This window comes from Uloborus diversus, chromosome 2, assembly GCF_026930045.1.
Source record: "Uloborus diversus isolate 005 chromosome 2, Udiv.v.3.1, whole genome shotgun sequence".
Lineage (NCBI taxonomy): Eukaryota > Metazoa > Arthropoda > Arachnida > Araneae > Uloboridae > Uloborus > Uloborus diversus.
Window position 1 is genome coordinate 96,610,918 of NC_072732.1, and position 72,089 is coordinate 96,683,006.

The following is a 72,089-nucleotide window of genomic DNA, read 5'->3' on the forward strand; positions in this document are numbered from 1 at the left end:
AATTTTCTTGTTATTTTAACAACAGAAATTAGTAACAATGAAACAATGTGCTTCGGCAATACTTTTTTGACTTCTGGCTTGCGCATCGGTCCATTCGCAACTCCAGAGCTCGAGTACGCTACCTTGCGGTGATTAACAATACTAAAGAAAGAGTTAAAACATTCCATTCCACGTGTTTTCTTTGGTTGAATTACAGGCTTCAGACAGTTTGTGATGTAATGTAATTTGGGAAGAATAGAAAAAAATGCTCTCCACAAATACGATGAAAAATTACTTTCATTCACAAAAAAGCGTCATTGCAAGTTATTCGCAACTCCAACGAACTGTAGGGGGCACTGAAGTCACTGTCTAATGGCGGAATTGAAAACTAAAACAAACGCACATGGTAACGAAGAAAATGCTAAAAGTGTTGTGATTTTTGTTCGTACGTATGATTTTTTCGCTTTATTCTTTTTAAATTAATTTTCAAAGTCTTGTGGATATTCTGGCCCACGTAGAAAGAAATGAGAATTCAAGAAGCATTACTAAACGTCAAAGATTAATGCAAACTACGTAGTTCGTAGTTCTAAGCAGCTATTTCCACGATGTTGAATTCGATATTTATCAATTCTTGATAAAACTAAATAATAATTGTGGCCTGAGAAGAATAACAATTAATGCTAGAAAATTCAATATGACATTACAAATTATTATCGAAAGAAGATGATACTTCTTTGCCTTGCTTGGCTAGCGCTTAATTTTTTTCCATTTGTAGCTGAGTTATTTCTCTCGAATTCCCGAATCGGTTCATTTAAAATTTTTCTGTTTCGACTTTTCTAATTTCTGAGTTACGATTTAATTGTGTCATGTTATGCAAATCATCAACAAAATTCTCACGGATATATGGTGGTAGTTTTCTTTTCAGTTGATTGACCATTATTTCTTTTCACTTATCGAATTCTGTAATCTTACTACCATTTTATTCCACTCATGATAAAAATTAAAAATGGTTTAACTAAAAACGCGAAATCTCGCCAAGGCTACTTTGCTCGCACAATACCAAAATTATAACCCTAAACAAATTTTGCGAAACCTTTCAGCTGAGAATAAAAGGAATAAAGTAAATTCTTTCTAGGTTAAACATTTTTCATTTTGTTCTACGATAATAAATCCAAGAAAATATTTTGCATACTGTCCATTTCAACTAAATGCTGCTGTAAAATATGATTAGTTAAATTAATTTAAGATTAAAAAAAACTCATATTCTTACAAATTCATACAATAAAAAATTTTACCTGGTATAACGTTATCCAATTTTGTTAATCCAGAGTTTTCTTGTTTACGCGTCCACCATTTAATACTTTTTTGAAAGAAATAAAGAAAACTAACATTATTTTGAGAAGCTCGAGAATACTCTTAGGGGACGAATTAATTTCTGTAGCTGAAAGCAAACTAAGACACATCGATTGCGTTAAAAAATACTCAGAACAAACTGCCTGTGTTTACGTCAACAGACACACATGGAACTAAAACGTGGCAATGTTTTAGTTCCATCGGCAGTTTTGTAAATCACCGCAAGGTAGCGTATTCGAGCGCTGGAGTTCCGAATAAGTTACGGTATTTGTTTGTTTTACCTTTTTCATCCGCCATTTGACAGTGGCTGCAGCGCTCCCTATAGTTTATTGCAGTTGCGAATAAATTTCGTCGTTGGTTATCAAATGTTATCTCTTCACTCCACATTTCTTACTCTTTAGCTCAGTGACGCGGTAACCGTAGAATATTTCAAATGTTGCTGGTTTGTTGACATTTCGATTTCGCCCTCACACTAGTTATGTGCACGTGCATGTGTTTTTCTGCTGTTGCTCCGTTTCAGAGTGAAATTAATTGTGCTTGTTCTTTTAATCGAATTTTATTTTACCGGTTATCTGCATAATACTATAGTGAAAAAGGTAATTAGACTTTAAAAAACTGTAGGCTCACACGGGAGAATTATGGGTCACTCTCTCTTTTCGGGGTAAATAATGGTCACCAACTTTTTACTGTTTAAAAGTGTTTTTGCAAAAAAACTAAATTTTGCTAAGTCATCCTTATGCATCCAATTTTCCTATACCAATGTCAAAAACTATGCTACAGTGAAGTAAATAAGAGAGAAAAAAGAGTTTCACACTTCTTTAAAAACATCTTCAAAAAAGATTGCATCGGAAAATTATGATTTTTTTTTTCATGATTCGTGTCGGTGAAACACTGTTGAAGGAATAATTTTGTTGGTGTTGTTTTTTAATAGCAAATGGTCTAAGCTTTTCATACCTACATACATTTTTTTTTCTTTTTAAAAAAAGTTAGCATAAAAGGATGCTGATTTATACCCCAGTTTAGTGGGGTAATTCTGGGTCAGTATATTTTCTGATTTAATTGCTGCAGAAGTATCATGCCCGTTTGGCTAGCAAATAAATTTCAGCTTTGAAGATAAACTATTTCAGCATGCAATTATGGCACACATCAAGCAGCAAATTAATACAAATTCCTTAAGTATCAAATAAGGAGACAAATTCAATAATTATAACAAATCAAACTCGCTTGTTTATCTTGTAATTGTAAGTGAAATCAAATTCTCAAATGAAGTCAATGAGAAAAACCCTGCTTGCAAAATTATAAAAGTTCCTCAACAAACTGATAAAGACAGCCCCTAAATACAAAATGAGCTTATTTTGCAGCTCTTTATGACAACGACAAAAAGAGGGAAGAATTTGCATAAACACAATTGCAAAAACATTTCTGTTTTAAAAATATTGAAAGATGGTGCTATAACTGAAATTCATTCTGTACTTGAAAATATACTATGTTGTGTATGATGATAGATGATAGCGACATATTCTATAATGGGAAAGAACATAAATTTTGGACAAGGATAAAGCAGAAATTAGTTTTCAGGAACAAGGTGTCAAAAGTTTTAGTTTGTTCACGCAAGACTTTTCTAGAAGTAATTTGAAATAAGTGCACTTTTTCATTCTAGTTAATTGAAATTGAAAAGAAAAACCCTTGCAGTCGATAGAAACATGAATGATGAAGGTAGCATACAAATATTATACTAATTTCTTCACCGAATCGTAGGCTAAGAGCAATTACCAATTGTAGTTGACTAGTAAAAGAAACATCAAATTATATTCATTTAAAATGTGTTATTTCTTTTTCATAAAATTTTTTGTCATTAAAAATTTCTGTGGGCTAATTAATAATAATTTGGAATAGTTAATTATTTTTGACATGACTTACTTTTAGTGATGTGGATCGGGTAAATACCCAGCGGGTAGGTAAATATTTTTTGGGTATTTACCCAAGGTCTGGATAAATACCCAAAAACTGGGTACTTTACAAAAAATGAAAAAAAGTGAATGGTATTTTTTTTAAAAAATCTAAATATGAGATAATTGGTAAAAATGATATATACATATGTATTACACAGTTTATAATATTTTTTATTGAAAGACTTGATGAAATCATGAAAGAAACATATCGTGAACCAAAGAATCTTTCTTTTCAATGTCGTAATTGGAGAAGTATAAGCAATTCATTACGAACTTCAGGATTTCAAAATCACAATCTAGGTTAGTCATAACCAAAATGAAAAAAAAAAAAGGAAGCATGAGGGATGTTTGGAAGGATAAACTAAGAAGTTATTAAGACTATGGTGTTATTTATTTTATTGATATTTAAGTGATAACATGGAAAATATAGAAACAGTTTTCACATTAATAAGCAAAAAAGAAAAAAGCAAAATATTCTATTCTGTTGCCTTGCTCATTTGCATTTGCTCCCCTGTAGGGTGGGAAGGTAAATATTTTTTTGGGTATTTATCCGAAGGTAGCGTAAATCCCCTAGTAATTTCGCATTTTGAAAAAAAAATTAGGTAGTATTAAAAGGTGACTATTTTCTTTTTTAAACATAAACCCTAAAATAAAAGATTAAAAATTTTAAATGTTTATGTATATTATGCGTGTGTGTGTGTGTGTGATACAGAATACACCTGAAGAATTGAACTAAGTGTGGAGGAAATTTCTGCATAAGATATAGGTAAATAAATAGTAATAATAAATTGAGCGACATTTGGTTCCATTTTGATGTCATGCAGGGACATATTATTGGATTATAAAAGACTAGGACCTTAAAAAATTGATGTTTGCTTTTTTTGTAACCAGTTAAGCTTTTTACTTTTTGTAGAACGGCTTTTTATATCTGAAATTTGGCTATCAACATTGATTAGGCATATCCAACACATTTAATGTGAATATCATATTAGATTGCTAAACTGTTTCACACAATAATTCTTTAAATATGTGATCAAAATACAATTTTTGGGCAAAAATTTATTGTTTTGTATATGATTGGTTGTATATATACATAATGGAATACATACAGAAAAGTATTTTAGTTGAATATAAATTTTTGAAATAAATACCCGGGTATTTACCCATTTTGGGTATTTACCCGGGTATACACCCTGGGTATTTACCCCTAAAAATATATATCCGGGTATTTTACATCACTACTTACTTTTAAAAAAAGGGGCTGACCCACATTTACCCCATGTGTGACCCAAAATTGCCTCGATCTGGGGTAATTTCTGGTCACTCATTTAATTTAAATAAAATAAATACTAATGTAATTTTAGGTAAAGGGATTTTTTGAATGATTTCTAAATTGTGTAAGCTTACTCCATGCCGAATTAAATCATTTTGTCTTTTATACTTAAGAAAATATTACGATGTTATGGTATTTTGTCCCATAGTTGCCCCGTCTGGCCCTATATTAAGTGAGTTACTTGGTTACTGGCAAATTTTTCGGCACAAATTTCTAATTAAATACAATCGGACCTCCATATATCAAACTTCCACATATCGAAATTTTCTATATATCGAAATTCCAGCACGTTTCCATGTTCATTACATAGAAAAATTGTTTCTATATATCGAAAAAATCTCTATATATCGAAATTTTTCTCGAGACATTCCTAGATTTTTTTTCCACTTTAGACTGTTTGTCTCATGAAAAATGAAGGTTAGGGGAGAATATTATGTTCACTAAAGGTTGATATGAAACTCATATGGAATCTGGGGCTGAGAGGTGTGTAGATATGTCGTTGTTCCGTTCTGGAGTTCTTAAATTCCGTCAAGTTCATTTCAAATCTTATTACCAGCAACACTGTAAAATCAGTTTCAAGTTACCCCTTTTGTCTGTTGATTATCATTTTTAGTCTTTTAACTTCAATAAAAATCATTCAGGTTAAGTAGATTGTGGTTTTTTTCTTTTTCTCTCGATCACATTGTCAAAACGAAAATACCCTAATATTGCGGATCAAGTTGAATTGACGAAGAATGAAGATGTGTGAAGACGCAAAAGTGTAATTCTGTTAATTTTTCAATTCTTAACTTTTAATCTGATGCTCGTATAAATTAGAAATTGGGTTTCATACACAAAAATGAGCTTTAATTTTAATGTTTTAGGAGATTTTTACGATAAAAACAGATTGTTTCTATATATCGAAATTTCTACATATCAAATTTTTTTCCGGTAATTTGCTACTTCGATATATGGAGGTCCGACTGTAGTTAGTTGTAAAAAGTTTTTGTGGAAGATTTGTTTGAATACTTTTGTTTATGTAATCACAGGGTTGGCAAAAACCCGGGTTTTTTTAAAAAAGCCCATGGACCCAGGGTTTTTTGGTTTTTTTTAAATAAAACCCAACTAAAGCTGGGTTTTTTAAAAGAAATGTGGGTTTTTTTTGTCTTTTTTTAGGGAAAATGTAGGGTACTTGTAGCATATTGTAGCGTAAGTATATGAACAAAGCACAAGAATTGTCTTGGGGTAAAAAAAGCTGGAAAACTAGTTAAAATTCAGCGTTTTCTGAAGAAGAGTGAGTATGAAAGACGACGAAACCCAAGAATGGTGAAGTTTCAGATTTTTTAGTTTCCATGATTACCAACAGTTAAGGCAAAATTACTTCTTGAGTGATAAAATCTATTGTTCGTTTTTAATTACTACTATTTTTTTTTTTTTTTGCATTTTACTTTATTGTATTTCATTTTTTTATGCAAAACTACTGTAGAACCTCAAGTAGTTTAAATCCCTATTTACTGAATTCCAGCTTAATCAAGACATTTCTTTGAATTTTATGTTGCCTGTTTTTCTATTTCTGTGTACAGATTAAGAAATATTAAACTTTTTTGTAAGATAATGAAAATACTGTACATCCTATTCTGTTTTCTGTCCGACCATTTGTAAAACCTGTTAATTTCTTAAAAAAATATAACTTGTTAATTCGAAATTTGTGACGTGTCGGGTTGCAGAAAATAATTCACATGAAAGCCTTTTAGCTAGAGTAGTTTCCTCTGTACAATCTACAGATATTGAGAAAACCAGAGGTGACAGGACTTAGTCAAGATAATTTGAGTTATTTATTGACCAGTTAAAGATAAAAGTTAAATATATATTTTTTAAATCTTTGAAGTATTTTTAATGCCGTTAAGAGTTAGGAAATACTATTAAAATTCAAAATTCATTTTTTATGTCCATTGTCTGTGGTGAAGAACAAATAAAATAGAAGTTTAAATTGTAAAAGTATTTAAAGTAATTACTTTTTTAAAAAACTTCTCAAAAAATTTAAAAAAACCCAAAAGTGGGCTAAATAATGGGTTTTTTTAAATGGGTTTTTTCAAAAAAACCCATTGGGTCCAATCCGGCCAACCCTGTGTAATCATGCACTTATTCATGCATTTCAAACTGCGAATCTACAAAATTTTATAAGCTTTTATGATTTATGATGATTCAAACTTTTATTATATAGTTTTGCTTTTTTTTTCATAGTCTGCTTTATTTTGTTTTATCTAAAAGAGATGTAATTGATGAAATAAAGACTGGTTTCCAAAATGAGGACGTTGTTTTCAGCCGGGAGGGGGGGGGGAGGTATGAAATACAAAATTTAAATCTAACTTCAGAACAATGTCCAAAAAAAGAATGAACAATTTTGATCTTTTTCTGCTTTTTCACTTATTTTTACTACTAGCAAACATAGTCATTCCATGTCAACTGACCTAGGGGTCCCCATTCGATCATCTCCGATGTCACTGAAATTTTATAGAGGTGTAGAGATGCCTTTGAAACTAACTTATGCAAATTTTCAGCTTCCTAGATCCAAATCCTGAGGATCTAGGATCTCCGAAAAATGTGATCCAAAATGGCAGATTAGCTTTTTGTGCCAAATTACCAAGTTTAGACTAAGTTTACAGAAAATTTTATTGCACTGGAAGCCTGAAATTTTTGGCTGTTATACATTAGAGTATTTTTTGAAAATTTGAGCTCATCAGATTTTTTATAGCGCACTTGTAAACTCGTGAAAAAGCGCGGTGGGGAAATTTTTTCCTAGATTTTTGATTGTCATAAAATCTGAACAAAAATAATGCAAAGACATGTACTTCATGATTACATTGTAAAAATACTTGTTTTTAATGGGTTACAGTTTCAGAGCTTAAATATCTATTTTCTAAAAGATATTGTCATTCCTGGAAACCTGAAATTTTACGCAAAAAAAAACTATTAGAAATAAAGTGGAACTTGCTTTTCAAACTAACATTCTCTAATTTTCTTTAACAAAAATTAGACTGTGCCTTTAAAAAATCACAAAATCAATGTTGTTAATTTTTTTTTTTTTACAAAAATAGAATTTTGCTGCAATACTTTCACATAAGTAGTGAGAAAAAAATCATGGATTGGCTCCGTTATGTGAAAAACATGAAAGTACCTAAATTGCACACCAAAAATAGCTGCAGCAGGTGAAATTCATAAATAAATGGATTTTGTAATCTTTCTCTTAAGAAGTAAAAATATTTAAAGCCAGGTACTTTGCATTTATAGATCAAGTTGGGGAGGAAAATGTAAGATCACTTTTCATCGGAAAATAACTTTTTTTCTCATGGTTGTCTCCAAAGAATTATGAAACCTGCACAAAAGTTTGGAAACATGCAAAAATCTCAGAATCCCCACTATATATTACCTAGTCTTCAATCATGTGCAGTTTAGCTTAAAAAATTACCACAAGAATAGAGTTTGTTTCCATTTACTCTTCTATGCAACTGATCCTGCTCTGGCAGCTTCAGTCAAAAAAGGAAAACTGAAAGTAAACTGAAAAGCTTGAAGGAAAAAAAAGTTTAAAACGTTGTTGACGAATATTTCTTAAGTATATGTTGCTCATAATCAAGTATCCCATTATATTTTGTTGGGCTAATCTCACAAAAATAAATAAATAAATAAAAGTAAATAAATAAATTGAAGATAAGAAAGCGTGATTTTTGAAGAACCCAAAAAGTGGATAGTGTAGTGATTGACAAACACTATATTTTTTTATTTGAAAAAATTCATGTGTTTCTTATTACTGGCTTGCTATCTCAGTTAAATTTAAAATAATTTCAGATTCTGCATCTAGTCTTTGTTTATCTATTTTGCTGTTTCTCTAAACTTGTTTTGTTGAATTGCTACTGACAAATTTCCAAATAAATAAATAAATAAATAAATCTTTTTTTCAAACATGGTTTGAAATATCCTGAAAAAGCAATGTATCCCAATTTTCCTTCCGGGTAATCCCCTTCTTGTCGAAGAAGTTTAAACTTCTCAAAAAATTTAATTTATTTGTTACAAAAGAAATTTTTTATTTTTTAAAAATAATTGTAAAAAAAAACGATTGCGTAAAATAGTTTTATAATCGATACACACAGAAGACGAATCATAAATTCAAAAGCAGAATAGAAGGATCAACAGTCCGGACCCATTTCTTTTTGACCAATCAAGGAACAGCGTAAAATTTGAATGGGGCCCAACTGTTGATCCTTCTATTCTGCTTTTGAATTTATGATTTGTCTTATGGGTATATATATCAATTATAAGACTGCTTCAGTGCTGTAGTTATTCAGTAGTACTAATAACATTCTAAACTACTGGGCTTAATTTTTCCTTTTTAGTTTTTTTGGTTTATATGTAGTCGGGATTTTTTATTTAATTATTTTTGATTTTACACTTTTTAGTTAATTTTCACTGACTCAGTAATTATGATTATAAGACAGGAAACTTTGCAATCTTGTCATTTCATTGAAATAGCTTATATCGTTAGGATTATTAAGTAACTTGCGATTGTCTAAACTACTGATTTTCGCCCTTTAGGGACCTAACTCGGCTCAAAGCTGCATATGTTTGACCTTTAACAAAAGTGCGTTAACTTAAGTCAAGCACAGCTATATAAACAGTCTGTATAACTCATGCTGACGCGAGCTCAGAAATGTCGTCAATCAAATCCCCCCCCCTCGCAAACCTTAAAAAATCCCATCAAGAAAGTACACGTTGCGAAACTCAGTCCCCTGAATCACGACAAATGCAACATGTTAGAGACCAAAATTGACTTAATTCCAATAGTCTTTCACCTACGACAAAGAAAAAAAAAAGCTGTATAGCACTGCGAAAAGAGTATTGCAAAAGTCGGGAATCTGATCTAAATCGAATCAGCAAACTTAGTAAACAAAAAATGCATGCAGCGAAAACAATTCCCGATTGATAATATGGCGACTGGTTGTTGCTGTGGTGGATTTTGATTACTGTCATGTGTTAATTGACACTTGCAAGAGTATGACAAATCGATTGACGTAAGAATCATCAAAATTGGCTAAGGCGTTTAGTCTCTACAACTCCACATAGGAACAAACATATACGTACATAGACTCATAAACACACAACCCGGCTTTGCGTTGCGCATGCACAGTCGGAAGAAAATACAATTCTAAGCTATCTTTTTGGGGTGTTAGGGAAAGGAATAGTAGAATAGAAAACTCTTGAATTGTAGCGCAACACCTAACAAAACCTAAAAACACATTTTAAAGCTTTCTTATGGCAATGTTAGACAAGAGCGAGAAAAGAGAATTTTTTTTCAAAAATTGTTATTTTAGGCTCTGATTGGCCAAATTAGGGAAAAAGAGGCAGGAAAATGGTTTTCCTCTTTAAAACTTTCAAAATTGTTGTCCTTAAAAGATAATTTTTAATAAACTTAGTCTCCGAATGGGAGATCCTGTCAATTTGTCACCCTCAAAAGTTACCACCCAGGACACGAGCCCCTAAATCTAGCACTGCAAACAACAACAAGCGAAATTAAAGAGAGCAGAAGATAAGAAGAAAACTCTATCAGAATTTAGCAGTAAGTTACCAGCCCCAATTCAGGGCTAAGACAGAACTACATGCAATATACCAAACAGCCCGCACATAGAGACTGTAGTTTCGTTCTTATTAGAACTTAGCAGGGGTGCCCATCCCCCTCCCAAATTCAATGGCGCAAATTCCCCCACCCCTTGCAAAAATGTTTCTCAACCCTCTTTCCCTTTTTTATTTTAAGCTCTCTTTTTTATTTTCTCTTTTTTTTTTTAATAAATATTTTTTATTATTTTTTAAAAAATATTTATGCATTTATTTTTAATAATTATTAGAGACGTACCGAGTAGCACTTTGGCTGAGTACCGAGTACTCAGCCTTTCATTACTCGGCCGAGTTACCAAGCACCAATTATGTTTTAAGAAGAACCTCCGACACACATGTGATGAATTTTGAACTTATTGGAATAGTAGTGTAAACCTCCTTGTTCATATAATAGTTTTTAAAACTAAATTCCTGCTGAATGTTAGTTACGTATTATTTTTTTAAAAAAATTTATGTAAAAAATTTTAAAAAAATTAAAAATAAATAAAAGGTATGATTAATCAAGTAGGAATTAAAACAAATTATACCAATCTATTATAGTTCTAGTCCGCCAAACATAAATAATTTTTAAAAACAAATAAAACAAATGTGCAGGAATGCTGCAGACACATGTTTCTGTGTTACAAGGAACATCTTTTTCAGTGCATGAAATGTGAGCTAAAGAATAAAGACGTTCGACAAAAAAAAAACGACTTTTGTCGGATGCCTTTAAATCTACGAGCTCTCATTTTGTGCATTGAAAAAGGAATTCTTTGTAAGGCCAAAACATGTGTCTGCACTGTGCTTTTAATGTTGTTTTATTTCCTTTTATTTTTTAAGCAAAAGTATTTTTATATTTCTTATAACTAATTTTTGTTTGTAGCAAAAATCCATTTTTAATATAAAAATTCCATATTTTCTATACTTACCTTTTTTGCACAATTTTTAATATATAAGTTTTATCAACTTTGTGGACATTAAAATAAAGATTTATTCCATTGAAGCATCACAAACGTCATTATTCTCAAAATTTAAATTTAGCTTGTAAATTTGAATTGTAAATGATAGCAGAATATTATATATATGCTTGCGCTTTTTTTATAAATTTTAATATCTGTCTTGGACAATATTCAATTTTTTGCAACTACTCGGCATTATCTGAGTATCTGATCAAAATTTGTCCGAGTACCAAGTACTCGGCAAATTGGCCGAGTACCGAGAGTTACCGAGTACTCGGTACGTCTCTAATAATTATTGTTATTATTTTATTAGAAAAGTTCTGTGCTACGCCAATGACACCCACACACACACAAACTAAATAAATAAACAAAATAAAATATGAACAGAATAAAGTAAAATTAATAACTTAAACTAAAAATAAATTCATAAATAAATTTAAATAAATAAATAAAAACATTTAAAAAATCCCCCTTCCCCCCGAGGGCACCTTTGCTTCTCAGTCTGGATTATGGAATAACGAAGCTGAAGGCAAATGTCATCTTAATAAGCTGAGAGCGTCAACAAACTGGCAGATAAATTTATCCCACAAGCAAGTGTCCGCAGCATGGTGCGATTCAACTCGTGAATTGAAGGCAAAGCTTGGGTATGAAGCAGTAAGTTACCACTTCTAAGGCAGAACTACATTCAATATACCAGATCCACACACACACACATATCCAGAGATTATCACATCCAGAAACTGCAGTTTCATTCTTATCAGAAAAAATCAAACGTATTTCATTATAGAAACGGTCTTTCAATTATCTAAAAAAAAATTCTGTAGAAGGAAGGCTTTACAACTCAATTGTAATATTTTTTCTTTAAGACGGGCTAATGAGCTGTCAAGGGGGCTTAGCCCCTTTAATTCCGCCCATGGACAAGCAGCTCATTGTATTAACAATATGTATGTGACTTTTTTATTTTGCAATTTTGTAAAAATCTGAAACAGTCAAAAAAAGTTTCCTTTAGTGTATGAAATGAAAGTTTGTAAAACTAAGAATTACTTGTAAAGGTAATTTTTATTGTTAATATAAATTTTAGTCAGATTTTGGACAAAAATTTAGGTTTTTGACTATTGTCGAAAACCATGTCAAAAAGAGTTTTTGACTTGATGGTAAAAACCAGTTAAAAGAGGATAAAACCACCAGGTATCAAAAACTTGCCAACCCTGTTTAGTGTCAGTTATCAACCAAAAGAAGAAAAAAAAGTTTTGGATGCCCCTGCTGCCGAAGTGGTTTTTTCTCATACAAATCTAGATTTTCCCTGCTAAGAAAAACTTCTTTTTTTCTAATACAGCTCTTGATTTTCCTTCCTCTTGAATATTTCATAAAAAAACACTATTTTAAAAATTATTTTCGACTTCCACAGCTGTGTTTTGCTTTGCTGTTGACCTATCAATAAAATGTGGAATTCATTTCACTTGGAGTGTCCTGTGCAAGATGTATGTGAATATCGCCGAAAAAAGAATTCAAAAATTGGTAAGTCGTTAATTGAATAAATGTGTTTCATGAAATCCCAAAAGCAGAATACTACTAAATTTGCGATGTACATCGCAGAACAGATTGCCTGAGCTATAGAAAAATTCTGTTCAAATATGAGAGGAAAACTCAGACAATGTTTTTGCAGAAATTCTAGATTTCTATAGAAACTGCAGATTTTCTACAAATATTTTCTAAGAATTTTGTAGAAATTCCGCAGATTTCTTAAAATTAAAAGAAAATCTGAAATTCTTGCAAATTATGATAATTTGGCAGAAAGCTCGCGAAAAATGTTGAATTCAATAAGTCATTTGCAGGACCTTTAGATTTACTTTGAACATAAAGAAATCTGCAAAATTAATGCAAAATTCAATCTTGAGTTGGAAGATGTTTGTAGAAAATCTGCAGTTTCTGCAGATTTTCTGGTGAAATTTCATATTTTAAATCTGAAAAGATTCTGATTTTTCTATCGTTTTTGGTTCCCCTTTTCCTTATTTTTCCCAATTGATCTTCATCTACTGCAATTTCCTCCATAAACATATGTTTTGGAAACATGCCGACATTGAAACACATCCATCGCTGAAAAATACGTGTCTTGTTTGAGATTTCAATCCTTTTGCATTCTGAAAGAAAAATATTTCAATTTCATAAAAAGTTTTGTAGTGTTTTATTATATGCTCCCTAACTCGCGACTCATTTTATTTATTATTTTAGTAAGTTATTTATTTATTAACATTATTTTAATTACTCCTTCATATGTAAAATTAACCAAAAAAACATGGTTTGACACCTACGTTTGGATTTTAATAAAATTTCATATCTTTGCTCTTTCTGTGCATTTTAGAAAGTATATAAAATATTTTTGGAGAATCTAAATCGGTTTAGGTTCCACAGAAATGCACAGCAACAGGGAAGTTTTAAACATTGAAAAAGAAAAAAAAAAACTCCTCTGAAACAATTTTGATTTAGGGCTCCCGATTTGTGAAACAGGTCACGTTGGTTGCTTTTGTATATAATGCTTGAAGTACGTGCAACTTGGAGAACAATTTTGGTCAGATGATTTTACGTTGCAGCACATTGTCAAGCATTCTGCTTTGGGGCATGAAATTAAAGATCAAGACTATAGATTTTAGACTATAAAATATTTCCCAACAGTGTTTTAAAGTGGTTCCGTTTTGAATATTATTAGTTTCATACAATAACTATAATTCTGAAGGAAGTTCAGATGTGTGTGTGTTTAACTTTGTTTTGTTATATCCAGGAAAGTAAACTAATTGCCAGCTTTAATATTCATCATTTTTTTGTTAAAATGTGTTCAGTTTCACTCAAAGCAGTTAAATGGTATCAGTATAATTATTGTTTTCTAATTGCTGTGTATATTCAGCATGTTCTTTATGCTCAAAGTTTATTTTGTGTTTTTCATATGGTCATTAAATTTGTTCCTGTAGAATCCAATACTTGTTAATGTAAACCTATAATCAGGTCAGATACAAATTACTGTTTTAGGAGGGTCACAAAGGCGAATGACTCGCCCCCCCCCCCCCCCTTCCAACATGAATCAACCTACGATTTTGGATACAAAAAATTTTCTGAAACTGCTTGGCAGCTAATGAAAAGCAACAAAACAGCAAATAAAGCACTTTGTTAAGCATAAAGTTAGTAATTAATTTCATAAGCAATGAGAGGAAGTAATATTTCAAATATTTACTTTAAAAAATAATAAATGAATTGAAAAAAAATTCTGCAATTGTTTGCATTGCATTTTATTCATAAACTGATTGGGCACAATGTGGTCAGATAATATTGCTAACAGTTTAGAGGGAGGAGGGGGGGGGTGACTACAGTAACCAGAAATTTTCTTCCCCAAAATGGAGCACTTTAGAATTTTAGGCAATGGCATGTTTAATGCATATATATAAAAAAACAATCTTTTATGTTTGTGCTTTTAGAAAGTAAATGAACTGCTTAAAAAGAAGAATAGGTACCTTAGTTTTGGATTTTTTTCCTCTCGCACTAGGGTTGTCAGATGAAAATTTTTGAAAATGACCAAAGCATTAGGTACTTAAGATTAACCAAAAGCAGCTGACATGTGTAAGAACGGCACCATGTTTCTTTCATTTTAAAAGCTTCAATGCATAACCGCACTTGAATATTCGTTACACATTCCTTGTTTAGTTACTCACAAAATTTCTAAGGGGACATGTCAATTGCTACTTTGATATTTTTTAAATTTCTCAAATGTGATGTATACAAAAAGCCAAATTGGCTAAGATTTGCCAAATATTGTAACCATTTTCTACACACTGATTAACAAATCATGTGGTTTTGCTCACTTGTTTCGATTGGTTGCTGTTATTTTTTCACTGATGTGACTTACTTGGCCGCTGACCTATATTTTATCATTTGTCCTTCCTCTTTTTTTTTTTCACTTTGCTACTGTAAGTTGTTAATTTTCCGAAAACTGTACATTTCTGCGTCCCGACACAATGTGCAGGGACAATGGGACTGTCCCATTCAAAAAGGGACGTATGTTTTCCTTAGTCATGACTCGTCTTGTATGCGCCACAGCTTATAATACGTTTTTTCCTTTATACGCTTTTATCATACAGTCCCTCCAAAATAATATTAACACTACTTCACTGTAAATGCTTTATGAGGGGTAGTTTTTAAATTATAGAACATATTCAGTTATATTTGATTAGAATTTTCATTCTTCCAATAACTTTTATGATATTTTCTCTTCCAGAGTTATTTCAAGAGTTGATAAGCATTCTTTCCTCAGGAGCAGATATACTCACCCGTGATCATCCCATCTGGACCGAAATAAAAGTATTTAATAATGTACAGTCAAAATATAAAAGGATATTACATTGTGATAAACTTCTGCATCTGATTCAACGTGTAAGTTAATTTTTGCAGTATGGCTGTTTTTCATCTATAACAAGGTTATATGGTTGTATTCGATTTTAATAAATTATTGGAACATATTTAAAGAAAATTATGTTTTAAATTCAAACCCTAAAGATTTTCTTTTTAAAATAATGTGTAATGAAACCTAAAAGATGTTCTTAACATACTGGGATTTCTTTATCTAAATGAATTTTTTTTTATCAGCTATAGCAAAAACCTCCTCACTTCTAACTCAGTGGTGCTCTACCTTTTTTTTTGTGCCTTATATTGTAGTGAGTACAGGCCAGAACACAGTGGAGAAGAAAAATCAATGACCCTGCACAATGGACCACTCCCCCTTAATTGTCTTTAAAAATAAAATTTTGAAAATTTTATGGGGCACGCTCCCATTTTGATCCATGCCGTAAATTAAGTCTTCCATAAAAATTTTAGACTTATAAAATGATTTTTAGAGGGTCGCTACCAAACTTCAAACTTTTGAAAATTCAAAATTTTTTCCATAGTTTGAATAAGTTTTACATTTAATTGATTATTGACTGTATAGATTTGGATTATTTCAAATTGATTTTTCAGTGTTTTCCCTTATTTCTTTAATTTCTCTGTTTTAAACCCTTTCCAGAACTTTTGATGCTTTCCCTTTTCTGTGAACTTTTGCTGAACCCTTTCTGTACAAGTTTCTAAGCATATGTTTTTTAAAAGAATTTTTTCAACATTTGGTTCAGGGTTTGCCGATATATATCAGTAGATATATATCATGATATATATCCAATATTTATTTTGAAAATGTCATGATATTTTGATATTTATTTTTTCAACTGCGGTATTTTCAATATAAAAATTATATTAATCATAGTAATATTGTTCATTTATTTCTAAAAATAACCAAAAAGTTATGTACCATATTTTTATGATGTACTAATACATCATTAATGTTCCAAAGTAGTATAATATTCCTTTTTTATTTAATATTCAGAAAGTTTTTATTAGTAGTTAGTAGCAGTTATGCAACAATTTTAATTCATATTAAAAGTGCGTAATTAAATATTAAACATTGGTCAGAAAAAAAGAGAAAAAATGTCTTATGACTGTGAACCAACTAATGCATTTATTTTTGAATCATATAACTGTGTAAAAGTAGCCAACAGAAGAAAAATGAGTAAAACATCTAATGCTAAATTAACTCTGTTAAAATTGATTAAACTGTTAAATGAAATACTGAGATATAAATAATGAAAGAAACCTTAATTTTAAGTCTACATATTGTAATAACAACATAAGAAAATGAAGAGGATTCATAACATATTTTATAGATTCTAGTTTGTACTGATTGAAAATATCGGATACATATCAAAATATTCAATATTATCAAAGTATCAGATATTTTCGAACCCTGATTTGGTTTCACTCACTTTCACCTCTGTAATCCTTAACACTGAAAACTTGTTTTACTTTTAAACCCTTTTTACTGCAAATCATAATGCAATCAACCACATTTATATTACAATTCATTATAATAATGATAATTTTTATTTCCTGAAAATAACTTCTTTATCCATTGAATATTGAATGAATACCACTCAATATTCGATGTGTAAGTCAGAATTTTTTGTTCAATCCAAACGTTTGCTCCCTCTGAAATCCTTGAAGAACAATTTCTCGTCTACCAAGAATGCGATCCCACTCCCACAAATGACTTATACCTTCTATAACAGCTCCTAAAATTTCTACGATACTGTCTACTAACCCTCATAATCCAAAATGTTATAAGAATATTGTTTAAAATTTAGAATATATAGTATTTTCATTAAAAATGTTTCATTCCTATTCCATAATACCTTAACTTTGTTAGATATTAGCATATTTGAAATTGGTATATTTTTGTAAAAACAAATAAGTTTCAGCTTTTAATAACTAAGTGACCATATAAATTTGCGAAATGGGCGAAAGTTATTAAAAAGAATGATTTTAAAGTAGGAAAATTAGAAAAAATGTACTTGGTGTAAAACAGTAAGTGTTATAAAACATGACACAATTTTTAGATTTATTTCATCTTTCAGTATGTTTTCAGTAAGAGAATTCCAATTAAAATTACTCATTTTTTCTGTATTAAGAGTGTACAGCTATTCATGGTGTCTTTAATATTACATGGCATTTTGAATCATGCATTCGTGTTAAAGTTGGTTTATCTTTTCTATTTACTGTTAAAAAATAGTTACTGCCATGAAATTAATTTAAAATATGTTTCCCATAGTCTTCAAGATATTGTGTATTTTTATGTTAGTGTAACATAATTAATACCTAAAATCCCTTATGTCAATTTAAAAAAAAATCAATTTAAATTTTTTAAATTGGATTTTTTTTTTTTTTGCTTATATAAAAAAAAATCACTGGCAGTGTATACATTGAACCAAATTTCTCACTGCAATTTTTGTATAATGTTATTTTTTTTACAAAAAATAACTTTGTCTTTCTCTGAGCTTAAACTTCTACATTTTATTTGCTTTTTTATTTACTTTTGATTTTGGGCAGGTTGGCCGCTGTTTAAAAAAGATGGTTTTGCTGAATTTATCTAGATCATATTTAGACCTTGCTGAACGATTTATAATGTAAGTAATCATTTCAAAGTACTTTTGAAACTAAGAGATAAAAAATGCATTTTGAAAATTGAATTCAAATCTTTCATTTAATTTTTTTTTCTTCTGTAAATGTGTGTGTGGGGGGGGGGAAACATTGCTATGGGGAAAAAAGTTTTCTTGAATTTAAAATTGACCCCCCTAAAATCATACTGTGCCATATAAAGATATCAGGTGCAAATTTTTTTGAATATTACAAAAATTGTCCAAACTCTAGTTGTTTTTTAAATTTTTAACTCAAATTTCTCGTTCTTACATTGCTTCAAAAACATTGCAAACAACAATAATGAAATAAAAGAGTTAGATTCATTGTTCTTGTTGATACATTCTAAGCTACACATTGCCTCTGTCTGTAGTTGCTACATTATTAATTAAGATATGATTAATTAGTGCAAAAATAATGTTTTTGTAGAAGAAACATGTACTAAAACATCTATTACGGGCGCAAATAAATGATTATTTGTTTGTGTTTGGTGTGTATGTCATCTTGTACAGGCCATATCTAATACAAGATTGAGTCTTACCTAACTCTTTTCATATACTTTATCCTGTATGTATCAGTGCCTTCACCTAATTTGTTTATAACTTTACCAAAACTCTTCTCTCCATCTCAAACTGCAGCAACCATTTCAAACTCAGGCGCATCTTGCTGCAGTGGGTTATCTAATGACTCTGTATTTATTGCAGATATATTACATAATAACAGTTCTAACATCATCAACAGTTGCAGTAACATCTTTAACTTAATAGCCATTTAGGACCTATTAATTAGTCATAACTGTATCTTGACTTTGCTTCATTTTTCACTATTTTTACCAGTAATTTCAGAACTTGACCTTATTCACCATCATGTGTTATTTGCTTTATAATTTACACAATTTCTTCATAATTAGTTGGAATAATACCCCCATATTTAATTCTTTCTTTATTTTTTGCTAAGCAATTTTTTACATGTATTATCTGCACCTGTCATTGTCTGCGCTATGTACACTGTTTGAAATGATCTGTTTTTGAGTTGAGTTCAAAATTATTTTAAGTTCCACTATTTCTCTTTTCATTTTTTTCAACTTTTTATTTTCCCATCGATTAATCACGAAACACAAAGTCATATAAATATGAAATTATTAGTTTCTCTGAAACCCCAACAAACCCACATATTCCAGAATCACTGATAATCTTTTCATTTTTTTTTTTTTTTTTAGGTTCTTAATGCGACCAGCATTTACTTAGAATAACATTTTTGTTTTTTGATCATTATTAAAAATTTTCATTAAATACCTTTTGTATTCTATATTGAGGGAGTGTTACTATACCAAAAAGTTTTTTTGCCACGTGTTCGCCATTTGTTTTTATTCCTCTTGTCAATCATTTGTTCATATGTTCATACAATTTGTCGAACTTCTTTTTAATCGTAAATTATGAAGATGGGAAGCAATCACTGGCATTTCAAACATCAATTAATTCTATTGCTTAGTTGCATTTTATATTATCAGGTTTTCACTTTTAGTTCGTGATATATCTCACTGCAAAACTTCTGCATTAGTTTGCAACTGCGATTTATTAACATTAAATGGGAACTGATGTGATATACCCCACCCTTGGCGACTTTTTCCTGTTGGCGCCAAGAAAGCGTCGCCAAGAAAACGATGTATGACGACATATGTCATACATCGTTCTTAGCGATGCTTTTTTAGCGCCAACAGGAAAAAATCAGATAAAAAAACATGATCAAAGCACTTCAGAACACAATATATATAAAACCAACATAAAAGCACAACAAAAAACATCACGAATATATGCTTCAAAAATGTACAGGGCCGGGATTTTTTGTAAGCATATTAAAATACAATGAAATAAATTATTGTATTAATTACAAGTCGAAATTAATGCATTAATTTTTTTTTTCATCATTTCTTTGGGATACGAGCCCGAGGTCTCATAGTACTTTCGTAATGAGACCTTGGCTCGCCGGCCCTGCCTCGGTCTCATTACGAAAGTACTATGAGACCTCGGGCTCGCCAGGACTTCGCTCCGCTCGGTCCGTTATCCCTCCGACTGTTAATATACATTACAGTCGGAGTATGGTCACAATTATGTATATTTATGTATATTATGCATATTCATGTGTATGTACACCCAAGGGTGGCTCCTTCCGTTCAGTGTACAATAATGACACAGTTTTAAGTGTGAAATATGCACCATTATTGTGCAGATTTATTAATAAAATTCAGCATTTTTAAGAGTACAACCGAAAGAACTTTCAATTGTTAACATAAAATTCAGTACCTAAAGGAGGCACGTTAATGTCTAAATAATTCGTGGCATCGATAAGAATTAACTTTTAGAACAAAATAACCGAACTATTTTTGTAAAATTAATTAACATACAGTAAAAATGAAGTTAAAAGCTACAAGAACCCCCCAAGGATTTGTAAAAAACAAAGAATTTCCGAAGTGAGAATTTTTTGTGAATTCTAAAATAAAGAACTTACCTTTTTATGGTATAAATCCTCACACTCAGTCCAAAACAAAACATCATCTGACAATGGCGCGTTACAGATACACACCACGTTGGAGTTAACTTTTAATTAACCTTCAAGTTTGAAGAAACTGGCATTTTCTAATGTTTTTACTTCAAAACACAACTACTGAATCTAAACTAACACAAAATAAGCATTCCTGTAAGGTATATTGCACAAAACAACACGTATCTCTCCTGCGTAAAACCAAGTAAAGAACCCAAGTAAACAAGTTCGAACAAGTTTGCCTTCGCGTTGCCAACCACAAGTTAGTTTCACCAGGGATGTCATGCTTAAAAATTTATCGCCTCATTGGCGAGAAAAATATTTCAATTTTGTGCAAAAAATCTGATGTCGCCAAATGGGGGGGGGGGGGGGGGGGGTATATCACATCTGTACCATTAAATGCATCATCTTCAGTCTGCATTATTTGAGACTTCAATCCAGGGATGATAGTGGACTCAAGTAAAATTTTCTGAAGACGGTATGACATGTTTGGAAACTGTGAGGAAGTTCGACCCCCCCCCCCCCCATTTCCCGGAAAAACTCTTCAAATATGCATACAAAAATCATTGATAAAAACCATTTTAAAAGTTTTTTTTTTTTAAATAATTTTTCAGTTTTAGAATGTGTTGTTAGCAGCCTAAAATTTTCAGAAACGGCCACCCAAAATTTTTGGATCATTAACACCCGTGCTTCAATTGTATAATATTACGCTTATTTATTGGAAATTCTATCTATAAAACAGAGAAAACTATAAGAATTGGCATTCTACTCTTAGTTGATAAAAATATTCCAAATAATTCAGATGGCGTGAAATGGACAGAAAATACATTGCATGTACTACTGGTACCTTAGGAGCTGTTAACATACTTTTTCTAACAAACACATCATATCCTCTATAAAAGTGTACAAAAATCTTATTTTCCATTTCTATTAAATAAACAATTTTGTACCCCAAAATAATTTATTAAAATGTTAATTTAACTAATATCTACTATAATTTGTATTGAAAGTATGTTTCACCTATAGAAGAGCTTAAATTTATCAAAATAAATGCTTTGAATGAAAACAATCTAGCTACTTCACTCAATCTTAATTCTTTTTTATCAATTTTTTACTATTAAAACTACCACTTAGTAAATCTTGATCAGGAATGTCTTCATTACATTTGAGTTAAAAAGACTAGTTATGTTTAATGCTACTAGAGCTGATGTTTTTTTAAACTGATTTGAGCAAATTGATAGCACTTCAGGCCAGAACAAAAGGACTAAAACAGGAAGTATTGTGCTTCCACCTATGACTGAAGCAAGTAAAATAAATTTTGTATGTCCCAAATTAAGTACATCAGTAAAAGATATTTTTGATGAGAAATATTAATAAAATAAAAAATTATGAATATTGATTTCATTCTCTCGTTACCCAATGTAATGGCATACCATACAAAACAAGTTTATGGCTAGAGTACTCAATTTTGGGGATACAGAAAAAATAATATTGTTTTTGTGATCAGTAAAACATTTCTAATGAGACAGGGAGGGGGGTTCAATTTGAAATTTAAAAAACTTAGACAATGCCCCCCCCCCCCCCCTATATAAAGCTTGGTTCAAAATCACGTGAAAATAGTTTAGTAGGTAATAATATACAGAGAAACTTCTCTCGAGCATCCACTGTCCGATCCTGCAAAAAGTGGTCATTATTGAAGGTTGGTCGCTCTTAGAGGTTGATTTTGAACATGCCAGGAACAATTAATAGCACCAATAGAAATCAATTATATTCTGCTTATAGTATATTAAAATCATTGTTACAAAATCATGTTTAAATAGTGAGGCTAAATTTTTTCTTTTTTAGTATTTTATACAAAATATACTTGCAAGATTTTTCTATTTAGGAATTAATTCGCTTTAAAATGTGAGAAAAGAATTGCAAGGCAGATTCTTAGTTCTTTTTAAACAACTTTTGTTTTTAGTTTAACTTTTAGCTGCCATATAAATAAATAGTTTCCTAATCATTAATGCAATCTGAGAGCAATTTTCAGACTATTTCTAAAATATTCAAATGAGCTAAAAATTGACTGACCACTCGAATGACATAGGTATGCCCCTGTTCTATTCATCGGCAACCAATAAAATTTCAAGAAACCAGGACTGCCCTGTGCCCAACAGGAGGGAGGTGGAGGGGGGGGGGGGGAGGTCATGGCATAGGTTGCTCCATTTAAATTTTTAGGGATTTTTTTCTGGAGGGTCTTTGGGATTGTGAGAGGGAGTGTGCCGTTGCTCTTGGGAGACAGGGAAGGCTCCCTTGAAGAAGCAGCCTTTTGGAAGACTATGCCCTTGTCCCAAAAATTGTGGACATACACCTAACCTGTCTCGAGACAACACATGTCACCTTAGCTTTCCATGGGTGCAACCCCCCCCCCTATTTTGTAATTCACTGACCACTTAATAAATTTATTTTAATCCTCTTGAAGTCTCCCTTGAGGGACCCCCCCCCCCCTCGAAAATAAATACATTATCTTGATGATAGTGCAACCACTTTGGCTAAGGAGGTTTGAATAAATAGTGACACATTTTTGTTGAATTTTATAATGTGGAACTATATTCTTTTTGTTTTCTGTTATTTTTCAGTGCTCTTCAAGATCCAAAAGCTGTTGTACAATTGCCTTCACGACAACAACTGGAGTACATTCTCCTTCGCACTCAAGCAACATCTAAACTCATTTGTGAAGCTTTAGAATATTCTAGGGAAACATTTTGGTATGTTATTGTTTATCTGTGTGCTTTGTATTTCTAACCAAGTAACATAGAAGAAGTTAACTCAACTCTGTAAAGCTTTTGAAGTGAAGTTTTAGGATTAAAAGCAGGGTTTGGTTTCAGACTGTCCGAAACTGGTTTAGGACAGGATAAGTGGTTTTTACCGTCCAAAACTGTCTTAAACTGTTCAAATATATGCTAAAGCTAAAGGGGTGTGATCTGATCAATTCATATTTACAGAAATATTCCTAATGTACAAATATAAGCTTCAATTAATGAGTATTTGATAATATTTCTCTCTGAAATGTTCATTTATAAAATATTTTACCTTAATTGCCACTAACTCCAGTACAAAAAAGATTCCTTGTTAAGAGTTGATGGAGTCATGAAAGGAAATTCACAACACTACCAAGGCTACTGTTTTCAGTTCCATTTGTAACTCAAAGGAATGTTATTAAATATTTTTATATTTAGGCACACAAACACACACAAAAAGCTTAATTTTTAATGGTTTTTGCATATAAGTTTTACATGATGTTTTAACGAAAATTCTTTTTAAAATCATTGAGTAAAAAACAATGAATTGAAGATTAAATATATGCACTAAAATTTTAAAACGTGTGCAATTCCTTATTTAAATTCATATTTTCAGTACTAATACATACAGTGATGTGCCAGCTGCGCTAAACTGCGGCAATCGCCGATTCTGCGCCAAACTGCTCCAAAATACCACCAAATGGACTTTTCTGCGCCAAAATTGGACAAACTTGCGCCTAAAGGGCAATTTTGCATGTAATGTTGCGGTTCCTTTGGTATATTTGGCTGTTTTTGTAAAAATATCATCAAGTTTATGCATTTGAAGCTTGTTTTTACGTTTTTTTGCGCATTTTGAAATCCGATTGCATCCGCTTTTGAAATACTCTATCGATTTAATTTTTTGTATGATTATGTTCCTTTGACTTGAAAAGTTTGTGTTGATCCTTATTTTCAACCTTTCTTATCTTTTGTTTTCAGACTATGAGGACTTGTAAGTTCGTCTTCTTGTCGAAAATATCAATCCAGTTGCATCCAAATTGATTTAAGCAAAAACCATCTGTAAAATTAATATAGTTCACCAGTTTTTAATCTTGGATTTCTTTTTGTTTTGAGACAGAAAATTGATCTTTAATTTTGTTTGGCGACACTTAAGATAGCAAAAATTGATAATTCTAATGCTCTGGCAATGAATATGCGAACATTTCAAGTTTCTCAGATTCAGGCGTTCTTCATATTCTTAGTCCTTCTTAAAATTTTTATTTAATTTTTTTCTTTTCTCACATTTTTCATTTTTTTTTTCACGTGTATTTTCAATTCCGTTTAATACATAATTTCTCAGAATCTTTTTTTTTCATAGTAATTGCATTATTAATTTTGTGATTAAATATCAAAAAGTTAAAAATGAAAGGTATTAATGTTGCCTTTGCTTGATCTTCAGATTTGTAAATCAAGTAGTTCAGTAAATAAACATATATGCCAAAATAATAATAAGAAGAATAATAACAACAGTAACAAGTTCAAATATAAGTAAATATATTACACATACCAAAAAAAAAAAAAAAAAAAAATTAAGTAATAGCTCTTTAAACTCACTTGTAACTTGTTTAAGTAAAGTTTTTAAATTTAACCATTCTGTTATGCTTTTTTTTTTAAAAAAAACCTTTTTGAATGTGTTTTTGAGTTACATTTACAGGTGTCTACCCTTAAAGTGGACTAATAGCTAATTCCTAAACCGTTAAAGATAAGCATATAGTTCCATTTTGAAAAAAAATCATGAAATTGCACAAGGACTCGAAATTCATGAAGTTTTTGTCAAAAATTCAAATTTTGAAAAAGTTACAAAATTTAACTTTTCATACAGTTTCCCAGTCCTAGCAGTAATATTTAGTAAAACATTTCGGACACACTGACATTTACTACTAAAAAAAATCACGCTTCTACGACCAAAATTGACCAAGTTATGAAGTTTTGAAAAATCAGATTTTTTCGGAGATTTTATGACGTCAGCGAGTGAGCTCTCAAGGGCACGTATGCGAATTGTGAAAGTGTGTTAATAGATTTAAATTAATTTTGGTTCTTCTCATCAGGCGGCAATATTAACAGTTGAAAAGACTAAGCAAGTGCTATTTATAAGCTATAATATATATTTATAAGCTTATTTTTAAAAGGCGTGTGGGGGGGGGGTATTGAAGTGGTTTGTCGGTTTGTTTTAAATCCCTCTAATTTCCATCCCCCGAACATCATTAAATAAATGGACTTTTTTTTTTGAAATTCAAATCCAATATTATTTTTAAACAATTATATACTCTTTTTTTTTTTTTTTTTTCAAAATTATTTTTTTTTAATGTCAGGGGATTTTTTAGGCAACTACGAGTTGCGAATTATACTCATTGAACCAAATTTGATGTTGCTCTGATTTTTCAGATTGCCATGACGACGGGTGTTTTTAATATTTATTTAGAGAGAAAAATTGTGGTTGTCATAGTTACAAATCATCTGTGGCTTTATTATATTCATATTTTTTTCAGGGCTTAACTCAAGCAGACTTAACATTTAAAAAAGGGAAAAAAGACTTTTGTGTAAAATTAAGTTTTTCAGAAAAAAAGCACCTAATATAGATGAACTTAAACAGCATACAAATTTCAAGATTACTAGTTCTCATCATTTCAGATTGATCAGAAATAAAAATGCACGACGGTATACGCTATAAATAATCTTTATGATAAGTGTACCGGTGGATATCGGCCATAAAATCTATCTTTATTACCGCATCCTAATCACAACTTCTTTTTTACGGATACACGTCATATTACCTATTCTAGAAAATTAAGTCAAAATTTTATGACGGGTGCAAATTTCTTAGTCATTTCTATTCCATTCCATTTGGAGAGACAAAAAACCCCAACGAATAGGCTTTCGCAATTCGTGAATGCGAAAAACAGAATTTAAATTCAAGATAATTTAAATTATTTTTTTTTTATTATCTTGAATTCAAATTATGTTCCTCGCAACCATGAATTGCAATAGGAGCCTACTTGTTCAGTTTCTTGTTTCTGCAAATGGAGTGGAATGAAAATGAGAAAAAAATTCGCATCTGTCAATTAATTTAGGAAATACAACAAACAATCAAATCAGTTTTTAAAAAAGAATACTGAAAATAAGACTAGCAAGAATATTTCAGTTTAAGAGCACCTAAAGTCTAGCCTTGTTTCAGAAAAAGAATTTATGTTGTAACGAAAGATTCAAGCCACCGCTTATATCGTGTGCACAACTTTTTTTTCTTTCTTGGCCAGAAACTTCCGTTACAACCATTAAATGAAATGCGTAAAAAGAAAAAAACATTTTTTTGCATTACGAAATTATCCTATGCCCTCTGAAATACCATAACAAAAGTTCTAAATAATTCAAACTTTTATGATTTTCCCTTTCTTTTAAAAAAACTTTTTTTCGTTCATCAAAACACAGTAACTTTAAATGCAGAGATAACCTTTTGCACAAATTTGAGTTTCAATACCTTTTTTAAAATCAAATTCTCATATAGGAATTAGATATTATTGAAACAAAATGACAAACAAATAAAGATTTTTAAAAAACCTTTTAATGATAAATATATCTTTGAACTTATAAATAGTCCTTGAAAAATCTTTTCAATAATTGATAATGCTTACTAATAAAAAAAATAATAATTCCTAATGACAAGAATCAAAATTAATTTTAACCTATTAACACACTTTGTCAATTCGCATATGTGCCCTTAAGAGCTCACACAATGACGTCATAATATCTTCAAAAATAGTGATTTTTCAAAACTTCATAACTCCGCCAATTTTGGTCGTAGAAGAGTTATTTTTTTTAGTTGTAAATGTTAGTGTGTCGGGAATGTTTTACTAAATATCATTGCTAGGACTGGGGGCCTGTATAAAAAGTTAAATTTTGTAACTTTTACAAAATTTAAATTTTTGATAAAAATTTCATGAATTTCGAGTCTTTGCACAATTTAAAGATTTTTTCCAAATGGAACTATACGCTTATCTTTAACGGTTTAGGAATTATCTATTAGTCCACTTTAAGGATGGACATCCTGTATATAACTTATGTCATTTACATGTATATATAAACATAAAAGCCAACGTCTCTGTGTGTGAAATATATTAGGGCTCAAAAGTTGTATTGTCCAACATGCCCGGGGCATGTAAAAATTCCGATCAGTAATAAATCTTTTACTCTTACATGCCCGACTGGGCATGCAATTATTATAATTTATATAAGTATTGATAATTTTTTAATGACGACTTATTGTGTATTATTTATTTAAACTTTTTTTTAAAAATGTTTTACATTGAAATAATTCATGATTCAGATATAAAGCTTTGAATTTAGTTTTTTGTCTGATTAATACTATATGACAAATTCAAATATTTTTGTTATATAATACAATAATAAAACTGAGCATGTAAAAATTTTATTCGGGTGTGTATTTTTTAGACAAACTTGCTCGGCAGGGCATGTCAAATTTGAAAGATTTTTCCAGTCCTGAAATATACATAGTTGCTCCAAATTGATGCAAAATTAAAATTTTTGCTGCTGCAAGCTGCTCCAAATTTGTGATTTTTCTTCTCCAAGCTGCTCCAAATTTGCAATTTTACTGCTCTAGACTGCTCCAAATTTGCAATTTTACTGCTCCAAGCTCACCATTTTCCTGCTCCTAAGATTGCTCCAAAAGCGAGTTTCGGTCGGCACATCCCTGTACATACTGTACATAAAATTGTAATTTAGTGCATTTAAGTCAAATATTGCACTATATTTTGAATACTTTCTTTTGTACACATGCATATATGTCTGAAAAGTTGGATACTATTATGGAAAGTGAAAACTCATACCTACAAATTGAAATTTTTAATGAAGAATTCAACTCCTATGTAACTAGATTAGAATCAGGAGTATATCTATATGTGAATGTTTGCATTGAGCAAATATTCACAAACTTTGACACTTTTTGTTCTGTTTTTGGTATTTTCTCTAAAAATGTAGTTTTGGACACATGAACTTTTGGACAGGACAGTAAAAACCATGGTATTTAATGTGGTTTCTACAGTAGCATCCAAAACCTTGCCAACCTTGATTAAAAGTTTTTTTTTTGCTTTAAATAATGCTATACAAAAATAGTTGATTGATTGCAAAACCCAAGTTTCATTTTTCATACACAGAGACCCTCGTTTTATGCGGATTCGATTATATGCAGTTTAAGATTTAACTCTTTATTTTATTTTACGTGGATGAGTTTTGATTTTACGGGGTTGCGGCTTTGCAAAAAGATAATTTTTTTTCCTTCTTTACTAGTCCAAACTCCTGAAATTTCAGATAACAAGTAATAAACTGCATTTTGGTGTGCTAACAAGCGAGCTTGGACCACTGCAGACATTTTTTTGCAATTGGTTTTAGAACTCTTCCTAGAAGTAAAGTTATTCAACTCACAAACTTTGAGTGTCATATCATGCATAACATGACACCCCCAAGTCCCCTGCGCCTACCAATTTCACGGTTTATCTGTTTTAGATGTCGGGGATTCTCCCCGACAAATGAGACTTCAGGGAAAGATCTCACTGGAAGAAGAGCTTTCAGAAGTGACTAAGGAAAATGAAACCAACGAAATATTGACATCGATGACACAGAACCAAAGGTTTCGCACTGAAACTTTTGAGCCTTTCCTTGAGAAAGGCAAATGATCTTTCTGGTTTATTAGTGAAGGAAGATTCCATCAGGGAAATTAAAGAGTGATCATGAAAGTGTTAATGTTTCGCAAAGAACTACAGAGGAAACAATTTTATTGAATGCCAAAAAAATAAAAAAAGACATAAGCAGCTCTTTTATAAAAACTAGGTTAATTCATGTTTTCTTTATACACATTGTGCATTAAACTTATTATATATCTACTCCCAGTGCCAACTTTCAGATATGGCCAAGAGGCCAAGAGGAATGTCAGAACTGGCAATATTTTTTCTAAGTATTCAAGGATTAATTTCTTCATTTTCTAAGAAAAAAAATTTTATTGGGTGGAGTTTGAACTATTCCATTTCTGTACTGTAATTGAATCGATTATTTCAGAAATGGCGTAAGTCCAACTATGCAACTTTTCAGGAATCAATAAAAAGTGATTATTTCATTCAGAAGTGAACTAAATTCTAAGAAATTTTTTATGACTAATCTAGACACAAATAGGATCATTACCTCACACCTTAAATTACGCTTCATTTCGTCACTTTAATTAATTTAAAAATATTTTTTAATTTGGACTTATGCCCTTTCTGCAATAAATATCCTGAAAGACTAGTTAGAGTGGTAAAAATGTAATTAAAGTGAAACAGATTTGTTTCAAACTGGTTTATGATAATAAAAAATAATATAACAAAGTGACAAAAATAATTAGTGAACTCTGTTTTCATAAATTTATTATCTTAAGGAAATACATCGTGTGTCCTCTTTTTCTTGCCTTTGTTTAGTGAAATAATAAACTATGGTGTAAGAAAATACAAAACTTAACAAACTGAGATTAAAAGCAAAAGTTTACATGTGTATAAATCTAGATTCATATCCATAATCATCAAATACATCCTCCATGGAAATCTTTTTTCCTATCCTTCTCTTGTCTCGTTTTGTGTACCAAGTTCAATGTACATATTAGTATGACTATGTTCAAAATTGCGCTGTTTAATCATCTTGATATTTGTTATTTCTTCCAACAATATGAAAAATTTCTCTTCATACTCAATATTGGCAAAGGTAGTTCAGCCGACAAGCGTTACTTTGCAATATTCTCTTGAAAGCCGTCTATAAAATAGCTAGCCTGAAATCGTTCCTTTGATGTTCTATTGAATATTTAAACATCATGAATGTTGGTAATTGAAAAAATTTGTCGCCCAGTAGAATTTTTTTCCAAAATCTCAATTTGAGAGATAAGTCCTTTTATAAAATGAAGGGCACCTGTTTTAGCAGTTACAGATTTCATTATTTTTTTACTGATTTGACAGTGAATCTTGATGTAATTCTTGGATTTCACTTATAAGAGATTGGATTTCACATGGTTATAATTTGTCATATCTCAGTTTAACATTCGCTTCACTGTCACAAAATCCCGCTCGCAAAGGACAAGCAAATGTCCTCAAAGAGGAAAGTTATCAGCAATCTTGTTAAATTTCTTCAGTGTTATTTCTAGAAAATGTCTCCTGCAGTGTTGTTCTTATTTTGACCAGCGTATATCTCACTCAACGCATACAGTTTTTTTTTGCAGTTCCTAGAGTGATGTTAATAAAACCCCTGAGAAATTAGCGACGATTCTGTGATTTCGAATCCCCCCCCCCAAACCTCCAAACTGACGGACCTACCATTACCGAAGTTATGCAAGATCAAAGAAGTTATTTGTTTTTACTTCATTATGCCAAAAAATCTAGTTGTATGATCTTGCCATTGAGTCTTACTATTTCTTCTTTCGCGTTTACTGCAGAATGGGCATAAGTCCGGACTTACGCACTTTCTGCACTAAACAAAAAATGTGACCTCTAAATAAAGTGCTTTGTTGTGCAAGGATTCACTTCCCTGCTACACTTGTCGATGTCTATACATACAAATATGGGAAAACCACAGCTAACTCAATTTTGAAAAAAATGTGACTTATGCCCTTTCTGCAATAATCGATTCAATTATGGTTACAAAAATTTCAGCATGCATTACTTTTTGCATTATATTGTAAGAAAGTAAAGAACGAAAAAAACTGAATAATTGAGACACATTTAAGAAAGTGTTCCCTTTCCTTCAAAAATGTAGGATTATCATGTGTTCGAATCATCATCAATGTGTAAATTTAAAAAAAAAAAAAAGAAAAGAAAAACCTTTTAGGAGTAATTTTCAATTAGCTAACATAAATGTCAAAAGTCCAGCTTTTTTTTTTTTTTAATTCTAGAATATGATTAGTATCTATTTTTGCAGAATATTAACACTAGAACTTGCCACACCGGTAATTTTGACCACTCAACTTATTTTTGACTTTGTCTAAATATTGATAAACATCTTCCACAAGAATTCATCCATTTATCTTATTTTGTTTCTATGTGAATTTCTAATATATACTTAGAACGACTGACAACAGTCAAAATGACTGTGTGCTACTTTTGTTGGGTAATTCCATACAAAAGGCAGGAAAAGTAGTGATTTTAAGTGTTTGGCCTTCAGTCTCTTGTTTTTCAAGGAAATATTCGCTTGCACAGAGTTTTAGAATATCCTTTTCTTGTTTTCTTACCATGTAACTCTCATTTCTTCCATTGGAAATAGAGCTAAGCATGTGAAAGATGGTTGAAATATTTTTTTTTTAATTTGTTGTATATAAATTTTTTAAGTTTATGAGGTGTGAGTATTAAATAATGAGACTGGTGCTGCTACCCAGAAGAACCACTCGTGCACCAAATACGAACGACCGACAGCTGTAAAGTGTAAAGCCTTCGTTTTCGATTACAGCACCTCCCGTGTTTGTAGAGAAATCAGTTTGGCCGTAACCATCGTTTTTGTAAGAGGTGTTTATTTCGTTTTGATGGAAGACATGATGAGTGTAATGACAGAGCAACAAATTGTCGTGAAACTTCACATGAAACTTTGTAAAACCACTACTGAAACTTATTGGTCATTAAAAGAAGTTTATGGAGATAAATGTTTATCATGTGCACATGAGTTTTCGAATGGTTCAAGCATTTCCCAAGATGACCGAGAATACGTTGTCGATGATGACCGCCTGGATCGCTCTTCCATGTTCAAAATGGACGAAAATATCGAACTAATCAACATTACTACCGTGAGGTGCTTGCTCAACTCCGTGAAAGTAAGAAAAAAAAAACGACCAGAATTGTGGTAGAACAAGTCGTGGGTTCTCCATCAAGACACTGCGCCGGCACATTTCGTCTGTCAAGACGTTTCTAGCCAAGTTATTTGCCTGACTTGGCACCAAGTGAACTTTATCTGTTCTCCAAGGTCAAATCTGCATTAAAAAGAACAAGATTTCAGTCCGTTGAATCTGTAAAAGAAAAATTGGCAAGCGTCATGCAGGAGCTCACAGGACAAGATTTCCAGCAAAAGTTTCAAACAATAGAAAATTCGTATGGAAGGTTGTAAGCATAGAGGAGGGGTGTATATTGAAAGTTATAAAAACTGAGTATGTATAAATTTAAAATAAAATGTTTTGCAGCACTAGTCTCATTATTTAATAGCCACACCTCGTATAAATTCATATTAGAACAAGCATAAATTACTTTCAATCTGTCTATACATTTTTAGGCAAGTTTTACAGCTTCTTTCAAAGAACGGTCATTTTGGTTTTTTCTGGCCATTTTAGATGTAACTGAATATTGGCCATCCCAGTGTTATATAAAAATCCTTTATAAAGTATGTAATTATGTTATAAACCTGTGATTCATTACTTTGTACTAGCACCAAACACTGCATTTTTAACCTTTTCTTTAATTCCAACTCAGTTATCTTCTTCAGAAGTTAAATGTTGGACATCTCTTGCTTGACTTACTTATGGCAACATCGGTGACAGCTAGATTACAGTGAGTAAAATATAAGGTTACACATATCTTTCAAATAAAGGGAATTGTTTTAACATCTTACTTTAACTAAAATATATTGTTATTGAAAAAGCTTTAATTTTTTTATTGAATTAGGAATAAAATATTATTATTATTTATGGACTCTGCTCAACACCAGTTGTTTGGAAAACAACATAAATTCAATATGTTTGAAATTTTTTAGAAATAGATTGTTTCTTTTCAAACCTTTACGCATTGAAAGAAAAACTTTGCTTTGTAACAAGGAATTTAAAATACTTTGCAATGTAATGTTTAATTGTAAATTCACTTTTTTTTCCCATATGTGGCAGCAAAAAACAAAGAATGTAAGTGGACTTTTTCAATTGAGTTAAACACGTTTGAAGTTCAGATCCTGGGTAAGCTTTCATTGAAGCTTTTTTCTAAATTATGCTGTATAGCAGCACACACCAGAACTACTTGTACTAGTATCTTGCCTTCTTAAAACTGAGGGGAGGTTCCTCCTACTATTTTTACTGGTTATCCCCATTTTTGTTTTAATTTTGCATTTACATCCCTTTGCTTCTCACTGCTTCATATGTATCAATGGCATTTTATTTAATTATTAGTATTATTTTAACATACTCTAAAAATTTAAATCTTGTCTAAAATCTTTTTTCATGATTTTATAAAAATGTAAAAAAAAATATATTATAAATGCTTCTGTAGTGGGAAACATGTACTTATTATGAAACTAAAACATTTGTTTAACATAGTGAGATAACTAATTAAAATAAATGTAATAGCATAACCTAATTTCATTAGATTATATGGCTTTTTTTTTTTTTTTTTTTTTTGTAGTAAGTTACCACCCTAAGGCAGAAATACTTAAAATACACCACCAGCTCAGTTATTCCATCCGAGGACTGCAGTTTCGTGCTTTTTAGCACTCATCAGCCTGGAATAGGAATCACATGAGCTGGTGGCCAAAATCCTCTTAAGAGAGCCAAACAAACTGGTAGCTAATGTAGAATTAGCACACCAGATGAGTGACCGCAGCAATGGTGCGGTTCAACTCAAAGATTGATGGCAAGGCATGGTATTTTATAGTAAGTTACCGCCCTAAGCCAGGAATAAGGCAGAAATACTTAAAATACACCACCAGCTCAGTTATTCCACCCAAGGACTGCAGTTTCGTGCTTTTTAGCACTCATCAGCCCAGAATAGGAATCACATGAGCTGGTGGCGAAAATCCTCTTAAGGGAGCCAAGAGAGCCAAACAAACTGGTAGCTAATGTAGAATTAGCACACCAGATAAGTGACCGCAGCAATGGTGCGGTTCAACTCGAGATTGATGGCAAGGCATGGTATTTAGTAGTAAGTTACCGCCGCCCTAAGCCAGGAATAAGGCAGAAATACTTAAAATAATTATATTAATTAAAGTTTAAAGAATTATTTTAAGTATTTCTGCTTTAGCCCTGGCTTAGGGCGGTAACTTACTACAAAATACCATGCCTTGCCATCAATCTTTGAGTTGAACCGCACCATTGCTGCGGTCACTCATCTGGTGTGCTAATTCTATATTAGCTACCAGTTTGTTTGGTTCTCTTGGCTCCCTTAAGAGGATTTTCGCCACCAGCTCATGTGATTCCTATTCCAGGCTGATGAGTGCTAAAAAGCACGAAACTGCAGTCCTCGGATGGAATAACTGAGCTGGTGGTGTATTTTAAGAAAATTATATGGCTTTGTAAAAAAAAAATTAAATGAGAAATAATTAAGATGCAAGTGTGTAATACAGGGATCTCCAACCTATGGCCTACTTAAGAGCCATTATTTTGAAATTCAGACAAAAAACGGAAATTTTGGCAGTGACCATTTTTGATTTTCCTAATTTTTTTATATGTCAAAGTAGGTCATAAGAAGTGAACATTCTGAAATTTTTAGTCGTCCAAAAATTTTCTTTCGCTTGTAAAAAATTCCCAAAGTTTGAGGTTTTGCAGCGCTTTTTTAGAAAAATTCTATAAGTCGCATTTCAGTGCGCTATAGCTCTTTACAGAAACACCACCTCACGGTTATGTTTATAATTATTGGTTGTACTGTATCTAGTGATGATGACTTCATAGTTATTTTGGTTGGGGGTTGTTGCTTTCTTCAGATAAGGGGTCGCAAAGTATGGATTTTATCCGTTTTCGCTCAAGTTTAACCTGCGTTATTTCCCCCCAAAAAGCCACCCCCCGAAAAAAATGTGACATATACTGAAAGTTTATACTATAAAGAGAGTAAATAGCACAAAATTTGTTTGAGGTTTAATTTTTTTAGGAGAAAAATACCCTGATATTTTTCAAATTTTCAAAAATTGTGCTTTTTTGATCGCAATTAACTCAAAACAGCATCACTAGGAAAAAAAACCTTTTATATATTATGGTACTTGACTATGCGTAAATCATCATGAAAAAGAAAACAGCATGGGATCTCTTCTTGTTTTCTAGAAAAAAAATCTTTGTAGCTCGTTTTATGCGTTTTCTCGTGCGTAAAACGTGTGTCCAGTATGCAGATTAGATCTGCTAAAAATTAAAGGATGTAGTAAGTATGTATATATGTATGCATAAAGAAAGAGAAAAAGACTAGCACTACTTTATTTTTCTGATTTTAACAAATTGATGATGTTTTAATTGCAGGTAAATCAGAAAACGATAAATCGATATATATATATTGATTTATCGTTTTCTGATTTACCTGCAATTAAAATACCATCAATTTGTAAAAATCAGAAAAATAAAGTATTGCTAGTCTTTTTCTCTTTCTCTATTCACACATATATACATTCCTACTACATACTTTAAGTTTTAGCAGATCTAATCTGCATACTAGACACACGTTTTACGCAAGAGAAAATGCATAAAATGAGCTACAAAAAAATTATTTTCTAGAAAACAAGAAGAGATCCCATGTTGTTTTCTTTTTCATGATGTTTTACCAATAGCCAGGTACCATAATATATAAAAGGTTTTTTTTCCTAGTGAGGCTGTTTTGAGTTAATTGCGATCAAAAAAGCACAATTTTTGAAAATTTGAAAAATATCAGGGCATTTTTCTCCTAAAAAAATTAAACCTCAAACAAATTTTGTGCTATTTACTCTCTTCATAGTATAAACTTTCAGCATATGTTAAATTTTTTTGGGGGGAAATAACGCAGGTTAAACTTACGCGAAAACAGATAAAATTCATACTTTGCGACCCCTTATCTGAAGAAAGCAACAACCCCCAACCAAAATAACTATGAAGTCATCATCACTAGATACAGTACAACCTATAAATATAAATATAACCATGGGGTGGTGTTTCTGTAAAGAGCTATAGTGCACTGAAATGCGACTTATGGAATTTTTCTAAAAAAGCGCTGCAAAACCTCAAACTTTGGAAATTTTTAACGAGTGAAAAAATTTTTTTGGAAGGCTAAAAATTTCAGAATGTTCACATCTCATAACCTACTTTGACATATAAAAAAATTAGAAAAATCAAAAATGGTCACTGCCACACCTTGTCTGAACTTCAAAAAAATGGCTCTTAAGAACTAAAAATAAAAAGATAATAAAATTGTTCCTTTTTAAGCATATTTTAATAAAACTGGACTAGAAAATCTCAAAAACTATTACTGAGCACAAAGGTTAGCCGATATATACCCATTATTTATTTTGAAAATATCATAATATTTTGATGTTTGCAATATTTATTTTTTGAAGTGCAACATATGCAATGTAAAAATTGTGCATTAATTATATTAATATTACTCATTTATTATTAAAAATAATCAAAAGTAATGTACTATATTTATACAGCATACTAATGTATCATTTATATAATGTAAATATTGTATTCCTTTTTTGTTTTATATTCATAAAATGATTAGAAATGTAACAATTTTAATATAGATTAAAAATGCCTAGTGTAAAGTTAAAAGTTTGTCAGAAAAAAGGAAAATGTCTTATGGCTGTGCACTGACTAATGCATATTTCTTATTTCTGAACTATATAAAACTCGTAAAAGTAGTTAAGTAAAGAAAAATGAATAAAGCAGATAATGCTTAAGTAATTCAATTAAAATTGGTAGAAATTGAAAGCAAAATATTGATTCTAAAATACATACAAGTATTACATATTACAGTATTGCACAAAAGTTACATATGATGCAGTGAAAAGCAAATGGATGTAAGTGGCAAAATTGAATATTTGGCGACAATCAGTATAAATGGTAGGTGAGCGTCCCTTCTGTCTTGTGGCAAGAGTTAGTACTAGTAGCCCTGGTAGGTGCTGTTATACAACATGATTTTAAAAAACTTTTCAATGCAAGCCTACTTAGGCCTTATCTCCAAATGGGTTTTACTTGAAACTTGAAAATGCCCACTTTCTTTGCTTCTGACTGCCTCATATGGTTTTGAATAACTTTTTCATGTTTCAATTTTACAAGGTATTTTCTATTTATGAGCATGATACTGTGATGTTTTTCTGTGATTTTTTCACAGCACATATATATATATGTGATCAGTTTTACAGAGAACATGAAAAGAAATGTAAATATCCAATATAAGAGCCAGTATCAATATTAGTTATGTTATATTTTATTTCTATTACTTTAAATTATTGCATTTAACAAATGATTTAAAAAATTATTTGTATACTTAAATGCCATTCAAGGTATGTAAATTTTGACATAAAATATATTTTATGAATATAAATAATTAATGAAACATGAATTTTAAAGTTGATGCATTATCTATACTAATATTATAAATAGAGAGGGCGGAGTTTTGTGTGTTTGTATGTTCAAGGTAATCTCTGAAACCACTGCATCTACTTGAAAATTTCCTTCACTATATGAAAGGTGCTTTCTTAATGAGTGATATAGGCTATATTTTGAAAAAATCTGATAAATAGTTCTTTTTTTATTCCAATTAAGGCCCAAATTTCAGATAAATTCCCGAATATGGGAGTGAAAAAAATTACTTGCACATATTAATATTGTATATCGTTGAAAAGGGTAGCATTTTCCATGCTCTAAACAATTTGTTTCAATGCTCTAACTTAATTACGGTGGGAGTAATTTTCGTTTTTAGCTTGGAACTTTTTTAGGCTAAGTTGAAATTTAGGCATTACTTTCTTCATTAAATCTATCAATAAAAAGTGAAGGTGTTGTCCCACAGTTTTCTTTTTGACACTCTTGGAAAAAGCGACATTTTTTACTCCAGATCTCTCTCGACCTATGGTCGAAAAACTTAGCTTCTATCTTCAAAGGAAAAAAAGTTACAAGCATTTTTAAATCAAATTCAAAAAATGCCATTTTGATTCAGGTTGTCAACCATCTTATTTTCACGTTTCCAAGGTTACGCTTTTTGAGTCCCTTGTTTCTTTCCTTATTTTGCATTTAATTTCTTAAACTTATTTTATTTCGTGTTTCCATGGCTATGCTTTTAAACTCCATTTTAATTCCTTAAAAGTATTTTAATATCTGTCGTCATTGTTTGGAAGGGTAATTTTGCATGGTGGTTTTTTTTTTTTTTTTTTTTTTATTTGAACCTGATTGTTGAATATATGTTTTTGACACAATTTTTATTTTCAAGGTATACCGGGCAAAGCCAGGCAATGCAACTCTTAATATATAAAGATTTCAAAGCTACTGTTAATGTGATTTTATACTTTTTTGTTTGTTTGGCGAAACATTTATTATTGCCAAAGAAAAAACGTCCGCTTCACTCGCAAAAGGGCCAAGTTCCGGTAGCGTGATCGCTTGGCGAGTTAGGTGCTGAGCAGTTCAGTCTAGGGTTATTGTTTTAAAGCAACTGTAAATGTAATTCATTGTTTTGGCGATTTGTTTTGAAAGAAAAAAAACTTTTGATTTGTTTTTATCCGAGTGCAATGTACGACATTTTCTTCTTTTTTTTCTGACGATGATTTTGAATGTTCCACGAGATTCTTTTTTTTTCGTTAGTAGGATGAATTATGATAGCGTGTTTGCTGACTGAGTTTGGCGATAAACAATAGAGTTGCTGAACTATTTTTACGTTTGAAAGAGATTATTTGATGTCTTTTTTTTTGTTTATTTGGCAAAATATTTTAAATTGCAGAAAAAACCGCTTCACTCACTAAATAGAGTTTTAAAGCAACTGTAAATCTAATTTAATGTTTTGATGAGAAGTTTTAAATTCCAAAGAAATTTTAACAGCTTTTTTTTTTTTTTGTGAAAAGGTGTGTACGCCTTTTATTTAAAGAAAAATGATCATTTCACATCAGAGAAAAAGGGGGCGTCAATTTTTTTTATTTAATGGACTTCCATTTAATTTTTAGCACAGGCATCGCTGTGGAGGTACTGCTAGTAATTATAAGAAAATAGTCGACAGGGATTTGAGGAAGCAGTTACTCTTTAAACAGTCAAGTTTGCGCTGATTGAAAATATTAGCTATACTCAGTGACGAGCACAGGGTGGGAGAAGGGACACCTGTTGGCCTGAGCCTGAAGGTAGCCCAATATTTGAAAAAGTAGTAAAATAGGGGTAAACAATATGGAGGGGTGCCCGGAAAAGTCATCTGCCACAGGCTCCAAAATTTCTGTGCACGCTCCTGGCTATACAATATGAAAATATTCGATAGATATTAAAATATCAGCTATTTTCGATATTTTTGAAAATATATTTTTGAACCCTGCTAATTTAATTTTAAAAAAATGTGTATATATGGGGGAGGGGGTGTAGCAGTGCTTAATGAATCATCTGAATTGAAATGTTGTTGGATTGTTGGTCCATCTTAACTCATCAAAAATTTACAACATGGACTTTGAGTAAAAAAGGTTGAAGACCTCTGATGTAATATTCGAGATTAAAGGCACAAAAGAGTGTCCTAGGTTTGCTGAATATTCAGAAGTTTTTAACTTAATGCTTTTTTTAAGGCCTCTACCACTAAGTACACTACACTTTCTAATTTGATTTTAGCTTTGGTCAGATCCAAAAATCTGTTTTCAGTTTTCACAGCAAGATACAATAAAAATTTAAATATTATTATTATTATTTTCAGCATTATATTCAAAGCTGTTTTAGTACAGATATATGATCTTTACAAAAAACTTTTCCCATGGCTCACAAAACTAAAGAAAGGAAGTTGGGAATGGGTGAGTATTTATTTATTTAGAAATATGCATTCTTGTTTTTTTTTTTTTTTTTAAGCTGCATGCATGTGAATTTAGAGTCAAACCTCGCAGACATATAAAATCACTTTTGAAAAGTTCCAGCTGGCTTTTCTGTATATTTTACTGCTTAAAAAGTCCATCCTGAGTCTTTGTTTCATCTTATAAGATCCCTTTAAGGTATATTTTTAAAAATCACATTTGCAATCTTTTTCTTCCACCGAGCAATTACAGTTGTTTCTCTATTCAACAATTTTCAGATGATCTCGAAAAATCGTCCTGAAATATAACTTTGGAAAAATTAGCACTTTCAGTTCTGAGCTATTATCTCCCTCCAAACTGCGGTTTTTTGGCGCTTTCCATGATTTTTTAAAAGCGCCCAATCCAAAGTTGCGGGTGTGACATTTACACTAACTAAATGAGTCATCAGCAAAAATATTTTAGAGTATAGGTTTCAATTTTTATATTTTTCAATAAAGATCACTTGCAGGTACATTGACGCCAATTTGCAAGTTGATTGATATTTTATTTATTTTTTTAAAAATTAATTTCTACCCGTTGCGGGTGTGATATAAAAAGGACATGCATTTTCACCTTGCGATCAAAACATTCAAAACTCTGTGAATTATATCAACTGATCAAACTGGTTTTTTTTAATGTTAGACAGTAATACTTAACAAATTATTCTATACAAAAATTTAGATACTCACTCAATTAGTTTCACTGTAAAAAATATTCAAAGTTGCCGTTGCGGGTGTGACACCCCGTTGCGGGTGTGACTTGTGTGGCCAATAAAATAACAACATACACAAATAGTTATCAATCAGACATTTTATGATTAGCACAGTAATAAATTAGAGAAATTGCAAATAACTAAGGAAATTTTTTTTTGCATAAATCTCATTTCCAATCTAGAATTGATGATTTCAGGGGGTGTTAGTTTTCTTATTACAATGTTCTGTTTCTTCCATGATATGTCTGACTGATTGGGCCAGATGTATACATGTTCTGAAGGGTTTTTTTTCCAAGTATTCTACTTGTATGTCTTCTCCATCTATTTGCCTGATTTTTTAATTTTTTTTTTTTTGAGGTAGAAAACAAAACTAATTCTACAAAATCTCCAATAGCATTTATATTACCAAGGGAGATTGTTTCCGACTGAGGCAGCAATGAAACTATCTTCAGTGCACTTTCTGCAGTTAGTGCCTGCCACTTGAATTGTACCCATATCGATCGGTACAACATGGTGTACCGATTGTAAGTTTGGTATAGCTTTGTACAAGACAGCAGCGTGCGTGAAGCATTTTTGCAACATCTTTTGTGATGTCGCTCTCCGCAGAATAAAGTACTCTGATTTTTTTAAGAGCCTTTTCTGCTCAAATGGCAAAATCCGATGCAGAATTGACTGTTGCTCTACGCTGTAACGGCAAGTGACACCATTTTTTATTTGTTACCGCACCAACACCATCCACAGCTCCTTATCTATGAGTCCTTGCAAAGTATGACCATGCAATTTTAATGTTGTAGTCTTTTTGGTTGTATGACATTAACAGAAGATTGTACCTGTCTATGGTTTGCATTACCAAAGGTTTGATTTGAGCTCTTCAAAAAATTGCCATTGACTCTGCTTCTACAGCTGGAGATGGTGTGGCCCCTTTTGTCGAAGATTTCTTTCTCTCTCTACACTTTCTCTGCCTCACATTCTGGTTTTGCCTCTACATTTTCTTTTCTTTCATGGCCAAAGATGTAATTTTTTAAAGTAGTTTCTTTGTAATTTCTATTCTTGCTTTGTTTCTTTCCCTTTCTTTTAGAAAATATTCCGAGTATTTAGCCGAGTTTTCTTTCATCTTTTTACGATGATTTCGGAATCTTTCAGTGCTGTTCATTCTTCTGCAAAAAAAAAAAATGTGTAAAGTGAATAAATATAGCACTACAAGTCCCAAAATATATTGTTGAACATTTTTTTTTTTTTTTTTGAAGTTCTTTGATTTTTTTAACCCCAATTGAAATTAAAAACATTAAGTTTTGATTCATTTAGAACTTGAACTGACAGAATTTTATACAAAGTTTTTTTTAATAAATATTGTAATAAAAAAGTTTCATTACTATTTTTATTATTTCTTTATATTTATTTTGAATTTGAAGTAAAAAATAATCTGTCCCTAATATTACATTATTTGTTTTAAAAAGTAAAGGGGGAAAAAGTCAAATGCTGAAAGCAAAATTATGCATTTTTATACATATTAAAAAAGATAAAATATTGTTTTGGTTTTTTAAAGTTTTATTTAAAAAAAAAAAAACAAATCTTACCTTATTGATTAGTTGCCTTAATTATAAATCAAGAAATACAAAAATGTTTCTTAGGAGAACCAATAATATAGAATACCAAGCTAAATAAATCAACTGCACATGCTCTAAAGATACTAATTTTGAATTAACTGGTGTCTAGACAAATAAGTCAAAGGCCAAAGGTTAGGTCAAAGGTTAAAACATTAGTGCTGTCATCTACATGCATTCCAGAATTACATTTGTGTTTAATTTAAAAAGATGTTGCGGGTGTGACTTTAACTAAATGTCACACCCGCAACAGGAACATGTCACACCCGCAACGCTTAATAACTCCAATTAAAACATTAATTAATTTTTTTTGTGTTTGTTATTCAAAGTACTTTAGTAAACTATTTTAGAATACAAAGTTTCAAAACTTTTAGGCAAATAAATTTTTCTGTGGAAATATAAATGCATTTTTTTTGTTGCGGGTGTGACACAATAATTAAGAATAATTAAATATGCTTACCTTTTGTAGTGAAGATTAGTAGACATTTCTCTTCAGGAAAAAATGTTGCTAATGAATGTCAGATTATGTGTGAAACTTTATAGATTTCTAGAATTATTTGTTCAGCTGTAATAGACCATGCAACATAAGCAGTTTTGGTGCAGTCTAGTTCGCACTGATATAGTTCCACTTTAGTAATTAAAATAAGAATGTTAATGACATAAATGAAATTTTTTTTCAATAAAATATGAACTAGTATACTTTTAGCAGTGTGTATGGAAAATTTCAACCATATTGAATGAAATTTGAATTTTCATCCTCATGTTCACTTTTTTTTGGATTGGGCGAAAGATACTTGGAAGATGTGTATTTTAGTGATTTTTATTGTATTACATGCTTCAAGATGTTTTCTTTTGTTATGAATGCACTATTTGAATGAAATAAGAATCAATTTTTAGTAAGAAATTATCGGAAAAAGCATGTTTGACCCCCCCCCCCCCCCCCCCCCCCGAAAAAAAAGTTCCACCTTGAAAAACATCTTTTTTAACCTTAAAAGCTTACATAGCAATTACATACAATTAAAAACTTACCTAAATCTTAAACAAGTATCTGAAAATAGATTTTATTTGTAAATAAACAATATTCAATAAAAAAAATTTTGTGTAGTACATTTCAAAGACTCGAATTCAAACCCCAATTCTATCACGTTTAATGTAGTTATTTCTACTTGGTGCTGTCATCTCTCTCTTTTTTTTTTTTTTTTTGAATTAAAGTGTTGGTAGATAGTATCTAAAATGGTTAGAAACGTATATAACTCATACTTTTATAGCTAAGAGAGTAAAAATTTGGCCCAGAGAGAATTTCAGGCTTAGTTAACTTCATCAAAAAGGGCAACCCGAGTGACGCTCGGGCATAGACTTCAAACTGTTAAAAAAAAACTTTTCCCTTCACACTTTTAGTCTCTAAACATGTTGCTTAATTAATATATTTGCATGTGTAGAACTTGTATACATGCATAAATATATCCAGAATCTGTCGTTAATACATGCTTTATCACAATTATAGAACTTATACAGTAAAACCTGTAAAGTTGACCACCTTTGTAAGTTGACCACCCATCTATGTTGACCGCTTTTGTCAGGAACGGAATGAGTCCTATCTTATGTAATGAAAGAAAACCTCTGTAACTTGACCACCTCTCTATCTTGACCACCTGTCTATCTTGACCACTAATGAACCCCAAGTTTGGTTTGGAGTATTGTAAAAAACCCTTTGTAAGTTGACCACTTGGTTTATTTTTTAAAATTTTATTCAACAAAGTATTATTTTTATTATTTTTTTATAGCTTTCCAAGAATACTTTTGATGCCAGACCAGCATTTAATGAAACAGCAGCATAACTAAACCTCCTTTTGAGTTTAACCACATGGGAAAACTACTAAGAACCCTTTTATTCTCCAAACTTGTTTTTCTTTTGTTGTTAAACGAAAAAAAAATTTATTTTTTGATTAACTATAAATTTTTAGGAACTATTAATATAAAACGAGTAACTTTTCATAAACAATAAGACTTTTTTTTAATCAATTTACTGAAATTTTAAATTTGCATAACATACTATACATCATTCTGGGAAAATAATCTCTAAAAATATTTGAATAACATTTTATATTATTGATTCAAAGTAATGCTAAACAATAAAAGTGAGTTGAACGGAAAGAGTAAGTGTCAATTAGTCAAAAAAATGAATGCATGGTGCAAGACTTACAAAAAAAATAAATAAATAATAATAATAATCATTACCCCCTTTATAAGTTGACCACTTGTCTAAGTTGGCCGCCAAAGTACTGCACCGCAAGTGGTCAACTTACACAGGTTTCACTTATAATGCAATCTTCTCAGTATGAAACACTTTTCCTCTTCTATAAGCGTAATTGTTCTGTGCGCTAAAATCCTTCTCCTAATTCAATTTACCCTTAATTTCTACTTCCAAAAACATGAAAGCATTTTCTGTTCTCGTAGGTCGAAACTTTCCATGCTGATGTCACTACATGGATTGTTTCCTAGATCACAAATATAGCAAAATTATTTAAAAGTTGCTTGAGTAAATATATCCCGTAAAAACTATGCATGACTCCAAGCAGCAATGGCTGTGACTCCATAACAAATTAAGCTGGTTAAAAATTAACAGACTTAATTTAAAAGCATGAGAAAATTTTAATGTTAATCCTCCTAAGTCCAATGCAATGGCTCATAAAAATCGGAAATTTTCATAGGGTTTCTTCAAATGGTTTCTTAGGAAAAACATTGAAGGCTTGATTACAAAGCTTACTTCTTTTAATTGTTAAAAGCATTACCTCTAATTATTAAAAGCATTCTCTCTTTCCGCATTTCTCAAGAAAAAAGGTGAATTGAAAATTCAACTTCTAACTTAAATAGCTGTTCTTAAATATGTTGGATCATTTAACATTCTTGGGTAGATATTTTCCCCTCATTCAGGAGCATCACATAATTATTTCAAAACTTAATGAACTGAAAGACTTTGTTTGAACAAGGGCTAAACCTTGGCAAAGACTTGTCATAAGTGAAACTGAAATGTTTAAAAATATTTCTTGCTTGCAATAAATTTAATTAAATAACAAAAAGAATTAATCTAATAACATAGTACTTTTCTTAAACAATTGTACATTTTAGCTTATATATTTAAAAAAAAAACAGGCACTAGTTAAAATAATAAGTATTTTCTATTACCAGAATAATAATCTCCCCGCTTATAAGATCATTTTTGTATAATCCCCATGGTCGGTTTTGTATTTCAAGTTTCAATATTTTGATGATTTGGTTTTGTTGTTTTTAACATATAGTTTTGCACATTATTTTCATGCATCTGTACATACACATTTCTTACATTACTCCTCTACATACTTCCTTCTTGACATAACAGTGATTTGCTTCTGTATGTAAGCAGATAGTTTTTCACTGTGCAAATTTTTTCAGAGTATTCTGACAATATATGCGTTCACAAATTTACTACTGTTACCTGCCACAGCATTGCCTGTGGTAAAATTTAAAAGAAAATATCTGCAAGCCCCTTGTTGCTGCAGTCGTTGTATTCATAAATCACTTATTCAAAAAAGTAAGTTCTACAGCAGCAAATATAATCTGGGCCAGATTAGCATGAGCGCATGAAGTACAGACCCAGGGCACCAACTTTGGTTTTAATTGAAGTAATTTCATATCGCACTAATGCAAGATGTAAATAAGAAATCTAGAAAGAAAAGAAATCCTCTTAAAAATTTAATCTATTTCGCACATCCCAAAACCATTCAAAGTTTACTAGCTTTAAAAAGTTATTGCATAAATAGTTTTGATATTTATGGCTTACTGCAAGGTGCAGCGAGCAAAATTTGACAAAATCTAATGTTATAATGTTTAAATATTGTATACTCTATCGCTTCTGCTTTTGTAAGCCAAATTTAGAATAGCTGTGTTAAGTTAACCCACTCCCTGGCTTAGCCAATACACTTTGTGTGTCAAATACTAGCTCATCCAAAGAAACTTAGAATTTTACTCATTTTGCAATAAGTTAAAAAGAACAGTAAAACCCCTCTAATGCAGACACTATTGGGACAAATATTTTTGTCCGCAATAGAAGGGTGTCCACAGGACAGGAGTTTAATAATGTTATTTGCCTTGGAATTGGGGAATTAAAAATTGTCCGCATAAGAGGGTTTTTGTGTATTTTAATTGATTGTTTGACCCGTCAGTCTGATGAATATTGTAATTATGAGTTCAAAATATTCTCCTTGAAGAAAGATTGTATTCAAGATTATATGCCATTTATGTATTAATGGCACATAATCTTGTAGTTATAAATATTCAAGAAAACTGTATTCAAGATTATGTGCCATTAATATATGATTAGGTAAACTTCAGAATTTATTGTTCTAAAATGGGGAAAGGCTGTTATTTTTACTTTCTTGGCAAACTAGAAAAATAAATAATAAAGCTTCAAATTATATCAAAGTTTGTTTTGATTATTGTTACTTTTTGTTCCTTCTATTTTAGCATTGAAATTATTTAAGTACTTTTTACGAGTGTTGACTTTCAAACTTGTTGTTTACCTAAACTTTGTATATTTATCAGGGTTTTTATCTTTTAATTCTTTCTATTTTTATTTTTAGCCTTCTTCATTGGCATTACCAAACAATTTGGAAGAATGGCTAAAGCCTGAGCATTTTGATAATCTCAGGTATTATATCTTTTTAATATTAGTTTTTTAGCGTTTTACTCTTTATGGTTATTATGTGTCTTGTTTCATTCATCCTTTATTTTTTTAGTAAAAACTCTGAAGCATCTGAAAGTCAAATAAATGCTTTGGCCAATTATTTTGCGAAGAAAAAAGCAAATGAAAGAGATAAACCTGATGTGATTGATCTAGATTCAGAGAAAGATGTTAATATAATAAACTGTGATATCCAACAGTTAGATGAAGATATTGGAGGTAAGATTTTAAAAGAGTTTGTATTTTTAATAAAGGTTGACACAATGGATTTTCTTTTATTTCATTCACATATTGCAGTTGCGCTCATTTGTAACAAAGTTAAAGGGACCTATCGAAAATTTCATGAAAGAGTAATTTCATTATTAAAAATCAATGAATAATGAAATATGAGGCATATTTTTAAAGTAAGTTCCGTTTTGATATAAAAAAAGAACGAGTACAGATAGAGCAAAGAAATTCATTGCACAAAAATCTACCATCCTTACGCTATTTTTTGACATTGCTCCCGTGATTTTCCAAACATTTGTCATAGCATGGTACAGGTTTTTGTATACCTATTCATAGAAAATTGCCGCCTGTGTAGTCAGCCATGGGATAACATGTTCTCTGAGCTCATTATTGCTGTTGTGCCACAGACCACCTTGGAAAGACTTTAGATGCCGAAACAAATGAAAGATGCTGCGAGCGAGGTGAGGGCAGACCAGAGGATGTTCAAAAACGCCCCAGCCAAAGCCCTGTAAGAGTCCTCATGGTTGACTAAACGGGCGGTAACTTTGTACGAATAGGTATACAAAAACCTGTACCACGCTATGACAAATGCTTGGAAAATCACGGGAGCAATGTCGAAAAATAGCGTAAGGGTGGTAGATTTTTGTGCACTAAATTACTTAGCTCTATCTGTACTCGTTCCTTTTTTATATAAAAACGGAACTTACTTTAAAAACACGCCTCGTATATAGAAATAAATAATGTATAGTTACAATTTTTAGTTTTAAAAATAAAAAAAAGCTACAAACTAGTGTTTACTTATGCTATGCATTTATGTTTGCCGCTTTTTCAGAAATTTCGTTTTGAGCCTTAACTTGTCAACCTGAGCTGTCAAACAATGTTCCTTTTTTGTCGAAAATAGGGGCTGGAATCTTTCTAGTTATGCATTCTTTTTTCCCTGTGTAATTTATCTTCTCCCCCCCCACCATGAGAAAAATATCTGTTCTATATTTTGTGAATCTTGATCATACATCAAGCTTTTTTTTGTATTGTATTGTATGTTCAAAATTGTGTTTAACTGACATAGTTAAAAAATATTGAATACTCTCTTTTCTTTAATACAGTGAAATCTTGTTACTATGAACTCTAAGGGACTGATAAAATTTTTCGTTGTGACAGAATCACCTTAAAACTTTAGTTTTATCAAAGTGTTAATTTTGCAAATCTACACTATGAAATTTAATATGGAACATTGACCATGACTAAGTATCTGAAATATAATTAAACACATTATTTATTCAGTATTTGTGAGACACCTTGCAAATTTACTGGGTGCCTCACGTTTGGTGCACAGAAATAGACTACGCAAGGCTAGACACTCACTGACTTTTGGTGCCTCACATCAGCTTACGTTTCAGCATGAGCAGATTTCCACCTTGAATGGCTTAGTTTTGAAAGCATAAACAAAGTTCTCATGTTACGTCTAGGGAAAGTTGTTTTTAAATTTCTGAAAATTAGCAATAAGTAAAAAATATTCAAACTGACGTAAAGAAAAACATTTCGTTGTAACAAATTTTTGAAAAAATTGTTTTGTTAAAGCAAGAATGCACATTATCTTGATGGGTTTTGAAACTGGACCAAACTTTTGTTCGTTGTATCGGTATTTGTGGTAACAGGATTTCATTATACATTAGTTAGAGAAAAGTCAAAACTATTTTTAATTGGTTGATATTTTATTTAATGTAATCTCTTTGAATTTAGAAGTTGTTGTTCCTGAGAAAACATCAGTTGAAAATCAGCACCGTAAATTCACTAGTTCTGTAAGTATATGGAAATTATACAGTACTATAATTTTTTTCTGTAGTCATAAATGCTCATTTTTCTTCTGAGTTTCGAAAAAGTTCGCTTTACATAAAAGAGCCCAATTTGTTTTTTGTTGGAAAAAGAAAAAAAAATCTTTACTGACTGACTTTTTCTATTCTTGTACTTTATTATTTGCACTTAGCATTTAAGTTCATCTATTTTACTGATGACTAATGCATAATAATACATTGTTCATGGAATTTGGGGAAAAATACAAATAAAAATGTGACGACCAGCAACAGGCTCTGGGCCCAGCTAGGCTGGTCAATTAATTAGTCCTCAATGAAGATCAATGGCCCTCTTAAAGCTATCCACCCCCTTGCTCATTGCCGCCTCTTCTGGTAAGCTATTCCAAGTGCCCACGACCCTACTAAAGTAGTTTTCCCTAATTTCCAAGTTAGCCTGAGATTTAAATAGCTTAAAACAATGACCCCTCGTCCTGCTTTCCCTGCAAAAATTTAATCCATTTACTTCTTTCATTTTGATAAATTTAAATAACTGAATCATGTCCCCTCTGACTCTCCTTTGCTCCAGACTATACATGTTAAACTATTAAGTCTGGTATCATAGTCTAAATCTGAAAGTCCCCTTACTAATCTAGTTACCCTTCTTTCAACCCTTTCCAATACAAAAATATCTTCCTTCAGAAAGGCGACCAAAACTGAACAGCGTACTCCAAATGAGGTCTTACTAAACTACTATATAAAGGCAGAAGAACCTTCTTTGATTTGTTTGAAATAGATCTATTGATAAACCCAAGCATTTTGTTGACTTTGTTACTAGCAATGCTGCACTGTTGAGTAAACTTGAAATCCTGGTTTATTAAGATACCCAGATCCATAACATTTTCTGCCTGATTAATGACTGAACCCTGTAAATGATATCTCATACCCTTATTTCCATGACCTAAGTGTAGCACTTGACATTTCCCTACTGCCATACCGCATTTATCTGCCCACTTAGTAATATGATCTAAATCCTCATGAAGTTGTTTTACTTGTTCTTCATTTTCGACAATCCCGTAACTTTTACATCATCAGCAAAACAATTCATGCTTCCAGAAATATTTTCATTGATGTCATTCATAAAGATAATAAACAAAATAGGCCCTAAAACTGATCCCTGAGGAACCCCGCTTAAACCTTCTTTTTCAATCATAAATGCTTAAAGCTTTTTGAAACATGTACAATTATTTTCACATTAACAACTAGCTTAGAGTCAGTCTAAAGTCAGAATACTCCTTTTTTTTAATTAAAAAATGAACAGCGTCTCTGTTATACATACTTTATTTCCAGTCTCTTGTGCTTGATTTCGAAGTTTTCCAAGTAATTTTACAATAGTTTTAAAAGAAAAGGCAATGTGACTGAAGATGAAAAACTTTTCTCAATAACTTAATAAAAATTTGAACATTTGAACGATTTTTTAAATGAATGTATTTTTCTGGTTGCAGTAAAGATTCATCATTCTTATGGTCAGGATCTGTCCAATTCTGGGTACCAGGCTGCCCAAGTGTCAAGATACTTTAACAACCAGTTTTTTTTCTTCCAAAGTCATCTTGCATTTAATATTTCTTTTAAACTGAATAATAATTTGTCTACCATTTAAAAAAATTTCCTAACTTTTAAAAGTTTTTGCAGATATCTGCTCATCATCATATAGAAATTATGTAAATTAAAGTTTATAGCGTTTAGTCAAAATTTTAGTCTAGGTTTACATTACAAATTAGGTGCTGTCATCCATTACAAATACAATAAGCATCCATTTTACAATGAATAACATTGCTGATTAGTATTCTAAAGTTAGTCAATATTTGAAAAATTTTGTTACTATTTAATCAGCGTTTAATAAATTTTGGTCTCTAAAGTCAGTATTTTTGACCTTCCAAACAGTTTTACCCGTAAACTGCAAGAGCATTTTTTGGAAATAGGAAAAATAAATTGCTTTACATACTGACAAAGGTAAAGCCCAAGTATCATATAAAAATTACTGTATTTTTTTATACACTACAGTCCCATTGCTCACATCCAAAATATTTTAAAATGTATTGTATTATTGTGTGTATGTATTGAAATACACACTAGAACACATTATATACTGACCTCTGTTTATATAATTTAGTTGATTTTATTTGCAGATTAAACTAAAAATTAACAGGGTTAAGTGTACAATTTATATTTTTTTCACTTCGTATTTCCCCAAGATCAAAAATTTTCTAGAAATTGTGTTTTCCAGTGAGTTTTCAAAGAAAGAAAATTGCAAATCAAAAACTGCTCTTAATCATTTAATAATATTTCGACCAGTTGCAAGATCTTTTAATTTATTTTCCTAGTTTAAAAAAGTTTTATTCATATTATTCACTAAATATGTGATAAATTAACTCACATCTTTCATTCAAAATTTGTTCCAAGTAAGCTTTACATTATGTTGCTGCACATTACAAATAAAGCTAGCATCTATTTTACTAAGTGTGCTACTCTTTTTTTGTTACGCTAAAGTTTGTTAAGTTTTTAAATTTTAGTCAGTATTGGTCAGAATTTTATAATTTTTGTTCACTAAAGTCAGTATTTTTGACCTTTCAAACACTTTTACCCAGTTGAACCGTTAACAACTTGTTTAGCAATTTACTAGTCCAGTCACATGAAAGGGCTTGTTTTGCTAACTGGAAGCAGGGAAAAAGAACAAGTAATTTCCATGTGTTTTGTACTGTTCAAGGGAGAAAAAATATGATAAGCTTTATTTTTGCCAACTCGAGAATTGTTTAAAACAGACCAGAGTAAAAATGTCTCAGATATCCTTTGTTATAAAATTGCTAAACTGCAGGCGCCGTCAGGGCTGACGAGAGCTATGTCAGCCTAGTCAAAAACTAGAGAGTTGTAAAGTTTTACAAGTTTTAAGTTGGAGGTGGCTCAGCTACCAAACTGACAAGGGGCCCGCCTTGGCACTGAGTGGCCCTGGGGTAACTTTGAGCTACTGTGGTTAACTTTGCACTGCTTGATTTTTTTTTTCCTTTGGAAATTAAGAAAAATTACTACTTTAGTAGCACTTGAAACTGCTTACCGGAAGAGGCAAAAGTGGAGGATAGGGGTGGATAGCTTCAAGGGGGGCATTGATTTTCATTGGGGACTAGTAAACTGACTGGGACCAGCCTGGTTGGGTGCAGAGCCTGTTGCTGGTTGTCGCATTTGTATTTTGGAATTTAAAAAGAAATAGAGGGCACAGTGCTGCATTCTACTGGCAAAAACATAAAACCAGTTTTATTCTCTTTATTTTTGGAACAAAGACTGCAAAAACTAGGGAATCCAACAAATATGAACTAAATTTACAGTCTGCTTTGACAAAGAAGACGCATACTCTGTAAGCAAGTAACGAATTTCATTACAACAGGTTTCAGGTACAAGCAATTGTTTTAGCGGGTGTAATGTACAAACATGTAGTAGATTTTCTTAACATAATTGCAACCGATTTTTTCGGTAGATAATTATTCTGTGCAACTGTTTTCACATAAGTAAACAAATCTATTTTCTAGAAACATGTTGTATTATTTTGTTAATAGTTTTTCTTTTCCCTCTCTATCTTTTTAATCAGCAATGAATCATTATTTATTTTAAAATTTATCAAACTGATTTTCTATTACAGCAAAAAAGTATTTTGAGAAAAATATACAAGGCGAAAACATTGGAAAAACTTCAAACAGTGTGGGACAATATTAATGCAGCATCAGAAGATTTATATCCTTTTATGTTAACTCAGAAGAAAATCAATAAAATAAACAAGCTTTTAGATAGTGTGGGAAACTCTGCAGACAACAAGTATTGTGCTTCAGGCAAGTCAAAGGTACCCATCATGCAGAATATTAGATTTCGATTTACGAAATATTTAGGCCTGGTGAAAAATCAAGAAGAATATTTTCATTTTGCTGAAGAGTTTTCCCAGAAGAAAAAAGATGTGATAAAATTTAAACCTGTTAAAAAGATTAAAGAACTGAAGCAAATTCATGAGGAAATGTGCAGACATATGAATGATGCTTCTGAATATGAAAAATTAGAGAAATTAAGTAAATATTATGAGGGACAATATGCTGCACTTAAAGAACTGAAAAAGAGTGGTGATTTGGAGCTTACCAAGAAATTAACTTATTATGCATCAAAAGTGCTTATTAGAATGTTTAACGGACAATAAATTGTATGCTGTTTTATGGACTAAGTATTTGCTATTTATTAAGAAAATAAAGTCTCTTGTTTCATGTATTGGAACTAAAGATTCTTCAGCAGTAGGAAAAAAGAATCTAAGCCCTTAAAATTTTAATCTTTTAAACATGCACATGATCAAATTTCCGATTTCAATCATCAAAATAAACTGGGAAGCTCAGTTCCCCCAAACAGTTTCAAAATATTTTCATTTAAAGCAACATTTATTGTCAGTCATATAACTATAAGAGCAGTTACGACCAATCGTGATCTCCCCCCCCCCCTTCCCTCCTTGTCTTTAAGCTTAGTAGGGTTTTAAATCTACATGAAGCTTTAAGAAATTATTTTATACTTTTCAGTTTCTTTTAAAAACATAGTTTTTTTTTAACTTTTTTATTTCGTTAATTAATTGTCATCAACTGGGGTAATTTGTCACATGTTCCCATTTCATGAGCAACCATTCTCACAGAAACCAGCTGATTTCATTGAACTCGCTTGTGCCTTACGATTATTCGGAAAAACTTGTTTTTTTTTTTTTACTTCCTGGACATAGACCATCATTTCCAAGCTCCTTGTAATGGCAGATTACATCAGACACTGTTTACCGAGGAACATTAAACAAACTGTTACATGCAATACACCAGACAGCCCGGCTTATCACATCCCTATCTCGAAACTGTGGTTTCATTCTTGTTAGAACCATCAGTCTGGAATAATAAATAACCTAGCTGGGGGCACCAACGCTGGTGAGATAAATTTACCTTATCTACCAGTTTGTTGACAATCTCAGCTTCAATGAGATGATATCGGCCTCCAACTCGATTATTCACTATTCCAGACTGATGAGTTCTAACAAGAACAAAACTGCAGTCTCTGAATGTGATAACCGCGCTGTCTGGTGTATTGCATGTAATTCTACCTCAGCCCTGCCTGAGGTGTGGTAACTTACTGCTGAAAATTAACTGTTTTTTCTTTTCTTAAATAACTTTAAAATAGCAGATGTTTTATTTGACATTATAAAAAAGCCAAAAAAAAAATCGCATGAACAAAGAGATCCAGTCAATTCGCGATAGCTCGAATCTAAAGAGACCGACGAAAAACTTTGACTTATCGGAAGTTTGATAAAGCTAGTTTCAGTTTTCGACATTTTAATATTATAAACTATTGAATATTTTAATTAATATATACATATAGCTGACAAAATTACAGAACTTAAAACTTTGTAAGAACAATATGCACAGTTTAATCAAAAATATTGAGAGAATTGCTGGAACCACTTGAATCAAGCTGATTCTACTTCAGGAAAAGTGCACATCTTCATTCGTTTCAAATTCGAATTCATGGATTCTACCACTTTAGAAGTTTCTCTTTTTCTTTTAATATCATTGACAGAGTACTTGCTTAGACATATTTAATAGTAAAGAAAACTCCCTCTGCCTCTCAGGACCTTATCAGCAAATGATCGAACTAAAGCATGAAAGGGAACGCATCTTAACTTTGGTCAGCCTTTGAAAAAAGGTATAATCAGTTGACAATTTGAAGCAATTTGTAGAAATTCATTCTTAAAAGCAAATTCATAGTCCAGCAACATTTCAAAGTGTAAACAGTACAGTACAACAAAAGAAAACAAGCTAATTCATTTCCTCACGTGTATAACTCCTTTATCGCATATTGGCTCAACAATTGCTCTTCTTGCTTTAGAGGTCTACTCTGCAGGAATTGCAAGTGACAGTGAATTAATTTTTCTCTCATAGTCACTTGTTTCTTTCTTTTATCATTCTTTCGAAATAAATTTTGAGTCAACTTTGAAAAAACTTTGAGTTAAAGGAAGTTAACTTTGAGATATTGAGAACAATTAGCATGGAATTAAAGACAAAGGGGTCAGGATTTACTAAAAACTTTGAATTGTAGTCTTATTCGAGTTATCGGACTTCGAGTTATCGCGAATTGACCGTTCATTGTAAAACTTTTTTCGTATGAAAGTGGAGAACAAAAAGAAATGAACTCGCTCATTCAAAAGAAATTAGAGTCATTCCATTTCAAATCAGCCCGGCAGGTATGAAAAGTCACATGACCATCACCGATTTTTTTGAAAAATTTACAGTAGTTATAACTAAGGGACAAATAAAATATCCTAAAAGGATTTTGCAAGAAAAAATTTTTTTCTTCAGTTACAGCCTACTAAAAATTCTGCACAAAATCAGTCATTTTGGAAAATACCAGCAAAATTTCTAAAGTTTTTAACCTATTTGAATAATTCTTTTTTCTAAAAACAAATAAGGACCCATATATCCTCTAGACATCGTTTTTGAAAATTTAGTTAGGTTCTTTGATAAAGAAAAAAATTATTTTTGTGGCGAAAAAACCGCATTTTTACCGATTTTATGATTTTTTTCTCCATGAAAAACGTTTTTTTTTACTAAACGGAGATGGCAGTCTAAAGCCCTTATATGATACAGGGTGGCGACAGATCAGGGAAAAGTCAGGGAACTTTATTAATCAGGGAAAAGTCAGGGAAATATCAGGGAATTTTGAAAAAATAACAAAAAATCAGGGAAAATTGATTTTTTGAAGAAAATTTTTTTTTTTTTTTGCTTTACAAAGTTAAGTACTCTTAATTCCCTACGCATTTTCCGCCAATTATCTGTTCAAAAAAAAAAGTAAAATTAATGAGGTGCGATTATACTGCCGCATATTTGTGCATCTTTTTTCCTCAACGACAAAGTATTGAATCTTACTTATTAACCACAGGATGAACTTCCTAAGATTGCTTTTGTGTCTGTTAGGTTGTTTATTTTACATAGCTTGAAATTTCCTTTTACGCTTTCAATGCTACTTAAAATAAACAACCATACAGGCAAAGAGGAAGCCTTCAATTATGCCTTAGCTCGTTTGCCTTTATTCCATTGTCTCGAAGTAATTAGTTTACTGTAATCACGATTCCAAAAAGAAATCTTTGGTTTTTGAATTAATACTGATAAAAGCTTGAAAGTTATTACTTCTTCGCGTTTTTAATTTAATTGCTAAAATTGAACTTTCAATTAAAAAACCTTTGTTTTTGCCGTTATACTATTTGTTGTCACCGCAGATTATAAAGGTTTTCTTTTCTTCAGACTTTAGTGATTCTTTAACTTTATAACCAAGTTGTATTCTTCTTTTATATATTTTGAAATTAACTAATTGCTTTTTTTTTTTTTTTCATTTTTTTCCCCCTTGCATTTCAAAGTTGTTTGTTACAAAAGCAATCGAAGATTTTTTCTCGTTACATATTGAAATCATTTGAAATAGAGTTAACTTGTGTACTTAAGTAAATATTAGAGACGTACCGAGTAGCACTTTGGCCGAGTACCGAGTTACCGAGTACTCGGGGGTGAACTGGTTGGTCCTCGTCCTGCCCCTGGATAGCTGTTTTTGTTAACGGTGAACTGAACGCCAGCACTCCGTTTGGTGACCGGAGCAGAATAGTCCCAACGTAGTCCATGCGTGTCGTAAAAAGCGACTAAAATGGATACCCAATCTAAGGTGTGAGGCACCGTGCTGATGGATGAGTGGCATCTGGGTTTTCTGATGTCTCAAACGGTCCCCTCGAGGAACCAGGCGAAACCTCGTTGTATCCAGCCTTGCACCTGTACAGGGAGGCTATGCGGGTGTCGACTTTTTTTCACCTCCCAGTTCTCAGGTTCTTTTATGGATAATTCGATTATAAATAAAGAAACAAAAAATGATTTGGAAAATAAAAACAACAAAAAAAATGAAGGGTTGGGTTCTTCTGCTGAAGGTACCCAATCAGCCTGTGAAACGGCTCCTATGGAGCTGGATCCTGGCGTAAAAGGTGCAACTAGCAACCTTGCTGTTGGAGGCGGCGAGGATGCAGTTCTGCAATCTGCCAACTCTGCAGTAGGGGGGCAGGGTGCACCTTCAAAATCACAAAAGCGCAACATGCGCAGACAAAAGAAAAGAAAGCAGGCACGGGAGGCGAAAGCTACTGGGCCAGCCATTCCTGAGAAGGTTGGAGGAACCAAACGGCTTCGGTCGGAGGTTTCAACCCCTTCTCCTGCTCAAACTACCACAGCTAAAAGAGTGAGGACAGGCCACTTGCCGACCTATGCTCAGGCAGCAAGTATGTTTAAGTTGGCTGTCATTAGAGAAACCTATCCAAGGGAGAGGTTATCCCAAAATGAGGCGGAGAGGATCCAACTCGAAATCCTCAAAAGAACGGATCTGATCCCCACTGGGGAGCATACACCAAAAATCCAAAGGGCTGTCGCACATGCTGGTGCATTGATTGTCCATTGTGACGATAATGAAACCACTGTGTGGCTCCGGAACATACTTAATGGCAATGTTGAAGTTGTTGGTGGCACTGCACTAAAGGTTGTCTGGGCTAATGAGTTGCCAAAGCCTATTAAAGTCGCCTTCAAAACCAAGGATGTCTTTACTAGAGATGCAGGAGTGTTGCTTAAAAGGATCAACAGATTAAACCCTGAGTTGAAATCTGAGGAGTGGCGTTTCATCCACAAAGTGGAGGAACAATACACCATAAGATGGATCTTTGAGGTTGATCTGGAGTCTGCTGAAGCAATCAAAAATGCTGATTATGGAGCCTATACTGGCCTTGATCGTGGTACCTTCAAGATTTTGAGTGATCCCAATGTCAAGACTGGTGTGGCTCAAGTGGAGCAGGCTTCTACATCAAAGGAGCAGGGTCCCCCTTCACAGGAGGAAACCCCAAAGGTAAGCAGCTCTGAAGAAGAGAGTACTATGCTCTCTCTTAGTATGTTAGAAATTGACTCTGGCTCTGATGAGACTCTCACGCCTACTTCGCCTATGTCGCAGGATGAGACTTTATCTGAGTCTAAAGGGGAGGTGGCTGTCAAGCCTCCTTAGTATTTATTAGGCTTTTGCCCCTTCTCTCTCTCTTTTTTTTTTTTTTTTTTTTTTTTTTATGGGCATTAAAATAGCACAGATTAATCTTCACCATAGCCGTGCTGCTTCTGCTCTTTTAAGTGGGAGGATGGCTAGAGGCGATTTTGATATTGCATTAATTCAGGAACCTTGGACCAGAAATGGTAAAATCCTTGGTCTAAATGTTAAAGATCATAAGTTGCATTATGATCTTACCTGTGCTAGACCCAGAGCCTGCATTTTTGTTTGCACTAGGTTAAATGCACTTAATCTCATTAAGTACTTGGACGGAGATAATGTTGCTGTCAGGATCACTTATGGAGATGTTGGACACAAGGAAGAAATTATCTTTATGTCGGCTTACTTACCTTTTGAAAAGCAAGAACCTCTCTCTGAGAGTATGAAGGCACTCATTGAGAATTCTAAAAGTAACAATAAGAAGTTCATCATCGGTTGTGATGCCAATGCTCACAATGTTGTTTGGGGCAGCTCTGACTGCAACAAACGTGGTGATAACCTGTTGGAGGACATTTTAATGTATGACCTTTGTCTTTTAAATAAGGGCAATGAACCTACCTTTGTTACATGCAACAGGAAAGAGGTTATTGACCTTACAATCTGCAACAATTCTTGTGTTGATCAGGTTACGGATTGGAAGGTATCTGATGAAACAACTTTATCTGATCACCGACTAATCTCTTTCTCTGTTACAGGTCTAAAGAGACATACTTTCCCTTTTAGGAATCCCAGGAACACCAACTGGGAGGCCTTTAAGGAAGACCTCAAGCTGTCAATTCACGGTTTGTCTGGTAAGTTTAATTCATTATTGGATTTGGAGTTGTCTGTTGACCAGTTGCAACGTGCCATTCTCCAATCCTACTACCAGAACTGTAAGGCTAATGTCACTGACTCGCCAAGGTTAGTTCCTTGGTGGTCTAGAGAGATCAGTGATCTACGTAGCAAATGCAGAAAGCTCTTCAACAGAGCTAAGAAGAATGGTGATTGGGGTACTTATAAAAGCATCCTCACTGATTACAATAAAGCCATCAGGGATGCTAAATATGCTTCCTGGAGGAATTTCTGTGATAATATTAAGGATGTTCCTGCTATGGCCAGAATTACAAAATTCATGACCAGAGATGGGAATTGCGACTTAAATACACTAAAGCGCACTGACGGTAGCTTCACTGAATCTGGAGGTGATACCCTAGCAGAGATGCTAAAGGTCCACTTTCCCGGTTCAAATGTTATAGACGGCCCACTCCCTTCAGCCACATTACCTGTTAGATGGTGTACAAAGCGCAAATGGGACTGTGCTAGAAGCATTGTCACTTATGAAAGGGTTCTTTGGGCAATTAACTCATTTAAGCCTTTCAAGACTCCTGGTATGGATGGCATCGTTCCTGCCCTTCTTCAAAAGGGTATTGAGGTTCTTGCCCCTGTACTCTGTAGGATTTTTAGAGCTTGTATTGCTTTCGAGCACGTTCCAACTGCTTGGAGGCATACCAAGGTTATCTTTATACCAAAAGTTGGAAAAGATAACTACTTTGAGGCTAAGTCTTTTAGACCTATTAGTCTCACCTCCTTTTTATTGAAGGCTTTGGAGAAGTTAGTTGAGAGACATATTAGGGAAACAGTGTTGAAAGTCTCCCCTCTTTCTCCTTCTCAGCATGCTTATCAGCCTGGCAGGTCTACTGAAACTGCCTTATATAGTCTCTCCTTTGTTTTGGAGAAGTCTTATAGGGACAAGGAGTTAGCTCTGGCTGTCTTCCTTGATATTGAAGGTGCCTTTGATAGAGTCCCTGTTACTACTATCTTGAGAGCCCTTGCCAGTAGGGGTATTGATGTAACTATTGTTAATTGGATTGAAAATTTATTACGGTATAGGTTTGTCAATGCCTCTCTTAGTGGTGTTGATTTAACTGTTCACGCAAATGCTGGATGTCCACAGGGTGGTGTTCTTTCACCTATCCTTTGGTGTCTTGTTGTTGATTCGCTGCTTGAAAGCATTACTTCTTCTGGCCTTTTTTGCTGTGGCTATGCTGATGATGTGGTCATTATGGCCAGAGGCAAGTTCTTAGACACTGTCTCTTCAATCCTATCACATGGTTTAAAATGTGTGGAAAGATGGTGTCATTCTGAGGGTCTTTCTGTAAATCCTCTTAAGACCACTATGGTTGCTTTTACATGTAAAAGAGCAATCCAGGTAAGTAATATTACTTTTTTCGGACAAACTCTCAGCTGCGCTGACGAGGTTAAGTATCTTGGGATCTATTTTGACTCCAAGATGAACTGGAAGAAACACTTCACCTACTGTTTGGCAAAGGCTAATAAAGTCCTTTGGTCTTGCAAGAGAGCTATTGGTAGAACCTGGGGGCTCAGCCCCAGGGTTATCCATTGGATCTACAAGATGGTTATTTGTCCCATCATTACATATGGCTCTATTGTCTGGTGGTCAAGAACTAAACTTGACATTGCTAAAAATGAGCTTAACAAGCTGCAGAGGTTAGTCTGCATAGCCATGACTGACTGTATTAGGACAACGCCTACTGCTGCGCTGGAACTACTTTTAGGTTTATGTCCGCTCCATATGCGGATTGAAGCTGAAGCTTTCCTGTGTATGGAGAGGCTTAAACGCTCAAATCAATGGAAAGCCTACTCTTGTTACCTTTCCTGGAAGTACTTTGATGAGGATGTACTTACTCATCCTCTTTCTGGCCTGCCAAGTGACTACATGCTTGGCGAGTATGCTTTTGATAAGCCATATCAGGTTATCTTTCCTTCTAGGAGTGACTGGAGGGATGTTACCTTATCTCATGGTAAAGATTGCACTCTCTGGTACACCGATGGATCTAAGATGAATGAAAGGACTGGGGCTGGGGCTTTTTGTCCCGGCGATGGTATTGAATATTCCTGTCCTCTGGGCAAGTTTACTTCTGTTTTTCAGGCTGAAATTTACGCTATCCTGGTGTGTTGTGGTATTTGCCTGAGTAGTGGCTATAGAGACCGTTGTGTTCATATATGCTCTGATAGTCAGGCTGCCTTAAACGCACTCAAGAAGGATGTTATGACATCCCACATCGTTTGGGAGTGCTATAATTTGCTCTGCAATCTTGCAAAGCTGAACAAGGTTACCCTTTGCTGGGTACCTGGACACTCTGGAGTGCAGGGAAATGAAAAGGCCGACTATCTTGCTCGGAATGGTTCTGATATCCCTTTTGTTGGCCCTGAGCCAGCAATTGGGATTTCGAAAAATCTTATTAGAACTGCTGTTTTTGATATTTTTGGTAAAAAACAGTATAATAACTGGCGCAACCTTGATGGACAGCGACAGGCGAAAGAACTTAATAGAGGTTGCCCTAGTATTAGGGCAAAGGAGCTCTTAAGTCTGAACCGCAACAGCATCAGAAGAGCTATTGGCCTCCTTACTGGTCACTGTACTTTGAAGCGGCATCTTACTATTATGGGCGTGTCTGATGACCCAATTTGTAGAGGCTGTCGCTTTCATGAGGAAACTGTTGCACATATTCTGTGTGATTGTGAGACTTTTTCTGCCTATAGGTTTGAACACCTTGGCCGCCACTTACTTGACCCTTGGGAAATCTATGACATTCCCGTTAAATGCCTGCTAATCTTTGCTACGGCCACTGGTCTTTTTTAAGATTTTTGTTTGGGGTTTAGTACAATAGACCTCTGGTCGCAGTGCTTGGCTCTGCTGAGCCCCCCTCTCTTTCATTTCATTTCATACCGAGTACTCGGCCTTTCACTACTCGGCCGAGTTACCAAGTACCAATTATGTTTTATGAAGAACCACCGACACACATGTGATGAATTATGAACTTATTTGAATAGTAGTATAGACCTCCTTGTCCATATAATAGTTTTTAAAACTAAATTCCTGCTGAAATTCAATTTACGCATTATACCCCCCCCCCCCCCACAAGGAACGTCTTTTTCAGTGCATAACATGTGAGCTAAAGAATGTAAAGACATTCGACAAAAAAATCTGACTTTTGTCGGATGCCTTTAAATCCACGAGCTCCCATATGGTGCATTGAAAAAGGAATTCCTTGTAATGCCAAAACACGTGTCTTCAGTGTTCCTGCACTGTGCTTTTAACGTTGTTTTATTTTTTAAGCAAAGGTATTTCCATAATTTTTAATAACTAATTTTTGTTTGTAACAAAAATCCATTTTTAATATAAAAATTCCATATTTTCTATACTTTTTTTTGCATAATTTTACATAAATAAGTTTTATCAACTTTGGGGACATTAAAATAAATATTTATTCCATTGAAGCATTAAACTTCATTATTCTCAAAATTTAAAATTTGACTTATAAATTGTAATTGTAAATGATTGCAAAATATAATACTTGCTATTTTTTCTATAAATTTTAGTATCTGCCTTGGACAATATTCAATTTTTTTGCAACTACTCGGTATTGGCCGAGTATCTGATCAGAATTTGGCCGAGTACCGAGTACTCGGCAAACTGGCCGAGTACCGAGTAGTTACCGAGTACTCGGTACGTCTCTAGTAAATATCTTTATTTTTTTTATTGTTAAAATGCTGTATTCATTCTTTAAAAACCTATGTTTTTGATTAGAGAAAAGCTCCCTATGAATGTTTGTCAAATGGTTTCATCTGTTTTGCATAAATATGTCAATTAGTTATATAAGAATAACTGCATTACTTCTATTCTTTCACTATTTATTGTTATTCTTGCAACAATTACTATACTAAGATAAATAAATACCTTTGTGCTGAATAGTAAAGTCAGACCAAACAACGTAAGTAGAAGCACAAATTTGTAAATTACAGCAGACACGTATTTCGGCGTTACGGGGAACGCCTTTTTCAATGCAAAAAATAATGAGCTTATGGATGAAAAGACATCCGACAAAAGCTTTTGTCGGATGTCTTTTCATCCATAAGCTCATTATTTTTTGCATTGAAAAAGGCGTTCCCTGTAACGCCGAAACACGTGTCTGCTGTAATTTACAAATTTGTGCTTCTACTTACGTTGTTTGGTCTGACTTAATTACTATACTGTTTGAAAACTTAGGTCAAAATAATTTCAATTACTTTTTAGTTCTATCATAAATACATATGTTTTTAAAAGTAATTTTAATAGTTTCTTAAAATTCTTATGCTAAGTGGTTTCTGGATGTAAAGTTTTTTTTTTTTTTTTTAAATTTTTTATAATCTTTCCATTGTATAAAAATTTAATATACTGTTTTGTAGGTTATTCCCCCCCCCCCCAAAAATAGTCTTGTTTTTTTAACCATTTTATTAAAAAAAGTAGCATCTTTTTAAAACATATCTTTAATTCAATAACTTTACATAACTTAGAACGTTTAAAATACTGCATTTTATACAAACATACAATGGATTTCAAGTAAAGCAAAGAAAGAAAACCATTATCACTGGTAACGTAAATCAGGGAAATTTGGTGAACTTAATCAGGGAAATCAGGGAAAAGTCAGGGAACTTTTTTTCACAGTTCCTGTCGCCACCCTGTGATAGTTTCATAGCGTATTTTATTATAATCCTTAGATGCATACAGCCATGGAAATAAAATTTGAAATTTTGAAAATTTTCAAAAATTAACGATTTTTGAAGTAATTATTTGAGATTATTCAAAAAACCATTTTTTAAAAATCTAAAACTTGCCTCATTTGAACCCCATCTAATGCTTAACAAGTGGATATACACCGCATCCTGTATTTTTTCTTATAAAATGTTTTATGATTTTCGAAAGTCACGTTATCGCCCATGGAATGTATGTAAAATAAAAATCTATATCTGTACCAATATTATAAAGAGAGGACGAATTTTTGTGTGTTTATATGTTCGAGGTAATCTCCGGAACCACTGCACCTATTTAAAAAATTATTTCACTGTATGAAAGGTGCCTTCTCACTGAGTAACACAGGCTATAATTCGAAAAAAAAATCTGACAAATAGTTCTTTTTTTATTCCAATTTAGACCCAAATTTCACGTAAATTGCCTATTATTGGCTATTAAAGGGGTGAAAAATTACTTGCACATATTAATATTATATATCGTTGAAAAGGGTAGAATTTTCCACGTTCTAAGCAATTTGTTTCGATGCTCTAACTTTATTACGACGATAGTAATTTGCGTTTTTAGCTCAAACTTTTTTAGACTTAGCTGAAATTTAGGTACTAATTTCTTCATTAAATCTATCAATAAGAAGTGAAGGAATTGTGCCACAGTTTTCTTTTTGACGCCATTGAAAAAAACGACATTTTTTGCTCCAGAAATATCTCGACCTATGGTCGAAGGAATTAGCTTCTATCTTCAAAGAAAAAAAAGTTATAAGCGTTTTTAAATCAATTTCGAAATATGTCATTTTGATTCAGGTTGTCAACTATTTAACCGACTTCAAAAAGGAGGCGGTTATCAGTTCATACCATAGACTAATAATAAGAGTAGACCGAGCTATAGTAACCCTTTTGCTGCTCACAAACCAAACCATGTGACTGGTGGATATCCTAGCAACAGCGGGCGTTAATCGTAGCAGACGATCAATAAATAAAATAAATAGAATTGCGAATCAGCGAAATAAAATAAATAGAATTGATGGAACACGGAAGAATGATCTTTTAGGAGTCCGATTTGTCAATTTGTTATTCTAAGTTGTAAATATTTTGTTAATATAGTGAGTTTTTCGTTTAGATAGTATTGTGCATTTTCTTTTGTCAATTTCAATAACTCTCTAAGCAATTCGGAACTCCAGCGCTCGAATACGCTACCTTGCGGTGATTTATAAAACTGCGTCTGCACCTAAAACATTGCCACGTTGCGCATCACGTGTGTCTGTTGACGTAAACACAGGCAGTTTGTTCCGAGTATTTATTAACGCAATCGATGTGTCTTAGTTTGCTTTCAGCTACAGAAATTAATTCGTCCCTTAGTAGTATTCTCGAGCTTCTCAAAATAATGTTAGTTTTTCTTATTTCTTTCAAAAAAGTATTAAATGGTGGAAGCGTAAACAAGAAAACTCTGGATTAACAAAATTGGATAACGTTATACCAGGTAAAAATTTTTATTGTTTTGTATGAATTTGTAAGAATATGAGTTTTTTTTAATCTTAAATTAATTTAACTAATCATATTTTACAGCAGCATTTAGTTGGAATGGACAGTATGCAAAATATTTTCTTGAATATATTATCGTAGAACAAAATGAATAACCGAGAAAGAATTTACTTTATTCCTTTTATTCTCAGCTGAAAGGTTTCGCCAAATTTGTTTAGGGTTATAGTAGTTTTAGTATTGTGCAAGCAAAGTAGCCTTGGCGAGTTTTCGCGTTTTTAGTTAAACCATTTTTAATTTTTATCATGAGTGGAATAAAATGATAGTAAGATTACAGAATTCGATAAGTAAAAAGAAATAATGGTCAATCAACTGAAAAGAAAACTACCACCATATATAAACTGTGAGTACACATTTTATTTATTTTGTTCTGAGTGAATTTGAATAAATATCAGTTTTTCAATTCGATGAAGGAAAAAAAACGAACTTAACAACATTGACTGGACACTTTTCTTTAACCTAATTCCACATAAATGATTTAAATAAAATTTGTTACTACAGTATCCTACTGAAATAGACAGTATGCAAATAAATTTTCTTGAAAATATTTATCGCAGAACAGATTGAAAAATCCAGAAAGAACGTTAAGAATTTGAACAATAAAAAATAAAAGTTCGCCAAAAATCTGTTTATAGTGTTATGGTTTTAAAATTATGTGAAAGAATAATGTATCTTGACAAGATTTCGCATATCAGGTAAATTATTTCCATGACGAATGAATTAAATGCATGATTTCTTTGGATATCCAATCATATAGTCATAGAAATAAATTATCTAGTGTTAAACGTTACTCTTGACAGTCTGCCACGTATGTGCACTATGTGACAAAAATGTCAACAAATGCCGGAAATGTCACGAAACTGAACTTAATATGTACTAATGTATAGAAAAAACGGTACAAAATGAAAATGCCGTTCGAAGCGAACCAAAAATTTATGAATTCCGAATTCAACATCGTGAAAATGGCTGCTTCAGAACAACTTACTGTGTGTTCTACATTAATTGTTTACTTTCGTAATACTTTTTGGTTTCTAATCTCTTTCTATATGGGTCAGAATAACCAAAAGACTTTGAAAAATCTTTTCAAACGAATAAAGCGAAAAAATCATACATACGAACAAAAATCACAACACTTTTAGCATTTTCTTCGCTACCACATGCGTTTGTTTTAGTTTTCAATTCCGCCATTAAACAGTGACTACAGTGCCCCCTATAGTTCGTTGGAGTTGCGAATAAAAGATGCAAGCGACCAAGAAGAATCAGCAAACGGTAAGATTTTTACCTACAGTTTCAATTTAAGATACCGATTAGTATATTTTTGCGTTAACGCAAAACGTATACGCCATTTCGTTCACGCCAACGCTGACAGCTCCAAATGAAATAAAAGTTACCGAAAACTGATCAAAAACTATTACTAATGTCAAAATAATGCATAACTAAAAGAAAAACAGTTCAATCTCTGCATCTGGAAGTTTTTTTTTAATGAAAACACATTGTCTTAAAATACATGTCGAGTGCCAAACTATAGATAATGCTGCCATCTAGCAACCATGCTGCCAAAGTCTTCGCCAAGCCCTTCCACTAGTCACATGATACATCTATGAACCAATTTTCTTCATCAGCAAGAATGAGAAAGCTCGGTCTACTCTTATTATTAGTCTATGGTTCATACCGTATGTATTTTTTTTTTTTTTTTTTTTTTGTCCACTCACAGCGTCTCACCTAGTGAACCGATTTTGATGATTCTTTTTTTAATGGATAGGGGATGACTCAACTTAGGTCCCATTACTTTGTTTGACCATATTTGTTCCTTGGACAAAAAGTTATGGGCAAAAAACAGTAAATTTCATGCAATTTCCCAAGTAAATGATTAAATATGAAACCCATTGTTATAAAAGTTTGTTGCCATATAACAGTAGCATTAATAGTAATTGTAATGATAATTTTGAATAAAGGCTTCTCTGAAGCAAGCATCAAATTTCTTCATTGTCATTGCTCCGTAGTGGGGGTAAACCTAACCTGGAAGCGAGGGTATGCAGTAATCAAGATCTGCTTAGCCTTCACAATACTATCTGGTTAAGTTTACCTCAACTTTACAGGATTGCATCACAAGCAACTTGACTAGACGTTAAATCCATAGACTAATAATAAGAGTAGACCGAGCTTTTTCATTCTTGCTGATGAAGAAAATTGGTTCATAGATGTATCACGTGACTAGTGGAAGGGCTTGGCGAAGACTTTGGCAGCATGGTTGCTAGATGGCAGCATTATCTATAGTTTGACACTCGACATATATTTTAAGACGATGTGTTTTCATTAAAAAAAATTTTCCAAGTACAGAGATTGAACAGTTTTTTTTTTTTTTTAGTTATGCATTATTTTGACACTAGTAATAGTTTTTGGTCACAGTTTTCAGTAACTTTTATTTCATTCGGAACTATTACGTCAGCGTTGGCGTAAACGTAATGGCGTAAACGTTTTGCGTTAACGCAAAAATGTACTAATCGGTATCTTAAATTGAAATTGTAGGTAAAAATCTTACCGTTTGCCGATTCTTTTTCGGCGCTTGCATCTTTAATTGCTAAAAGAGTTATTGAAATTGACTAAAGAAAGTGCACAGTACTATCTAAACGAAAAACTCACTATATTAACAAAATATTTACATCTTAGAATAACAAATTTACAAATTGGACTCCATACAAGATCATTCTTCCGTGTTCCATCAATTCTATTTATTTTATTTCTCGCGAGCGTTGATCGTCTGCTACGCTCAACGCCCGCTGTTGCTAAGATATCCACCAGTCACATGGTTTGGTTTATGAGCAGCAAAAGGGTTGCCATAGCTCGGTCTACTCTTATTATTAGTCTATGGTTAAATCCCGGTTATCACAAATTTGCCATTTCAACCATAGACTGACATAACAATAAGAGTAGACCGAGCTATGGCAATCCTTTTGCTGCTCATAAACCAAACCATGTGACTGGTGGATATCCTAGCAACAGCGGGCGCTGATCGTAGCAGACGATCAACGCGAGCGAGAAATAAAATAAATAGAATTGATGAAACACGGAAGAATGATCTTTTATGGAGTCCAATTTGTAAATTTGTTTTTCTAGTTGTAAATATTTTGTTAATATAGTGAGTTTTTCGTTTGATAGTATTGTGCATTTTCTTTATTCAATTTCAATAACTCTCTAAGCAATTAAAGATGCAAGAGCCCAAAAAGAATCGGCAAACGGTAAGATTTTTACCTACAATTTCAATTTAAGATACCGATTAGTACATTTTTGCGTTAAAGCAAAACGTTTACGCCTGTGCTGATGTAGCAGTTCCAAATGAAATAAAAGTTACTGAAAATTGTGATCAAAAACTAATTACTAATGTCAAAATAATGTATAATTAAAAGAAAAACAGTTCAATCATCTTTGCACCTGGGGAAAAAATTATAATAAAAACACATTACGTCTTAAAATATATGTCAAGTGCCAAACCATAGATAATCCTGCCATCTAGCAACCATGCTGCCAAAGTTTTCGCCAAGCCTCCCACCAGTCACATGATGTATCCATGAACCAATTTTTTCATCAGCAAGTCTGGGGAAGCTCAGTCTACTCTTATTATTCGTCTATGATTTCAACTGCGCTTGAGCGCGGACTTAGCTTTTTAGGCTTTCTTTTTAAGATTTCGTGTTGCTTGTTTATATTTAGGCTGAGCGAGAGTCCCACCAAATTAATGAATGCGATTAGAAAATTTTAACAGCGATTTCGTAATACATTGTATGAAACTACGGATATGAATAACTGATAACCTTAAGAGAAAAGTGACACTTCAATGTTTATTAGTTTGGAAATATTTATTTAACATAAATGTAAAACACCTACTTCAAAAATGATTGGAATATTAATAGAAAAATCCGTCTTTTGCGGATATTTTACGTTAGGCGTAAACAACTTAGTATTATACATTTTTATTTAGGTTGAGGGTTCAGCTTTGTATTAGAAGTGATGCTGCAATTCTAGTACGCTCTTCTGAGGTTAAAAATTTGGTCCTGAAAAAGGACAGACAAATCAGACACCGAATCCATTAATAATTAAGACGCAAAATTCAATCTTTACCGAGGCCTAAAAACTAAATCAGAGAAAACTTCTGTTGCTATCTCATATCTTAATATATAAAAATCAATGTCCTGAGATAACATATATATATATATATATATATATATATATATATATATATCAACGCACAGTCGAAACCGCTGAAGCTTCAGACTTGAAATTTGGCAGACATGTCCGCATGATTACGAAAGTAACCACTAAGAAAGGATTTTTCGAAATCTCAATTAGTTCGGGAGAAATTAATTAAAACCCCTTAATTTCTGCGAAATTAAAACCTGTCATTGAAATTCAAATCCCTTATTTTCGAAGGCGTTCCTCCATTCAAATCATTATTCAGTACTTCATCTCAACTTTTGGTCGTAGCGAACTATAAATTTGATATTGTGTTTGTTTCTCACGTGATTCTTCGAGGCTTTTCTCAAGTCAAATCATAATGTTTCTGTCTTTTGCTTTCGTTTTTTCAAAACCAGAAACAAAGTTTTTAAGAACATCATCACAGGCGGACTATCCTTTTGAATTTAGAAGAGTGCAGTTTCCTGTTAAAGTTTGCTTTGCAATAACCATTAATAAGTCACAAGAACAGACATTAAAAGTAGCAGGGATCGATTTAAGAGAAGACTTTTTTTCACACGGCCAATGTTATGTAGCTTGCTCCAAAGTCAGTTCATCAAGCAGCTTAATAATTTTAGCACCAGAAAAAAAAAAAAAAACTAAAAATATTGTATACAAGGAAGTTCTTGCTTAAACATAGGTATAACAATAAAATGTAGAGGGCCTGTGTTTGCAAGATAATCAGTACTTTAAAAGGATCGTTAGTAACAGTTAAAGATCGGATAAGGACAAGGGCATATATATAAGGAGCCCAGGGGCCCCGGGATCCTCCCCAAATTAGAAAAAGTTATAGGTAGTAAGTAATTATTATAGGGGATTTTCGAAACTAGGTGCACCAAGCACTGTTAACCTCTTCTAATTCCATTACCCGAGCAATGCCGGGTACGGGAATGCTAGTTTATTACAAAATTTAAAATGTTTGTAATTAATTTTAGCAAGATTTTTGAAATCGGCTAAGTCTGCGCTCAAGCGCAGTTGAAATGGCAAATTTGTGATAACCGGGATTTAACGTCGAGTAGCAACTTGTATGCTGTGAAATGCAAATTAGTTAGGGAAAACGGAATATTTAAATGGTTATAATTAAATTAACACACAAAATATGAATTCCAGAGAGGAACAAAGATAAATTTTTAGTGCCAATCGCTTAAAGTTTAAGGTGTGCTTATAGCTTTCTTCCTTTTTTTAGTATGGAGCGTTTTTATGAAAATATGGTGAAGTTTCGTGATGGTAATTTCTTACTTTTACTGAAATACCTACATTTACACTAAAAAGAATGACATAAAAAAATTTTGACAAAAAAAGAAAAAAAATAGAACCGACTTCAAAATTTGCTCTAAAAAGTGAAAAATAATTTTATTCTTTAAACACCATCGATAATACTTTTAAACATAATTTTTGAAGTTGGCGCAAAAAACGATAGATAAGATCATTCACAGCCATAACTAAACTATAAATTTAACCAGGCCTAGTTTCTTCCCTACCACATACATTATGCATTGATGACAGCATATTTGAGCAACGATATACAGTCGGATCCCGACTTACGCGAGGGATGTGTTCCAGAAGACCCCTCGCGCAAGTCGAAATTTCGCGTTGTAGAACAACGTATGCTTAGAAATTTTTTATAGGCATACCCAATTATTTCAAAAGTGTGTTAACACCCCTATATTTTATAAAGAACTGACTTTTTATTGTATTTTAGAAAAGGGGTACTATTTAACACAAATTACTGTTATGAGAAACAAAATCAATGATCAATGAGAGAGATGAATTAAAACAGTACAGTACTTACATTAAGTACATTACTGCGTTATAATAGCAATGAACAGCAGATATCGTAAGCTTAATTTTACATTTTTCAAATGTTGAAGATGATGGTTTATGAAGTGCGAGAACACCCCTCTTTCTGGCCTCTTTAAGCCACAATGAAAGAGCAGCTTCTATTTTCATGATGTTTGTATTTTGCTCAGACACTAATCTGCGAGCTTATTACTCGTCGAGTTCTAAACTTTTACGGATTTCCTTTTCTTGAGTTATAAGTTTTTTTTTTTTTTTTTGAGCGCCAAGTATCGAAGTTTCGCTTTTACTTAACTGTCGTGCTACCTTCGATCCACTTTTTGATTGTTCAAGCATATCGAGAATCTTGACCTTTTCTGTCATGGTCAGAAACTTTCTCTTTTTCATTCCATTTTCGCCAACTTTAGATGAA

The 72,089-nt window shown here is 32.3% G+C and overlaps 1 protein-coding gene across 1 annotated transcript; it reads left to right on the forward strand.

Annotated features, from left to right (window-relative positions):
* The first annotated feature begins 1,785 nt into the window (after window positions 1-1,785).
* On the forward strand, window positions 1,786-53,661 carry LOC129217184 (uncharacterized). Its single transcript, XM_054851447.1, has 11 exons — window positions 1,786-1,928; window positions 12,610-12,719; window positions 15,466-15,620; window positions 18,159-18,235; window positions 23,408-23,536; window positions 33,085-33,162; window positions 40,201-40,294; window positions 47,266-47,333; window positions 47,422-47,585; window positions 49,335-49,393; window positions 53,073-53,661. Exons 2-11 carry the CDS (start codon window positions 12,644-12,646, stop codon window positions 53,613-53,615), a joined length of 1,443 nt encoding a protein of 480 aa, XP_054707422.1. The 5' UTR covers window positions 1,786-1,928; window positions 12,610-12,643; the 3' UTR covers window positions 53,616-53,661.
* Window positions 53,662-72,089: the final 18,428 nt, after the last annotated feature.

Excerpts from the sequence above, each read along its gene's own strand:
- LOC129217184 (XM_054851447.1), top strand. The coding sequence starts at position 12,644 with ATGTGGAATTCATTTCACTTGGAGTGTCCTGTGCAAGATGTATGTGAA. Across the intron at positions 33,163-40,200 it reads TCGGTGACAGCTAGATTACA|CATTATATTCAAAGCTGTTT; the intron begins GTGAGTAAAATA and ends TATTATTTTCAG. Across the intron at positions 47,586-49,334 it reads GTTAGATGAAGATATTGGAG|AAGTTGTTGTTCCTGAGAAA; the intron begins GTAAGATTTTAA and ends CTTTGAATTTAG.